General features: G+C 40.5%; 1 protein-coding gene and 1 long non-coding RNA gene across 4 annotated transcripts; one reads left to right on the plus strand and one right to left on the minus strand.

Moving 5' to 3' along the window:
* Positions 1 to 2,474: 2,474 nt before the first annotated feature.
* On the minus strand, positions 2,475 to 5,507 carry LOC117457495 (uncharacterized). The gene is made up of 5 exons (XR_004553333.1): positions 5,270 to 5,507; positions 4,271 to 5,038; positions 3,989 to 4,139; positions 3,300 to 3,489; positions 2,475 to 3,125 (listed from the first exon to the last, which is right to left on the minus strand). It is a non-coding gene; the product is annotated as an uncharacterized lncRNA (long non-coding RNA).
* A 936-nt stretch (positions 5,508 to 6,443) lies between these two features.
* On the plus strand, positions 6,444 to 52,736 carry ttc12 (tetratricopeptide repeat domain 12). Of its 3 annotated transcripts, XM_071205283.1 has the most exons (22): positions 6,444 to 6,610; positions 22,313 to 22,467; positions 23,217 to 23,238; positions 29,031 to 29,108; positions 29,207 to 29,328; positions 29,642 to 29,701; positions 30,235 to 30,306; positions 30,739 to 30,799; positions 31,411 to 31,599; positions 37,599 to 37,668; positions 38,709 to 38,797; positions 39,356 to 39,524; positions 40,071 to 40,169; positions 41,775 to 41,838; positions 42,128 to 42,262; positions 42,454 to 42,546; positions 42,818 to 42,886; positions 44,006 to 44,107; positions 44,506 to 44,605; positions 44,799 to 45,027; positions 45,973 to 46,022; positions 52,669 to 52,736. In XM_071205283.1, coding segments are annotated over exons 1-22 (2,082 nt in total). In that variant the 5' UTR covers positions 6,444 to 6,558; the 3' UTR covers positions 52,671 to 52,736. The 3 variants fall into 3 exon arrangements, with proteins under 3 accessions (XP_071061384.1, XP_033952877.1, XP_033952878.1); XM_034096986.2 differs by lacking the exon at positions 52,669 to 52,736 and having other exon boundaries at positions 45,973 to 46,331; XM_034096987.1 differs by lacking the exons at positions 29,642 to 29,701; positions 52,669 to 52,736 and having other exon boundaries at positions 45,973 to 46,331.
* Positions 52,737 to 72,089: the final 19,353 nt, after the last annotated feature.

Consider the following 72,089-nt stretch of genomic DNA (forward strand, 5'->3'; position numbering starts at 1 on the left):
TCTGATATGTTCATCATACTCCTCTTCATTCTCACGTACTTTCTGTCTTTCTAAGTGTGGCTGACTGTGGTCTCTGTTGACCTGCACCTTAATATTTCAACAAAATAAAATGAAATGGCAAGCTAGAATGCTCAGAATGTTGGGTCACAAATATTTGTATCCTCATTTGCTCTTTGTAAATGAAGATAAAGAGGTTCACTGTTTGTGGTCGTTGACTGTATCTAGCTGCCTTTGTTCGTTGGCCTTTAAAAGATGAGGTCAATGCTCCAGCCTAGGATACTTAATAGATTCCAGTTGTGCTAAATTATGTGTTCTACTATTAATTCCTCACTGTTGTTGTGAGAGCTTGCATTTTTCATACCAGTAGTCACTTTGTACATGCCTCTTCCTCATCTCACAGCTGTACTGATTTTTAGGTCAGGAGATTTTGTCTAAAAACTGCAAGAAAAATCTGACTGACACAACACCACTTGTAGTTACTGAATCATGTCAAATATGGTAAACATTCAAGACAGTTACATTGACGTCACAATTAGAAAGACATTACATTGGGGAAAATGTGATCCTTTTTAAACCACAGCCAAGCTAGCTATAGCTGCACTGTGCATTATCCCATTTATCAACAAAATGGGATTTGTTGTTTTGTTGCACTTCCTTGGTTGAAGGATGGAATTGAAAATACATGGCCCCTTACAAGAAAGACTTTATATTTCTTAACCTTATTACAGCTGTATTAGACATTAAGTAGTTCTAAAAAGTTGTTACCTCTGTCACTCACTATATTTCTTATTTTCTGTTCTTGCTGGTGTGGGTCCAAACTTGTGAGACAATATCAATTTGTCCTCATCTGATGGGCCCCTCTGGCTTTTTCCATCACATAGGCAAGGCCCATTCCCAAACCGCCCCTACACCCTACCCCTCCGTTTGCGCGTTCACGCGGAGGGTCCGCCACAGAGCCCGCCATATTGAGGGCTGTTCCAAAGCAACGAGTGTGGAGGGGGAGTGGGCTATCAAGCCCTCAAACAGCGAGTCTGCAGCGGTGCTGACTTGAGACCGGTCTCTACCTGACTGGAGTCACGCTGTGTGTGTCCGTCAGGAAACACGCTGTTTACAAGTAGTTCCAGCAAACATCCACTGATAAACTGCGATGTTAACAACCTCATGATAACCTCATATGTTTTTAACTTAGGATCATACCCGTGATTAGTCTAGAAAAAGGTAAATGTGTGCATTTTAATATAAAGTTGTGTATATTTACAGACCGTTGCAAAAACTAAGAAGCTTATAAACAGCAGGTTTAAAACTAAAAGAGCTTTGAAACACAATGAAACATGTTTGGAGTTTTATTTGAGTTATTCATTTAAACTTTTGGTCTAAGAGATGCTGATTTGAAACCGTTGTTACATAGCCTACAGTTACGGCATTTCCTGTTTCTGCCGGAGAGAGGGGAGGCCGTCCCAAAGCTTGCTGCGGTAATTTACTCCCTCCATCTGACAGGAGGGAGCCTCGTTGAGCTGCGAGTGTGGCTACAGTACAGACGGAGTTCACTCCATCACGGAGGGGTAGGGTCGAGGGAGTGGTTTGGGATTGGGCCTCAGTCTTCAAAGACTTTGCTGCACAAAGTGCAAGACGGAACAGTTCACAACCACTGAGCAGCCATTACACAGATCCTGTAGATATGGCACGAAACACAATGTAAATAATATTAATTTCATCCTTTATCAATATATGTTTACCGCTTACATTGCACAAATTATCCTGGCCAAAAACAATTTCCTTAAAATCTTTGATGTTTCTTATTGACAATGTGTGGTCGGCGTCGCGTCACAGTTGGGGGCGGGGCATTTCGAGGGGGAAAACAATCCTTTCCCCCTCGCCCGGAGCACTGTAAGCGTGCGGATTTTAAATGTTAAACAAACATGTCATACATTGATTCATTGCAGCCCATTGACAGGGATAGATACCTTAAAATATTTTATTTAATAGCATCGGATTCTTGTCCATATCTTATTAAAGAGTGGACGAATGATCCGACTGAATGGCCTGAAGTTTCATTCCCTGATATCTTCTGATACCTGGTTGAATCACCCGGTAAGAGGCAAAATCACGTTAACTGATTAATTAAACCTCACATAATTTCTATGTCTGACAAGGAAATTAGCACGTTTTAGTGCATTTGTTCATCACACAATGGTTGTTATTGCACAATAGCCACCATGAGCTGCATATACATATTGGTTATTGATGACTCGGTACGTTATATCACGCAGGGATTTACACACACAGCAGCCTAAAGAACTAGAACTGCCTGATATTCAGAGTACAAAGAGATGAGGACTTCATCAGTGGTGCCATTAATGTGATGCAAACATTTTGGTCACAACACATACTACACAAACTTCGGGAGCTGAAAGATGCACAGGTAGGTGGTTGAATTTCCTATCAGTGTAAAAATGGCAACAAATAAGTCACTGTGACAGTTACATATTTATTTATACCAATTCATTTTGAAGCATAGTTTAGCTATTTCATTCAGTATCAACATAGACTACTAGACTATATGTACAAAATAAATATCACAAAGCCTATACATTTATTTACAACATGAAAACATACATACAAATAGAATGAATAATGGGCTGTACAATATTGGAGGAAACTGATGTTGCTATGTAATTCATCTCCGTAACATCGCTGTGATTGTGATATGAAAAAAACCACAGCATTTTATACTAGTTAGGGGCAGTTTTTATTTACAACCCAGGCCTGCATGGTTTGAAATATACTGTATTGTATGGCCCTGATTTACTTTAGTAAGATAAGCAAATTCTGTTTGTCTATACTTGTGACTTTGATACTAATCAGATACTAATTGTTGATATTGTGATGTTGATCAAATTGTTATTGTGTTCTTTTCAAAGGGGGTGTACTCATTTATGATAAGCACTGTATATGTTTCTGCTAAGTAGGCAGAACACAGCCCAGTCGAAAGCAGCACAGGGAGTGACCCATCAGGCAACACAGGTGGCAGCAGAACATCAGGCAACAGAGGCAGAGCGTCAGGCATCAGAGGCAGGGTGACAGGGTGTGCAGCAGCAGAGCAGCACTGAGATAAGTTCAGGGACCTGTGGAAAGACAAACAGGTGGTTTTTATTAGAAAGATCCATTATGTCTCAACTGAAACCTGCTAAATGGCACAATTGGAACAATAATGACTTCTTTGTTGTATAAAAAAGTTGCATAAAATATTGTTCTCTGATGCTCATTATTAAATTACTGCACATTGATTTTGTTCTTACTCTCAGATTCTGTAACGGTTGTACATGACACTGCCAGACAAGTTCATTAGTGCTGCACAGACATGCACAATCCTATCCATCATGGCCTCTTCTCTCTTCTGTCTTTCATCCTGCAGTCTCTTCACCAGGCGCAGAGGAAGTGGGCCATCCAGAATGTGGTACCGGCTCTTCAGGGCACCAATGACTCTCTCTGCAGACCACATGTCACATGTTTTTAAAAATGCTGTTTATCTACATTGTTATGTTCGAGTTTCACAGGAGTAGCACAGTTGACCGTTATATCATATCGTCAGTGCATTGTGTCCTATAATTAGTGTTTCTTTTTCATGTTAAAGTGAAGAAAGATCCCTGTTAACTTCCTGTTATCCTGTTCTCTTGATATTGCACTAAATGTGAACAACAGTTCAATGTATTTAAATATAGAATAACATGTTTTTAAGATAACATTTTATCTTAAGACACCCCACAAAGTAGGGATTACACATATACTCGTTGATGTGATTAATTTAATAACGTCTCAGCACTTGTTAACCCGGATCTGTACTCTTACAGTAATTAATTTAGTTAGGGAAATGTGAACCACGTCAGCGGTAAGTAGCAACAGTGATTTGATGATGCAGCACACTCTGAATACCAAAAACATTAAAATGTACATACTGTATGAATCTGACTGCTGACTCTATACTTACCAATGTGAATTCTGATGTTCGAAGTCATACGAGAATTTGCAACATCTTCGGCTGACAGTTGTTTTCGGCCCCTCGTGAAAGACGGTGTGATGAGCTGTGCACCCAGAACAGCAAAGTCATCCTTCAAAGTGAAGCCCTTGTCGGCTAAAATCTGAAATAAACATAACAAATACTTAAAAACACTACTTTACTTCAACAGCAACTCAAAAATGGTAACTATGGGTAAATAATAAATTCACAAATAAGAGTTAAATTAGAAAAAAAAAACAGTTCAATTGTTACCTGATCTCCTGCATGGTGGAACTTCTGAGATAAGAAGTCTGAGTTCCTTACAATATGCACATCTGAAGCCCTCCCTCCCCAGCCTTTGGAGAGATATGTGATTGAGCCAGATGGGTGACATGCAATGAAATACTTCACTGTTGTACAGTTTTTGTATTTTGAGTAGGTGAAATTTTGGCGTACATCAAATCCAACCATCGGGAGAATACATCCAGGAAAGTGCTATGTGCCAGGTCAAATATTCCACACATCATATCGGTTGAGGAGTTCTGCCGCAGTTTCACCAGAGTAATAAAGAGCTGGTCTTGTGTTGACATCTTGGATGTTTTCTGTGATTTAACAAACTGTACCAGGTACTGATGAAGAGTGTCAAATACTGTCCATGACAGGCCTGTCATGACTTTACATTTAGTGTCATTTTCTCTCACAGTGTTTACCAACATTTTCAACGTCTCCAATTCTCTGATGGCTTCAGCTCGCTCCTTCATGGCCTCATCTCTTTCTCTTCTTAAATTATACAATTCTTCATAAAGTTGTTTTCTCTCTAACTCCTGAAGAGGTATGGGAGCTTCTGATGTTGAGGATTCTGGTGCCGGGGCTTCTGGTGCTGGGCCCTCTGATGTTGGGGATTCTGGTTGGGCAGACTGAACACCCTCACGCTTCCTCCTTCTCTCCAGCCTCTAAGTACTGACCTGGGAGACTTTGTCTTTTTATGTGGGAACAGCGAGGGTGTGTAGTCTGGGTGGGCTTTGTCCTCGTATTTTAAGCCTAGTTTAAGACAGTTCACAAACGAAATGAGAAGGGGGTGAAATACATTTTAACTGCAGAAAGCTCGGAAGCTACCACCAGTGTTGTTAGCATAGCTGTGTTTTTGTATACTCAAGTAAGGTAGCCTGCATAACGTAGTAGTTAGTTAACTTCTCTTAAAACTAGTAATTGAACATTCATGTTAACTACGAAACAATTAACACTGTTATTGTGTGAATAACGTTGTCATACCTGTAATGAAGTGCTGACTACAGACGTACACATGTTTGGATTTTGGATCCCACAGGTGGCCAAACTCATCCTCCCGACGGATCGCTTGAAGCCACCGGGTTCTTCTCCTGGGCTCTGTGCTCCCGTTGGGCAAAATATTAAATTTTAGATTTGGATTTTTAAGCTTGTTAGTTGTACAAAAGGGCACACAGCAGCTTCTGGGCATTGTGGAAGCCGGTTTGTTTCCCCCCTCAGCGCGAACCGGATGTGACGTTTTGTGGGCGTTCCCTCGCTTGCCGACTGTGCTGGCAGTGAAAGAAAAATAACTCAATGGAAAAATGTGATGACGCACTAATGACTGATAGAATTTGTGAGGCACTTACTGTAAGTGATGACAGGGCTTATCAAAGTCCATTTATTTCCTATTCTGTTTGGTGGCTTTGTTGCTTTTCTTTACAGTTTTATAGGGTAGTCATCTTGTAATCCCTCCTAAAATGATTGCCACATACATATTCTTCTATAATGAGAATCAGCTAATATCAGATTCGTTTTTGACTAGCTGACTCTTTAAGTGTCTTTAACCACATGGAGGCAGTGTTGATCTATTGTATAGGGTGTAGGAGCGGAGGCTCACATATCAAGATTACAAATCAGGTTAATTTATATATACAGTATATGGTTAATTGAAGTGTTGAGATATCTTTGGCCAGTCTAACTGGACTCACAGCACAGTATGGAAGCATATAATATGCAGGAATAGGGTGCCTCTGAATCACTTTACAGTCTAATTAACACAATATCAAAGAGTATAGGCCTAACGGCAGCAATACATGTATAAATATTGATTCATAAAACTGTGAAACCACATCGTCTTTTATCGGAAACATATGAACACACAGATTCTGAGTGAGAAGTGCTGTCATGAAGATCACACAAATGGTGAATGGCATAGGCTACTTCTGTGATGATGATATGCTTTTATGGCAAGCTTTAAAATGAAATACCACTTTTGTTCATAAGACTTCGTTCTGTAATATACTGGATATATAAAATCATCCACTGACCTAAGTTATTATTTATGTAGGCTACATGTATTATCTTCTGTGGCAAAACAACAATTGTGTGTGCTATCTTTTACGAGCGGCAGTGAAGGCATCACGTCACCAAGGAAACCGAACAAACGCTGACAGGCTGACGCTGTGAAAAGTAGGCTAAACCCAGCGTTTGCTAAGTGTTATACAACGTATACATAACATAAAGCTACCAATCTTGTTAAATAATATAAGTAGGCTGGAAAGAGCCATCGCATCATGGACACACTTGAAGACTTCGAGAGTTTTTTGAAGAATGTTGACCAAATAAGTGAGTAAAATATGGGTTAGCCTTATTAAGTGCAATAACGTTACTAGCGATAATCGAAACAGCTAACAGCTAACATTAGGTTATCATGTGCCAGAGTCTAAAGTAGCAAAATGAAGGTCAGTAATAAACTAAGCTAAACAGACAGATGTTGGATTGCATGTACCAAATAATTTGACGCTTAATGGCAGATTCGATGTATTGTTTCACAAAGCAGGTAATATAGAAACAGTATGCCTTCCAACCAGGGAAGTCCCTGGCCAACTTGGGGCCCCAAGCAACATTGTGAGATGAGCCCCCCCCCCAACCGACAGGAGTGAACATTTTTTTTTTGGAAACAAAGTACTTTGCAAATATAATTCCTGTTTGTTATTATTATCAACACAGTTAGTATACAGTGAGATAAATGGTAAATGTCAGTATGCGTTTACAGGTGAATACGTCTGCATTTCCTGCCAAATACTAGCCTCAAAAAGATAAAATATATATTTAATGCAAATAAACTAATTCTACTAATAATAATAATTGTGACGGAGCGGATCACAGAGTGACTGACTCCGCCACTGACAGCCGTAGCAGCGACACACACACACATACACACCAAACATTTCCTACTCTCTTCCGTTCGTCAATAAATAAGGTTAAATCATCACTAAAACGTCCACCTTTTCCCCCTTCCTTTCTGTAGCGTGACCACAAGTGCACGCTTGTGAGTCTACAATTATTTCAACATACATTTAACTATATTACACCATACTTACGTGGGGAGCGGCGGGCGGAGTTTCACCGCCGTCTCCCCAGCAAAGGGAAGGTGATTTAAATAGGATGTAATTTATTATTTATTTTGTGTTTATTAATTATGGGGAATGACTGTTAAGAGGTAGTTAACCTGTGTATGTTTGGTTCAGATAGTTTCCTCATGTTTGAGGAAATTACATTTATGTTGACAATGTGGTTTGGAGATAATTGTGTAACCGGTTGACGGTAAGCCTGTGAGGAGGGGCTATGGGTACAAAAGGGACGGTGTTCGCTCTGGAAGATTCATTCGGGAGATTGTTGCAGTGAAGGCAACAGCTAGAATGTGTTTACTCCATGAGTAATAGAAAACCAAATTTGGTAACTTTGATTTTGTTTATTTAAGTTATACTGTTTCACTTTTATCAAACAGTATATATTCTTTTGTTGCTGTTATAAATAAAGTTTTGGAGCTTAAATCATCCGACTAAGCCTATGTTTTCAACGGACAAATAGAACCCCGTCACATATGGTGTCAGAAGCAGGATGGCTAGTCGGAAAGTGCTGGGCCGCGTTGCGAAGCAGCGCACAGGACGGCGTCGGCAGCAGGAGGAGGCTTCCAAATCAGAGCGGGGGTCTCCATGGGAGACAGATGAAGAGGATGAAGACAGGTCTGGGACGCCCCCAGCAGCTCCTATGGCCTCAGGGTCAACCAGTGAACCAGGGGCAGAACTACTCTCACTGATGAAAGACTTTCTATCAGGGCAGCAAAGGCGAGAGGAGTTCCTGTTGGCAGAGCTCCGAGACCTGCGGACTTCTGTTCCAGTTGATAATCCGTTGCCTCAATCAGACGCCGATAGCCAGCCTGATCAGCCAACGCCTGAGTGGAGGCATTATGCGTGCCGAAAATCCCACCATACCAGTGCGGTGAGGACATTGAGAACTATTTATTGCGGTTTGAGCGCATTGCCAAAACGTGGAGGTGGCCAGAAAGGGAATGGGCATGCCGGCTCGTTCCACTGCTGTCAGGGAAGGCATTGGAGGCCTATACTGCAATGGACGAGGAGAGAGCCCACTGCTATAGAGACCTGAGAGAAGCGTTGCTGACAAAGTTCGACATCTCCCCAGAGACGTATCGGCAGCAGTTCCGATCCATGGTGGTACCGTCTGAAGAGAGCCCCATTGAGACCTACCATCGCCTTAAAGGTCTCTACCGGCGCTGGATTCAGCCAGAGCAGCACACCAAGGAGGAAATTGCAGAGGCCATCATCGTGGAGCAGATGCTTCGGATACTCCCACCGGAGGTGAGGACCTGGGTGAAAGAGCATGAGCCTACAGAGGGTCTTGCGGCTGCCAAGCTGGCGTGCCAGTACATCAACGCTCACAGAGGAGGACCACCTGCACGCTCAACCACTTTCACACCCCAACCAGCATTCCAGCCCAGGCCGGCAAAAAGAGAGAATCGACCAGAGTTCCTCTACGCAAAGCTAAGGTCACAGGCGCTTGCTATGCACCCCGGGCAGAGTTGGGGCCCATTGGGGATCAAGAGGAACGTGTTCAACGTTATAAAGCTGTCACTGTTAATGGCCAGCAGGTCACTGCTTTGTTGGATACTGGTAGCTTCATGTCTCTAGTGAAGCAAAGTCTTGTGCCAATTGGAACTATGGACTACAGCAGACAAACAGACATTTTGTGTGTTCACGGGGATAAGCATCCGTATCCCAAAGCGGACGTTTCCGTGATCATTTTTTTTTTTCTGGCTTAGTTTCAACCAAAAATATATATAAATATATATATGCTAATAATAGTAATAGTTAGGGATGCACGATATTGGTTTTTTGAAACCGATACCGATACCGATAACTTCCTGCTTCTCAAGACCGATACCGATACCGATAACCGATAATAAAAATTAAAATTACGCCACTAATTATTTTAACGCGATTAACGCATGTGTATTTTTTTTCCACGGCCGCCCCGTAGCTTCAGAGCGCATCGAGTTTAAAATACCATCTACAAGCTGATGCTGACAGCCCTGCTCCTGCCGCCCGCTTGTGGCAGACCACACTTCCACGCTCACCGGCAGGCACCGACTGGCCACCGGGAGGGTGTGTGTACGTGTGGTCCGAGCGAGCAAGAGAGAGACCTTAGTGCATTGTTGTTGTTAGCATCTGGTGCTAGCTAGCTGCGCTAACGGATATAAGGAGCTGTTTAAATGAAAACAGAGGAGCGCTCTATCCACACAACTGCGCCGAGCACTTGACTTTATGCAGGAAGCAGACAGCGGGACATTGTAGGAGAAGTCAGCACACTCAGCAACATGATTGCAGCGTCCAGGCTGCTCCGGTTCGAGCATATGCCTTGAGTTGCACATAGCTCCAACGCGCGCGCAGACACACACACACACACACACACACACACACACACACACACACACACACACACACACACACACACACACACACACACACACACACACACACACACACACACACACACACACACTGTATTGTATTATTGTCTTCGTACGCTTTTAACACACCATCGTAGCGATGGCGATGTTTCAGGTGACTGATCAGGTTCGAAGTATTAGGGAGCGCTGGATTTGTGAAGAACTCCCCTCTTCCTAAACCACTAACACCACAGTACTGGCAAAACGGGAGGAGCCGAGTGAAAAACAAGCGCCCCTCATCCCAATCCACCCACACCGCAGGATTCTTTTCTTTTTTTTTACCCAAAAAAAATATTGTATATTATCGGGGCTATTAATACTGTTATCGGTTTATCGGGATGACGTCATAATTCCTAATATCGGACCGATAATTATCGGGCCGATAATTATCGTGCATCCCTAGTAATAGTATTAATAATTGTAAATGGTCATTGGTCACACCACCAGTTTGTTTTACTGTAAACTTGGAGGAAGCCCCCCCCCCCCCCCCCCCTCTCCCTCACACGTGCGACTAAAGATGAACAAAGCGGCAGGTAAAAAGAGTTCCTCCTCGTGGAACTACTTCGAATTTACAAGTCCAAAGGAAGTTAAATGCAAGCTCTGCGAAAAGACGTTGGTCTATCACAGCTCAACCTCAACAATGCGTTCGCATTTGAGTGCGAAGCACGCCAAAGAGGTTACAGCAGGGTTGCCAACTTTGGGTACCTGGCTGGAGTGAGATTTTGGTATCATGGGTTTGATTACACATATGCGCACGAAATTACTGCTATCGTGTCAGTAGCGGGACCTTAGCATATATATAGGATATATATTGTTGCGAGGTGGGGGTTTTTACAACCCAACTCCTCACCGCGTGTTGTTTTGACGAGTCCTGCTTGAAATCATAACAGGGAAGGAATTAGAAGACACCAGGATACCAGTTAAACAATAATCCGTTTTAATTAAACAAAGTAGTATAATGCAATACGATATAATATAATACATTACTTATACAATTCAAAGAGTCATATAAGCAATGTGTGGAGTACTCCCGCCCTTATTCACGCACTGCGGACATCCTATTCGTCTTGACAACGCATGAAGAGAGGACTAACCACCAGAAAAACATTTCCCTAGTGTAAAGAAGGGGTGGCGTTTCATTGGGGAGACACCAAAACGCTATCTCACAGGGAAATCAGCGTCTGGCAGCTTTGAAAGCCACAGGTGTTGGGAAGGCACCCCATTAAAACTCAAGGAAAATGCCCCTCCCCATTTGTAAAGCCTATCGATGGTTTAACCCAGAAAACATTATCAGGGATAATCTTTACACTCCAAACAGAAATCACCCTTAATTCTGCATCTTCCTTCTTCACAAATAGCTTAAAACACTCTTTTGATAAACAGGTAAACAGTCAAAGAAAAAACGATTGTGCTCATCTATTTTTAAGAAAAAGGGAACATTGTTTCAGAAATCTATAAAAAACCTCTCTATATTGGAGAGGAAAAATGTACCTTTTGTTCCTTCAACTATTAACACACAGGAATGTATAAACTCACACATATACTCAATCAAGATACATAGATTTCCTTAAAACCTGGCCTGCCAGAGATCTCAAACAGAATTTCCTCTCCCCACACCACTCACCCTGTGTTGCATACCTCGACCTCCCCCACTGCAATAAAACTTATTTTTACAGCCCTTTGTCTCTCGCCATTTTAGTCCTCACATTTATGAAAGGATCAAAACAGAGAAATCAGTATAAAACACAAACACAGGTATTGCTTGAACAGTATTCACTTAACTGCTACTATTTGATAATTACCAGGGAACTCAACAGACCTCTTTTAATGTCTGGAAAGTGCAACAAGACTTTCTGCCCTTTTACATGTATCACAGTTCTTTGGTACAATATCTCACATCAATTTCCACAATTCCCTCTTTTGCACTCTTAAAAAAAGAGTGCAACTTATACAAGGCACTTGAACCATAACTATTGTCGCTCCTCTCCACTGTGTTCATCTCTCAACATTATATTTAGAGCCCTTTAAACATTTAGAAACAGCCCTTCATAGCAATTTCTTATGGCAGAATGAGAGGGAGACCAAAAAATGTCAAAAAACTGCGTCCTTGTCTGCTGAGTCTCCATACTCGTCCTCCGAGACACAGGCCAACAGTGTCAGGAGGGGGAGAAGCAGCTTTTCCCTCAATGGTGGAAGTGATTAGTCTGACACATAATGAGCGGATGCACGGCACACAACAACACCCACAGGTTAGTCTTTGTCCATGGATATAACTCGAATGGTTTCATCAGACCCCTCTGAGGGCAGGATGGGCTGGTTACACGCAGCACATTTAGGCGCCAGGACCCTGTGGTAGTCTTTCAGACAGTAGATTTTATTCTCAGTGTCCACAGTGAAGGGCACTCCGTCCAGGCTCTCGTTGCAGATGACGCAGCGGAAGCAACCGGGGCGGTACAACTTCCCCAGGGCCTGCAGGCCTGCATGTCCATGATCAGATGTCCACCTGCGTTGCACTTGTCTGCAGACTGCTGGAACCCAGAGTACAGAAAGTCCTCTTCACAGAAAACCCTTCCTGCGTCATAGTAGAACGCCTTCCCTCTCAGCCTTCGACTACAGGCACTGCAGGTGAAGCAGCTGTCATGGTAGAGGCTGCCCATAGCTTGGCAGGCCTGGCTGGCTCCATATACCGTCTTGTTGCACTTAACACACACTCCTGTTTCAGCGGAGAGTGGAGTCCCCTGTGCCGTCCTGGCTTGCCGTGTCTTTGTCCCCTCTGATCCGCTGACGGCGGCTTCTGGGCTGCCTGCTAGAGAGATGTCTTCCTTCTCCTCCGGCTTGCTGATGGCGGCTTCCGAGTCGATGCTGAATAGATGTCCTCCCGATCTTCCTTCTCCGGTCCGATGATGATGCCTCCTGGGACGACTGCTGGATGGATGTCCTCGAGGTCCTTCTCCTCCAGTCCGCTGATGACAGCATCCGAGTCGACCTCCATGACGAGAGCCAGATCCGTCCTGATGTCGTCTAGGGTCCTCGCAGGTGTTTTCCCCGCCGCACACTGGCTCCAGTGGTACCAGTTGTCCCCCTTTCCTTGTAGGCGGACGGCATGGGATGTCCTCTGGGTCACTCGGTCGGGGCCGGAGAGCCTGGGGTTGACAGTCAGCCTCCTGCGTCTCGGGTCCCCCTTTCGGCGTCAGCAACCTGTGTGGAGAAATCTGATACAAATCCCTCAAGCCTACGCTCCGGGCTCTGGGGCCCTCGGCTGTTTGACCCACCAGTGCGTGGCAACTTGGAGCCTGTTGGTGGGGTGTCTTAAAACAACAGACGTGTGTGCACAGGTTTTCTAAATTAATTGTGCAGCTTCAGAATCTTAATACTTGGACTGTGCCCACTAAATAAGAACCCCAACATCTTTAGGTAAACTAAATAACATATTTCAATAGCTCTGAATTTCTGACAAGCATCTGTGTTTATTTTTAAATGAAATCCCTGAGATCCCATTAAAAATCTAAATATGATTTGAACTGCTAATGTTTCTGGTAAAGAAACACACTAATCTTATGGATTCAAAAACAACCAAAATCACAATACTAACAAAGTGAATGGCTTCCTGGTGATACTGCTTCTACCCGTCAGTTCTTAGATATTATCCCACTAAAAAATGAATACAGAATTCCAACAAACTGTCATCAAATGTCTTTCTAAATGTAGATGAAATGTATATCCCCATAATGACCTAAACAATAAAGTCTATGGCTTTTACTTCTTTACCAGACTAGTTACATGATGTTGTCCAAATTACATTGTGTCTCATTACATTACTATGTTTTAGCTTAACTGTAAATATGTTCTTTCTACATTTCAAACCTCAGTTACTTTAATACCTGTTGAAACATTAGTTGACACATTACTCACCGGTCAGCCTCTCCAGTATTTCATTCTGGACTTACATCTCTCTGGTAGCCCCTTGGCCACTGATTCTCTACCTGTGTTACCTGCTATAACTCAATCAATACTAGAGACATGTCAAACCAAACAGCCTCTTATCCCCAAATATGGAGCAGGTCAATTCTAAAACTGTCAATCAATGGTCAGATTGAACAATGGAGTTGGGCAGCAGGTTCCTTTCAGTCCCTAAATGAAAAATGTACATTGTAAAGTTTACACTCCCCCTTTTTTACACATTCTCTCATGTGTAAACAAAAACCTGTATGGGAAGAAAACCTTCAGGTCATAATGGATTATAAGACAATACCAAACATTTTTCCCAGTAAACACTTGAGAGTGTTTCTCTCCATCATTCAGTCCTAAAAGAAACAGAATTCCAAATTTCATAGTTTGAGTTTCACATTCTTCAAACCGCCACCTCCTGTGGGAGTGAAACATCATGAAGGTTAGAAACGGTTTCCCCTTTTGTGCAATGTTAGGAAACCTCTCATTTCACACATTATTATCACACAAAAATAATGTGTTAGTCCAAAACATGCTTGATTAGTCATCGTTTTAAATCATGCAGTTGCACTGATCAGATGCAGACATACACACACACACTCACACTCACACTGTCAGGTTGTAAAGTCAGGTTTTGGTCAGGTTTGGTCAGGTACACCTCAGAGTCAGTCATTGACAGTGCCTTCCCAAGTTACCCTGTCTGTCAGGGTCAAAGGTCAGTTGGTCTCAGTCTTTTTGGCCATGTGTCGTGCTCTGCAGAGATGTTCCAGCACAGGCCAGCATCCTCCGTCTATAGAAATCTGTATATATGGAGCGCCATCATTTATTAATTCACAATTACAACTATAATGTTCAAGATATCTCTGTTTTCCCAAATTCCCTGAAAAGTGTTAGCCAAAAAATGTCACTCCCTTATTGTACTACTACTGCAGTTCATTAACACCTAATCAATATCAACACGTCTAATAGATGTAATTCAGAAACTTGTGTACATCACTATTATCTTGTGTCAAAACATTATCAGGATCTGTAAAGCTCTGCTATGTATTCCATAACTCATTCTATTAATTTATCTTCAATTCTGGTGCACTTAAAGAACAATGTTACCCTCTTTAACAGTGCGTGGAACCCTGGGTGTCCTGAACATGTAACAATCACTCCTTCCTTCATCAAGGACCTAAAAACAGAAGTAATTTCATCAATGGTTTGTAGCTTAACTTAGGAATCATCCCTCATGGTAGGTATGTTTTTACTTTTTAACATCTCTAAATGTCAGTTAATTACTAACTAAATGAATGTCCATTAGGAGGTGGTGCCGCTAGTCCTCTAAACTCATAATCTGGTGCTGTGCGCTTCCTGTGAAGCTGCAAGTAAGATTTTAAAACCACTGCAGGGTGGGTCGAGTGACCCCTCCTCCCTATTGGTCGTCAATAATATGCACCCTTCTAATGGGTGATTGAAGGCCCCACATTATTTCCCATTTCAGCATCAGCCCTCTTTACTCTAAAATTACTTTTTAAATAGGAATATGTAGAAATGGAACAAATATTCAATCTTCAGAAAAGTTCTTAACCAATGTCTATCTGGTGAACAGCCAACATATTTTAAAATGTCAGATGTATAAAAATAAGCCTAAATACTCCCTTACCATCAAAGTCCAAATCTAGACACAAGGTGAACAGTTTTGGTAACGGACAATTTAATCTAAAAACAAAGCAAAATTGGACTTGTGTCCTTGTTTTTTGTTCTTCAAAATACATTAGCAAATACCCTGCGAAGTATTCGCAACCTAACTAACCCTCCCTAGGATATGAACTCCATTCATCCCTTTACTCATAGTTAGTTTATATGTCTAAATTATTATGTGTGACCTAATAATCAGATGTCTTGTTTGTCAACCAAGAATATTAAACTTTAATCTTTTCAGTATTCCAGACCATCGTTTAAACAAGCAGCCTCCCTTCTCAAACACTAATGTTATTGTTGTACACCCCCCTCTGGAAAACTCTTGCACAGTTATGCTGTCAAATCATCGCATACTTTCCTCAGAGTCTGAACCGTCTGAGACCAGCCTGTCTCAAGATCTTGTCACAATGTGAACAGTCAGTAATGCGTTGTCCTCTGCAGCTGTAGCCAATAGGATCAATGAAACTCTTGCACTGGGATGTCCTGAGGGGGAAGGCACCTCTGGATCAATGTGCTACAATCCGCAGACACCCGTTGTCCTCTGCACAGCAGGAATCCCCCAAAACTGCTGTTCCTCTTCCCACCACTGTTGCCTTGGCAACGAGGTACACGCAAAATGTCAAACCCTCCTCAGATGCGTTCTTTGCACAGTTCTTCTGTTTCTGTAGTGAGCAACTCTTCACCAACACACTGATTCAGAGTACAACCCAAAGGTGGCGCACAACTTTCCAGTGTAATCACAATAAATCAGCAACTGGAGATAAACTCAATTTAAATCTCTCCCCCAAAGGGTTACAAAATAAAACGGCTGAGTGTCTATATGGTCAGGAATGCTGAAACATGTGAATGTTAAAACAAATCAATGGCAGTAGTCTACCCAGATTCTTTACTCCATTTACAGTAGTAAAACCACATTGTAAAATCTATTTTGTCTAGTTGAAGTCCTGCTTACTTCATTTTTAAAATCTTCTTTAATTTGAAACCAAAAAAGGTCTTTAATGGTATCAATTGTGGACTTCCTTAATATGAATTGTAAATGCAACATATGTTCTCTGTAGAACACAGATATGACAGTAGCTGCTGAAACTGGTCAATAGCAGTTTTCTGTCAACCTAGTTAAGCATGTTGTTGTTATATCTAGTAAATATATTTTTATTTCATGTTTACTCACAAAACAATATGACATTATTTAGAAACAAGTTTTACTCTCTCTGAACTCTTCAAAACATCTACTTCTCTTAACAACCTCCCGTTTACTTTCTACTCTTTCTTCATAAACTTACAAACACAATTAATGTCTACTAATGATATTATAAAAACACTAGGTGGAATAATCCACTATTATGTTCAATTTGAATCAAACTTTAACCTGCTTCATATACTCAGCAAACAGTATTATTACTTTCCCTCAACGTTACTGTATGCAATCAATGCCTTTGAAATATAAGTAAACTTCTCAGTAAATGACAAATACCACGAAATTCACAATGCAATGTTTCTTATTTATTTAAATATCTACGACACATTGATCTATTAATCTTCAATGTTATTCCCTCCTTTTTCAGAGGAAAGCTGTGAAGTGGGGGCTTTCTCAAACCCACGCCTCCAGCCAGCTTGACTTCGCAATCCTTTATCTGACTTTTCTCCCTTATCTTTGTTTAGTTTCCTCCGGCTTACTAATCCGTGCTTTTTTGGTTTAGGTCACCCAGTTTTTTTACAAGTTGTCGTTCATAAACATTTAGAGCTGAGCTTAAATTTCCTAGAGCTTCATCTCCTCCCACTCTGTCTTCTTCTATCATTTTTTTTTTTAATGGAGGAACCCAAGGTCGGCACAAGCCTTTTTCTTGTCTCCCTGTTTAAGTCCACTGAGAATCAATCTCTCAGTCTGTCCCTATTTGCTCTCGGAAACTTCCGGGAATTGGGACGTGTAAATCTTTATTTTTAAACTGTCCCTCCATGGTGATTATATCTTATTTATCTGACTAGGTTGCTATGTGTTCAGTGTTATTTATTAATATATTGGACAATACTCGTCGTTACTCCTAACGCAGTTAATGTATTTATTTAACTGTCCTGCCCTTAATTCAAATGTGTAACTATTTTGAGTGTAAAAAACTGCAGTATTACACCCCCACTTTGAATGATGTATATTTATATATATATATATTATATTATATTAATCAAGAAGTACTACCAGAAGCACTTATAATGCTATTAACGGACTGGCTTACCGAAAGGCAGTTGAGTAGTACTTGAAATGTTTTGGCTCTATTAACCCAGATATATATTTCAATTATCCTGTGGTCTTATTTTTTATTTTCCTAGTCTAACGCACTTATTGTGAGTCGCTTCGGATTAAAGGCGCCAGTCAACTGGAATGTAATAATGCAAGAAGTACTACAAAATACCTCCACCAGATGGCGGCACCTCACCAGTTCCACCTCACTTGAGGGGAAAGATGCTTCTGAGAGCAACCAGCTTAAACTATGCGTATTTATCTGGTCTTTTCTCCCTTATTTATTAGTAGTTATTCACATAAAAGTATTCCCCGTACAGTCTATCGAGCTTTTTTGGTGCGATGTTTATTTCAACAGATAATGCGACCTTAGAATGCGCTTCGACACGGCTTTTCAGCTATGTGACATCCTCATGGAGCCGAAACCCAGGTCAACAGAATCCTTTATCGTCACGTTTAGCTTCTTAGATTAATAACCCCACAGAACAAGAGAACGAGATTCCGTTCGTTTCAAAATGGCTTTTTGAAATTTGCGTATCTCCTCTTGGTATTTAATTACATATAATACACTCCAGCGTCCTATGAGGCTGAAGAAGTATTATTCAGTTTCGCCCTGGATGGATATCTTTTCAGGAAATCCACTTGACTCGCACCGACTGAAATTGCCGACTTGATTTCTTTAAAAATCAACGGGGCCCTTCACCATTTCTTACATTTCTCGTCGCTTCACGTGTAGCATCCTTAAGGTTCTCCGCCTTTGCTTTATCATCATAGAGTAGTCCAAAGTTACCTACTTTATTCTATATGTACTGCATAATTATACCACAATTATAGTCCGTCGTTACCTATCTATGTTAATGTATGCAGTACACTATCTTATGAGATTAGTAGACCGTCGTTACCTACCTATACTAATATATGCATTGCATTATTTAATCATCTAGTCTATGACACTGAGAAATATTCCTGACAACTCTAAAAAATTTGAATATATCCAAATCACAGATTTCGAGTGTAACGGGTATCCGTGCTTACCTGTGTTTTTGTATAGAGCTCTGTTTTTAGTTGTCAGAAGTATTTCGAGGTGCCCCCCTGGACTGCTTCGTCCGCTGGCTCCTGATGTGACTCCATGTGAACTCCCACTCGCTAACGTCGGGTCACCACTTGTTGCGAGGTGGGGGTTTTTACAACCCAACTCCTCACTGCATGTTGTTTTGACGAGTCCTGCTTGAAATCATAACAGGGAAGGAATTAGAAGACACCAGGATACCAGTTAAACAATAATCCGTTTTAATTAAACAAAGTAGTATAATACAATACGATATAATATAATACATTACTTATACAATTCAAAGAGTCATATAAGCAATGTGTGGAGTACTCCCGCCCTTATTCACGCACTGCGGACATCCTACTCGTCTTGACAACGCATGAAGAGAGGACTAACCACCAGAAAAACATTTCCCTAGTGTAAAGAAGGGGTGGCGTTTCATTGGGGAGATACCAAAACGCTATCTCACGGGGAAATCAGCGTCTGGCAGCTTTGAAAGCCACAGGTGTTGGGAAGGCACCCCATTAAAACTCAAGGAAAATGCCCCTCCCCATTTGTAAAGCCTATCGATGGTTTAACCCAGAAAACATTATCAGGGATAATCTTTACACTCCAAACAGAAATCACCCTTAATTCTGCATCTTCCTTCTTCACAAATAGCTTAAAACACTCTTTTGATAAACAGGTAAACAGTCAAAGAAAAAACTATTGTGCTCATCTATTTTTAAGAAAAAGGGAACATTGTTTCAGAAATCTATAAAAAACCTCTCTATATTGGAGAGGAAAAATGTACCTTTTGTTCCTTCAACTATTAACACACAGGAATGTATAAACTCACACATATACTCAATCAAGATACATAGATTTCCTTAAAACCTGGCCTGCCAGAGATCTCAAACAGAATTTCCTCTCCCCACACCACTCACCCTGTGTTGCATACCTCGACCTCCCCCACTGCAATAAAACTTATTTTTACAGCCCTTTGTCTCTCGCCATTTTAGTCCTCACATTTATGAAAGGATCAAAACAGAGAAATCAGTATAAAACACAAACACAGGTATTGCTTGAACAGTATTCACTTAACTGCTACTATTTGATAATTACCAGGGAACTCAACAGACCTCTTTTAATGTCTGGAAAGTGCAACAAGACTTTCTGCCCTTTTACATGTATCACAGTTCTTTGGTACAATATCTCACATCAATTTCCACAATATACAATATATACAAATACACAATATTGGACACAGACTATAAAGGGCACACAGTTTCATTCACTAATGAAAGTCAAACACATGTTTGTTTCCACTGTTTTATTGTGTGCATAGGCCTGTCACGATAAGCAATTAGTTGACTTATCGTACGATAAATAAAAATGAACTCGATAAATTGCCATTTACATGAGGATGTGACTAGCAGTTTGAAAGGATGTACTTGAATTATTATTATATATTTTCATTATGTCAGTGGTCTAAAATGGTCATACAACGGTGCCGACAATATTATCGTTTATTGCAATAATTTCCGGGAAAATGTATCCAACAAAATTAATTATTGTGAGAGGCCTATACATGAAACACACACATACAAACAAATGTACAGACTTACTCCAAACTGCCAAATATATTAATTAACACACTCTCACTCTCATACTCTATTTTGGCCTAGTAGAACAATAAGCAGCACACTTTTACTTTTTATCATTTCTACTGGATCTTAGATCTGCGCATGCGCAATACGGGTCGGCAGTGGCCACTGAGAAGAAAAATAAATACATCTATTACTACACGACATATTTAAAAAAAATGAATGCCATTTTAGTTTTTTGTTACTTTGTTCTGAAAGCTGAACCTGCTGCTCCTCACAGAGAGAAGAGGGAAGAGGCTGTGTGAATTACTTTACATTGTGGATAGCCCCCATTGTTCTGTGTGTCAAAATGAAAGACAGCCAACACACCTATCAATCATCAAACCGTGGGGTCTTATTTAATTATGTGTTGATTTCTATCAACGGTCGAATAATCGATTATTATTCGCCAGGGCTGCCGAATAATCGATTTTGATCATGGTCAGTTTCTGGCAACCCTATTATAGAATGATCACACCGGTGTGACAGTACTCTTCAAAGGGTCCACGAAATATGACTACTACTCTTACTGTTTAACATTTTGGGTTACTTAATGTCACTTCATGTTAAGGCTAATAAAAATGACAAGGCTAAGGCTGTAATGCTAACTAACGTGCTTGCTACTAGCTAGGTAGCTAACTTGACCCAGCCACTCCTGGTCCTTTCATCAGACGGGAAGCGAAAGAACGAGCAAGACCCATTGCTGGTATGATAACAACCTGGTACTAAGCACACAGGCATCTTGTTAAAGTTATCTTATCTTAGCTATCTCTTATTTGGTGGAGGAAAACAATTGTGACATCAGTTATGACATGACTCTGGGATTTGTAGTCTTTCTAGTTGCGTAATTTTCATAGTCTTATATTTCAACAGTTTTACGAAAAACTGTGACTTTTTGACATGGAAATTATTTTTTAAGATTGACAAACATCATATGCTATCTACCGGAAGTAGATGGGCGTGACTTCGCCACTCTATGTAGTTCCCTCTGTCAGCAATGTATCAACAACTACACACACATTTCTATCAGTATTTCTCTGTGTTGTGGGGGGGGTGCGCGGAGAACTGCGCTGAGAACTGCGCTGAGAACTGCGTTGAGAATTGCGTTGAGAACTGCGTTGAGAACTGCGTTGAGAACTGCGCACAAGCCGAGCTCATAAGCCGAGGCCCCCTGCGCGAGGCCCCCTGCGCGAGGCCCCCTGCGCAATGTGAGGCCCCATGCAGCCTGCATGATCGGCCTGTAGGGAGGGACGGCCCTGCTTCCAACTCACTCTTGTGTCTGTGGTTCATAAACTCCTTGGATTTATTGAAGCTAAACTTTCGACATTACATTGCCACTTTACTTTTTTAAACGTTATTGATTTAACTTTTTGAAGGCAGAATGCTACCTCAGCACACATTTGTTTTATATTTCTTTATTTTACCCTTATTACATGGTGTTACTTTTAACACTTTTAACACTTAAAGGTGGGGTAGGTAAGTTTGAGAAACCGGCTCGAGATACACTTTTTGTTATATTCCATGGAATGCTCTTAACATCCCGATAGCAATGAATATCTTAAGTGCTTTGACAAAAAATCCATGAAAAAATGTCATCTGTGGAAGCCGTGGTACTGTAAAAAGCACGACCAATCATCTGAGCCGGCTCGGCTAAAGTAACTGGATGGCCTACCTGCCTGTCAGCCTTCCATCTGTGCACAAACTTATCTCGTGCCCTCATTGGTCATGTGCGCGTTCGTGTGTGTTGGAGGAGGGGCTCTGTAAGGAAGTGGCAGATTTTTTCCGGTTGTGTATTTTCAAATTCTAGCGCACTCGAGCTGGTTTCTCCAAACTTACCTACCCCACCTTTAAATCAGGTCAAAATAAACATTGTTGATACAATTGATAATGTCCTATTATACATGTGATTTTTATAAATATAAAACGTTTGTGTGAAGGCTGTAGTGTTAACAGTATCATTCATTCTTTTAAGGTGAGCTAGTTAAGGATCTAAAGTCCTCTGATGTTGCAATCCAGCAAAAAGCAATAGAGACAGCTGATGGATACATTGCTGAGTTGGACGAGCCCTGCAGGACAACAGTCAACAAGACTACAATCAACACAAACACACCAGGTCAGCCTTCCTTGGTAAGACATACAAACAAAGAAACCCAAATACAGTTGCAGTTAATGTTGCTCTAACACATTGCTGTCCAAGTCCTTGTAATTCATGGACCACATACAGACCAATATGATCTCAAGTGGGCCTGACTAGTAAAACCAAAGCACAATTACCTAAATAAATAACAACACCCAGAAATGTTTCCCTTTCTTGTACTTTACATTTATCTTCTCTTATCTCAGTTTTCCTGGCAAATTCTTGTAATAAAGTTCTTCACAATAATAGGTCTGATAGTGGCTACCTATATTATAATCCTGTTCCATTTTTCTTGGACTTTTGCACTTTTCTTTTCTATTTTGACAAACATGCATGATACCCTTGACAGTGATGTGTCATGTAGCCAGTACATACTGTAAGCCCGTGGGATTTTAAAAAGCGTATCCAGCATATTGGCTGCTTTACTTATTTTATTGAAAAACTGGAATAGGAATTAGACCACCCTAACCTGGAACAGCTGTCTTCGACCGGAAAGGACAATATAATCCCTATCAATAAAACCTTGTATCCTTCAATGCAGCACATCCAGAGCTGATTCCTTGTGAAACCGTCCTGGCCCTTTCTTTTTTATGTCTTTGTATTTTTCATTTGCTATTTGTCATTGTTATTTTATTTATTTATTAGATATATCATTACGTGTTTTACTTTTTGAAAGTACTTTTAGCTTTTTAAATACTTTTTAAAACATTATTTTCATAATTCTTCTCTTGTTTTACAGGGCCTGCAGAATGGAAATCCAGGTGAGCGGGTTATATGTTTGTCCCTTGCATTGAATTTAAACAATGGTTAAGCACACGTTTATGTCCTCATTGTGCATTGAAAGAATGGTTTGGCTGAGCCAAAAAATACGACAACAAATACAGTAAACTCTCTATGTGTCTGTTTGGATTTTCAAACCTTATTCTGATTGTTGTTCGTTATACATTAAGTAGTTTGAGTTTTCATGGGGAGAAGGGTGCTGCTATGTAATAGAGGAAATTAATCATTGGACTCATTGGACATGATTGATATTTTTGTTTGAACGCTTCTTAAACCAGTTTAGCTCTAAGCCTGTTTTTCAGGTCTCAGGCTCGAAAATGACATTCCCAGAACAAATGACCATATCTTCCCTTCTAAAAGGGTTAATAATCTTTTTTCTCAAAGTAATGATACACCTGTGAGTTGGATGTAGAAGAGTCAGAATCAATATAGATGTTTTTTATTTTAAAGAAAATTCAGATTGAACATAGTAAAAAACTGTAAATTATAGTGTCCGTCCAAAAATTATTTTTTACTTATAGTGAAAACTACCCTTGGATGATGGTAAGGTAGACTAAAAGATTTAGGAATCCAAAGTACAACATATAATAAGTACCCCGTATCAAGATTGATGCAAAACAAGTGACATTTGACCTTTTTAGAGAGGTTTAGCAACAAAAAAACTCCACGGAGGCGTTCCGATAATCCAAAAATCAGCTCCTAAATTCTAACCCTATCTCCTATTCCTTGACCTCTGAGTGAAACGTCACAGGGTTAAGGGATAGTGGATAGGAGAATTCAAAAGGACTTAGGAGAAGAGACTGCGGTACTTTAGAGAATCCGAAGGCACTTTCACTATCCGACGTGTTTATGATGCGCCAGCGGACGTCATGAATGTGCATCTGCTGCTGTGGGGAAACTATGGAAACTACAGTTTTCTATAGCGGACTACAACATGGATGTATAATAAGAAGGAGGGACTACTGTAAACTCATCTAGAGACTCTGCACCGTGCTCTGATGCTGTTGTTTCATGCTTTATGAACGTGGACAACAGAGAAACATATTCTTCATGACCAAAGTTGGAATTGAAATAAAAAAGGAAAGTGAAACTTATGCTCGTCACCCTCTCCCTCCGGTCCACATTAATACAAATGATCCCAATACGTATGATTGTATGAACTATGAAAATATCTTAAAATCAATACAAATGTATTTATTATAAACGTTAGTCCTTAACATCTATCACTGTGTATATCACCATTCAAACATCTTTTAAAAGTTGAACAAACTCCACACAGCTCAGTAAAGACTGTGAAATGTTGACTTTATTTGATCATTTCAGTCAAAAATAACGTTCATATTTCTCTTTTTGATTATAATACGGATGAATGTTCAGAACAAAGCACTTTGGCGACTTACCACATACGTTTTAAAATGCTTAATAAGCACCGTAACGTTCATGATATAATTTCTCGGTCATAATCGTTTGTTTCCGTGAACGGCCGACTGTTGAGTGACGGCAAATGCTGCGGCCGCAATGCATTGTGGGGCAGCATTTTCTCCTCTCCTTTCGTCAAGGGAGGTCCAGTGGTTCCTAAGCTAAAGGAGGTTATAAAGGCCCTGTCACACTGTCCCGAAATTGACACCCGATGGACACACGATAAAGGAAATGTTCAAATTCGGCTGTGATCGTAGCAACATCGGGCCATTCGTGAGGGCATCTAAGCCATCGTATGACCGCCGGTGGAGTTTCTCAGGCTCCGGCAGCAACTTCGTGAGCGGCAACTTCGTAAGGCACTCGTGAGGGCATCTTGTCAAGTCGTGTCATCTTCGTGTTATCATCGGTGCATTCACATTCACTCTGATCGGGGCGAATGCCCGATGGCACCGAGGATAACAAGATGCCCTCACGATGGCCTTACGAAGGGCAAAATTGACACACGAATTCAACACGAAAATGAACCTTCGCAAGGTCCTTCGGCAATTTTTTGGCATGCCAAAGATTTTGCCTCCGCTCACGAAGTTGCTGCCGGAGCTTGAGAAACTCCGCCAGCGGTCATACGATGGCTTAAGATGCCCTCACGAATGGCCCGATGTTGCTACGATCACAGCCGAATTTGAACATTTCCTTTATCGTGTGTCCATCGGGTTGTTTTATTGCACAACAAAATCATGTAAATATATTATGTAAATAACCCAATTTGTGTTCTGTGAAACTAAAAAGGATATAATATATTATTTTGAAGGACAGTTGACAGGAAATTGTTGTTGTTATGGAAACAACATTACGGAGAAAACGTAATATTTTCTACATATAAAGACGGATAAAGTAAAGAACAAAGTCTGAAGATATCAGTACAGTATCATAGTACTGTAACATAATTGTTTTTGGTACTTTCATTGCAGTTGTATGTCTTAAATGTAATGTAAATGTTGCCTTCGTGTGTGGTTCGGGGCCATCTTCGTACGAAATTCACAATTCCATATTCGTGTGTCAATTTCGGGACAGTGTGACAGGGCCTTAAAGGAAGTTTGAATCCTCCTTTCCTTTCATTTGAAGAATTGGAACAGCACTTAACATGGCTGCCACTGACGTACTTCCGGGTCATTTCACTTGGTTAGGAAGGTTCCTAAGCTAAATGGACTATTGGAACGCAACCCACCTCTGAGGTGATTTGGGTGGAAATGGGGGTTTTACCGTTTCTCTGGAACCCATTGGTCGATTTTGGTGATTGACATCTCTTTCTGACCTTAGAGCCAATAGAATCGAAGGGGAATCTCCCCATTCACACACGAGGGTTGCGTTCCGATAATCCAAAAATCAGCTCCTAAATTCTAACCCTATCCTATTCCTTGACCTCTGAGTGAAACGTCACGGGGTTAAGGGATAGTGGATAGGAGAATTCAAAAGGATTTAGGAGAAGAGACTGCGGTACTTTAGAGAATCCGAATGCACTTTCACTATCCAACGTGTTTATGATGCGCCAGAGGACGTCATAAATGTGCGTCTGCTGCTGTGGGGGAACTATGGAAACTACAGTTTTCTATACAACCGACTACATGGATGTTTAATAAGAATGAGGGACTACTGTAAACTCATCTAGAGACTCTGCACCGTGCTCTGATGCTGTTGTTTTATGCTTTATGAACGTGGACAACAGAGAAACATATTCTTCATGACCAAAATTGTAATTGAAATAAAAAAGGAAAGTGACATTTATGCTCGTCACCCTCTCCCTCCGGTCCACATTAATACAAATGATCCCAATATGTATGATTGTAAGAAAATATCTTAAAATAAATACAAATGTATTTATTATAAACGTTAGTCCTTAACACCTATCACTGTGTATATCACCATTCAAACATCTTTTAAAAGTTGAACAAACTCCACACAGCTCAGTGAACGGTTGGCTTTATTTGACAATTTCAGTAAAAACTAATGTTCATATTTCTCTTTTTGATTATAATACTGATGAACGTTCAAAACAAAGCACTTTGGCAAGTTACCACTTACGTTTTAAAATGCTTAATAAGCACCGTAACTTTCATGATAGCCCTATAACTTCTCCGTCATAATAGTTTGTTTCCGTGAATGGCAGACTGTTGTGTGACGCCAAATGCTGCGGCTGCAAGGCATTGTGGGGCAGCATTTTCTCCTCTCCTTTCGGTAAGGGAGGTCCAGTGGTTCCTAAGCTAAAGGAGGTTATAAAGGAAGTTTGAAACCTCCTTTCCTTTCATTTCGAGAATTGGAAAGGCACTTAACATGGCTGCCACTGACGTACTTCCGGGTCATTTCACTTGGATAGGAAGGTTCCTAAGCTAAATGGACTATTGGAAGCAACCATGGTAAAATAAAAAAGGTGGGGGCTTCGCGGACGCAGTTTTGCATGAGAGTGAAGCTATAGAGCTATAGCTCTAGCTCTGACTTCTGGAAACCGAAAAGCAGGTTTATTGCTCATGGATTATCATAAATCATTTCAAAGGGACACAGAGACATTGTATTAACCTATGGATTAACTTTAGCAGCATTTTTATCGTTTTAATGCCACTGAAGACCACTTTTGACCAGACTACGAAACAGGTGAGCCATGTTAGCGTTTTTAGCTACCTAGCGCCATATGTTTTGATGTCTGTTCTTGTTATTATCTCCGCGAGTTCGTATAATTGAGTGATAATGAAGGGTACACTTCGATTCTGTGTCTCCTCACGATGTGAAACGATGTGTTGTTGGATGTGCAAATATAAATAATAAGGTTTTGTGAGTGAATTTCGGTGCAGTCATCTGTTAGCATTTTTCGCTCGTTGCTAATTCAGAGGCTCAGCGTTAGCATTGTGGGGTTTAATTTTTTTTTTTTTTTTAAATGATCAGTTAGATGAGTTTCTTCCAATTACATGGATATAAAACATTCATAGTTTATTAAATGAACATGCCCGCAGACACTGTTTCCTGCAAGATGTTGCGGCAGTACCTCGGTACCGGGGTCTCTCGGGCTTAACAGGTTCAAATGATTGGTGGATAGGAGATGTGTAGTATTGACTGTTTAGGACACAACGGCAAAACACTATAGAAAAGTATTGGAAAATGTGGGGGCAGCCATGTAAACAGGAGCCGGTAGTAGGTTAGTGTGTAGTGTAGAGAAGTTGCTGTGATGATCTTAATAGCAGGCATTACTTTTTTTGCAATATGTCACTCGTATACACTTCCTTTTCAAGGCCTCTTTTCTAATGTGGTATTCCATATGGCATGTACAAAAGCCCTGAGAGGCAAGGTTGAACAATACATCTAGTAATCTCTTTTCTAATGGGGGCACTCTGGTGGCCAAAATGATTTCCCAGCTGTTTTTATAGGCAGAAATAAGGAACATATTAAAGTTATACCGACAAACCACTTTATTTCACAAATAGGAAACAAATAAGGAACCTCGAAACTTTCGGTTTTCACCTTTTCTGAACTCTAAACAGACGAGAGAAAACAATTTAGATCAGAGCTGGGAAATGATGGCCAGAATTCATTTTTCTCATTTGCCTTACTAAAAACATCTAATTGACTCATCAATATCCTTAAAGATGCAAATGCAAAACAAGCACAACATTAACCTTCAACTGATATTCATTACTTTGGACTTTGGAGCAATATATGTCATTGGGAAAACATTTTAGCATGAACAATCACACACATGAGTTCCCTGAGTGATGAAGTCAACAACGTTGAGTGATGACTTTCTTTCGTCTATGATACATCTTTGATTTGACTTTCATTGATGTTCGAGTTTTGCTTATTTAAAATGTGTACCAAAACTCTGACTAGGGAAAGCTTAAAGCTGGGGTATGTAATTTTGGAGAAACCAGCTCGAGTGCGCTAGAATTTGAAAATACACAGCCGGAAAAAATCTGCCACTTCCTCACAGAGCCCCTCCTCTAACACACACAGACGCGCACATGACCAATGAGGGCACTAGATAAGTTTGTGCACAGATGGAAGGCTGACAGGCAGGTAGGCCATCCAGTTATTTTAGCCGGGCCGGCTAAAATGATTGGTCGTGCTTTTTACAGCGCCACGGCTTCCACAGATGACATTTTTTTATGGATTTTTTGTCAAAGCACTTAAGATATTGATTGCTATCGGGATGTTAAGAGCATTCCATGGAATATGACAAAAAGTGTATCTCGAGCCGGTTTCTCAAACTTACATACCCCACCTTTAAGGTTGAAATTGATGACAAATAGTGTGTATTTAATGTTTACTCTTTCTCTGTTCTGGCACTCATGTTTTACTTCTTTTTCCCCAGACAATTTCATGAGGATTATGGAGAGAGATGTTGAAGACAGGAGCTTACGGAGAATTGCAAAAGCAAATAAGGCACATGGTAAAGAGGCTGTTGGAAATGACATTTTTGTTGAATCTGCTGCTCTGTTTGATTCGAAATACATCAGTTGAAATATTTTACCGTTAATGTCACTGCAGCACTCAAAGACAAGGGGAACGAAGCTTACGCTCAAGAAGACTATGAAACTGCTGTGAAGTATTACAGTGATGGCTTGGCTGAACTACGGGACATTCAGCCATTGTACACCAACAGAGCACAAGTGAATATCAATTTCCATTTAATCTTTCGTATGTTTTGCTACAAAAACAACACAAATTGTTGTTTTTTTGTATTTCAATTAGTTAAAAGACGAAGAAATCAGAAAGAGTCTGCCTTTGTGCGCCTAGCATTATACCATATTGATAAATCCTTTTGGTTCACTAAAGGTATTTCCTTTTGGACATTATAATGGCCATGTGCAATTAAGTTAATCGTACAAACAATACGCTTAGTTCCAAAGACCCAGCATTTAAAAGTCTACTCTGATAATTACACTGCTGGACTGCCTTGTCCAATTTCAAATATCTACTTAGGCGTACATCAAGCTGGGGAAGTACAAGGAGGCCATCAGTGACTGTGAATGGGCCCTGAAGGTAAGGCCTAGCTAGGAACTGGGGTCAGTCAATCGCTGCCTCATTCGTCAAAGTGTCATCTGACGTGCATTCTTTGTCATGCTTGGAGCTCAAAGTAGATATTTGCGAGAAGAAAAAACGGAATAGTCGAGTGGCATGGAGTTTTGTTCTCTTGAGTTCACTCGAGCCAAACGCAATTTGACAATGAATAATTATTACTGTAGTTTTGGATGTATGCTCTAAAAAGCAACTTGATTTGATCATCCTTGAAAAGTTATTACACCTAATTTGGTTATTAATTATGATATTCACAATTGATCTTGAGTCTTAAATGCAACAACATCTCAAAATAATTGGTAACATCTATTTTTTTAGACAATTTACCAAATGCCTTTAACATTTCAATCACGTAGATCTAGGAGGATTAACATTAACCTCTTCTTGTGTTAGTGGTATCAGCGGAGACGCATTAGATCACCATTATGTACCTGTAGATGTGTTGCTGATGAAGTGTTTCAACTAATCTCTTCCCATCATCATTCTATCTCTGTCAGTGTAATGAGGGGTGCATTAAGGCTTACCTCCACATGGGCAAAGCATATCTGGCATTAAAGAAATATAATGAGGTGAGTATGATTATCTGTCACTGCATCTAATCACTACTGCTTCTTACACATTTATCTTGTATACAGATCAAATCTCATCTAACTATAGCAGGAACATGGGTACATAATGAAAGTGGTTTGCCTGGTATAAAGCAGGTTAATAGGATTTTTTTATTAAATATGTTGCACACACACAGCCTAGCCTCAAAGCAATCCTCTGGAAAATCTTTTTTTTTGTAGGCATTTCAATCCGTTTAGAGGCAAGCCTGGACTTTTGATATAATATAATTTAATTTAATTGATATCTGGTAAAAAAATATATAAAATTGCATCATCGTTTTCTATGTATTGCACTGAAACTGTAATCTGTTGGAGTCACCGGAATGATATTGATTTCCATAGCTTTAGAAGTGAAGCACACAGCAGTGATTAACGAAATTCTTCTCTTTTCAGTCCAGAAAATGCTTTGAAAAGATGACAGAAATTGAACCTGCGATGGAGAAAATGGTGAAAGGTAAAGGGGGGTTTCAGGGGTCAGTTAAGGACATATTTAACATATTCAAGTCCTTTGTGAAATCTTCCTTCTTTGGCTATGTAATATGACTACCCATTAAACGTTTTTTGTATCACATGATTCAGTTTTATTATTATTCCATAGTTTTATTTATACAATACTTAGTTGAGAATGGCCTTGTTGGTGAGTTGGATGTTATTGTTGTGGTCTCACTGACTGCAGATCTATTATTTGGAAGGTTTTGACACATCCTTAAGATTAATGCCCCACTACTGCCAAGCCAACAAAGACATATTGAGCTTTCCTTAGTTTTACCTTTTTAAGGTCCAGTACTCTTTTCTACAAAATGTTGCTGAGAATAAACGCTGCTACTTTATGGCTATCACACAAATTTGCACTGTATGTCAGTCTTTTTTCTATTGCCATATGTAGCGAGCATTACATTTGCAATACTACAGACCCACTTAAGTCCTCATGTATAGTTTATGGCAATAGGCAGGTGGGGTGGTTGCTTCCGAATAGCTTTTGCGATACAATGAGGCTTCCCCTTCTCTCTTTTCTGTGACAGTCAAAGTTCAGTGTCTGCTATTGAATACATTTTCTCCATGCAGAATACCTGGACCAGGTTGATTTGGAAGAGGAGAGACAGAGTCAGGAGATAAATGCAATGCAAGATTTTGTAATGGGGAAGACGAATGCCATAAGAATGCCCGTCCTCCTGGAGAAGTTGTCTCGGCCTGGCCAGCTTCCCATCTTCTACTGTGGAGGATTGGAGAATCTGTCACTAGCAGTTACTGACTGTGAGTGTCAATCTTCCTTCACTGGGTCACCTACTGTATTTCTCGATTATATGGCTCAAATTGTAAGAACAAAGATGGGCCATAAAAATAGTTTGTACTCAAGCTCTCACAGCAAACGTTCTAGGGAATGTCATCAGGTGAAACAGGGCTGCAGCAACTGATTATTATTATTATTACTACTGCAATGGAAGAGAGGGTGATACTTAACGCTGTCCATCACTGATTCTCTTCACACTCCATTTGCTTGTCACACTGAGCAAATTTCCAATAAAGACTATAAAGCCACACCGAAAGAGCAAAACCCCAGAGGTGGCTAGTGTGGTGAGCCATGACAACACTATGTAACACTATAACAAACATGACACTTACACAGCTGCATACATATTCCTGTGCAAAACAACTCTATTTGTATATGTGTATTCCATTATCAGAGCAGGAAGATCTTAACTAGCAGAATTAGACCTCCCTCTATGATAATATAGTCTAGTTGCTGAACTGCTGAGTGGGCCATTCTGAGCTAGCAAGGTAAGCAGTTCCACCAGTTAAGTGGTGTTGTAAAACATAATGAACATTAAAAAAGGAAATGCCCAGCATTAAGATATCGACATAGTGTAAGGACAGGATTGTGTAGGCGATTTTTCGTTGTATTCTGTGTTCACAGTAGGTACAGAGGGGGGTTGTTACAAGGTGACAGCAAACACTATTAAGCCTTCTGTGGCTGTCGTGGGTGCAATTTAATGGAACACATGTGATAGCAGTTGTCCATTCCTTAACCTCAGTGGCATTACCTGCACATAACCCTGTCAGAATTCGAGTAGGTAGCTAGAGAGTGATGGTTCCTGTTTCGTTGGCTTTGTGGATTTTTTACAGTCTAGACTAAGGACCTCTAGGTGGACGGGGGTCCTGTGTTACAGGATGTCAAAAGAGTTGTCAATATAAGTACCAGAATTTCTTGCACAATTCTCAGAAACAGCTTCTAAAACTTAGTTGAAAAAGATTATTTGTCCCCACTGCAACTGTTTATCAAAGTAACACTAAAAGGAGAGAAAACAAATCCCATGCTGCAACATAATGTGTGGAAATGGTTGCGGATGGCAAATCATATCAAGCATTGGCTTACAACTAGCACAGTGCTGCATCAGAAAATGCCCTCACAGCTTTTTCTCAGCATGGAAAACCAAATTGATATATTGTGCTTGTGGTAAATGTGTTGTGCACAATATATTCCAGGATATCTGTTTAAAGTACTCTACTATAAAGGGGGCCATTGGCAGCAGCTACTCTCCACCAGGTTGTTCACTCCTCTGTTTGCTGCTGACATTTCTTTAAATGTTCTTTACCTAAGATATGACTTGGCAACTAAAATTGCAGCATTTGTTAACCGGTTAACCGAAATGTACATATCCTATAAAAAAAAAATGTGGGTAACATTTTTTTTGTTAACACATTTTGGAGCAAATATTTCTCTGAATTTTTATAAAAATTGTACCCAATTTTTTTTCAAGAATTTTTGGAAATACATACATGTTCAAATAAGTGTAGAAACCAAGTTGAATTTGTCAAATGTATTGAACTGGTGATCACAGTTTGACAGCTATAGGCCTACAGCTTTCATGTGCGGAGGTGATTCACAATCAGCCCAGCTGTAGAGAAGACTCTCTCAGCTGGAACGGAGGTTGCGGGTATAGCAAAGTATAGCATGTGTATATACAAATGTAACTCTTCTTAGAGTGTAAATAATTACCGGACTATGACTGGTAAAATATGTTGAATACCGGCAAAACTAAATCTCTCCAGTCAAAATGTCTAGTACTTTGCCGCCACACACGGTTGCCAAGCAGCGCTTATTGTTGTTTAGGCTGGCCCAGAGCCCGAGAGATACTAAGAGTTACGACACTCCCATAGACCTCCGTTGTAAAAAATGGCGGCGCCTACTTCCGGGGTATGGACATCGAAATAGTTCAAAATATTGTCATTTGGGTGTTGAACCTCATTCACATTACGGCGAGTCAATTAGTTCCAGAGGTAAGTTGCTGAAATATCGAACTCTTTTGAATTGTCAACTGTCTATATTGTATCAGAGGCCCTTTATGATGCTTATACTGGTCTTCATTTGTATATGCACAGCGTAATTATCTATATTTTATCTTGGTTGTGACAACCAATTTTGCTAGCATTGCCTGCTAGTTAGCTAGCGCGACTTCGTCAGCTTTGATTTGAAGGTAAGATTTCAGTAATGAATCGCTAGCAGCTTATATATCAATGATGCTGGGTAATTAACAACAGGATTAGATTGATGTGTTTTTATTGTTGTTTTTATCTGCTGAACCTGACCCTGTCAGCCATCCTTAGTCGGCTTTTTCTGTATGATATGACTTAACTGCTAGCACTAGTAGAAATGAGGTGGCGTTTGTGATAAATATTTCATTGCATTTTGGGATATACTAACATTTCATTATGTGACATGTTGACTGTACTTAGTTTTTTTTGTACTGTTCCGTGTTAACTTATCTGTACTGTACAACTAGCCTAGCGCTACTTTTTAATGCTTGATGGCATGCTAGGATAGATTCCTTTGTATTGTAATATACACACTAATTTAATGATTGTTCTTCAAAGGTATTATTCAGTCTTAAAAATATAATAGCCTACTGAATAGGCTACTCTACAGCAGTGAATGAAGGATGAGCCTAAAACATGGTCATGCATCCAAAATGTTTATTTTTAACAAAATAAACACTTTAAAAAAAATAATTAGCACTTTTTTTTATTCAGCCTCATATGTCAGCCTCATATGGCTGTTGCTGCTGCTGCTGCTGGCGGAGGCTGCTGCTGCTGAAGGAGGGTGCTGCTGCTGAAGGAAGAGGAGGCTGCTAACGGAGGACCGGGAATGGAGATGCCAAGTACATCGATGGCAACGAGTAAGGTGTTTGGCAGTGGCCTAGATGTTATGACCTTCGGTGCAGAGGTCTGTTGGGTCTTCTTTGCCTTCTTACTCTGACTCTTGCTGCCAAGATACCCTTTATGTTTATCCTTCCTCTCAGCCCTGATGCACTTTGATGCAATCCTTAACCTCAGCCTGATGTATGTTGAGAGGATTTTTTTCTTCAGGTCATGGCATGAGGGCAGGTTGCTGTCCAGCAACATGGCTTCTTGTTCCAGCTGTGACACTGCATTTGAGGACTCCATGAGGGAATCGCTAATCCTCACACGGAACAGCTGCTCCACGTTCTGAACAAGGGTGAAAACCTCATCTGATGGACGGTAAAGTGCACCCCTTTTAAATTATTTTAATACCAGCAGACCAGCTCTCTCATTTATATCCTGTAGTGCCACAACAGAACCTTAGTTGTATTGCTTTTTTCACGGTGTCTTTCCCCCACCGTATCCCACCTTTTTTTGATTGCCCAAGTGCTCTAATTTGGTCTGTGTTGAAGATTTTTTGAAACTTTAGATTAATCAAATTGTGTTTTTTTTTTAATGCCGAATGAATCCTCTTCTGGTTAACCAGAGCCCTCTCGGCTCTCTTTCTTAGTAATCTCTCCCTTCTCAGTTGCCTCAACAGGAGCTTCTGTAAATAGTTTTGTAAATAGTTTGAATATTTATCATAGTAATCATTTTCAGTCTCCCACTCTCTCAATTTAATTTATCGTTTCTTTGCCCCACCATATATTTTGTTGTCCAAGGGCACTAATTTGGTCTGTGTTGAAGATTGTTTTACACTTTAGATTAATCAAAATTGTGTTTTTTGGCTGAATTAATCTTTTTCTGTTGAACCCTAACCCTCTTTGTTCTCCTTCTCATTCATTTGACTTTGTTTTGTTCTAACACACATCACTTTTTCCATACACTGTTCTTAATAAGTAGGCTAATAGGCTACCAAGCTTTCCGTTGTCACCCTGCCTCTCCAAATGAAAAACTCAATAAAAAGTATGCAATAATGCAATTACAGCTGAAAAAGTACTTGGGTGTGTGTGTTTTTTTAATATATATATTTACCATTCAATAACGCAATCGCTGCTGCCTGTCTGTCCCATATAAGAACATGACAGCGCAGCGCAACTAATGGCGCGTTTCCACTGCAGCGGGTAGCTCGCTTTAAGCGCGCCGAGCCGTGCGGGGCCCGTTTTTGGTTGCGTTTCCACTTGGCCTAGTTTTGGCCCGAGGCTACTTTTTCACCCTTTTTCTGGCCCGACTAAATCGTGGTTCTAGGGCCAGGAACAACCAAGCTGAGTCGGGCTGAGTATGCTAAACTAGAGAGAGAATCGCTGGCAAGGGGGCTACAACTACAACAAGATGAACATATTTGACCGTGATTTAATTATAATACACCTTTCAAAATGATGCCGAAGTAACAACATACTGATACCGGTTAGTAAAAACCATGAATTAATGCTTTGACAAGTCTGCAGACAGACGGCAGGCCAAAAACCCTTTTAAAATGCGTGTTTTCTAAATGTAGCTTGGCTAAGCTAACGTTGTATATGCTCCGACCGTCCACACTCACAACAACGGCCTATACAGACATAAATAAAGCAGCGACTGTATTCGCCATGACACAGGCAGTCTGTGGTTTGTACTTGTTTAACTTTTGTCTAGTTTCTGAACAGATATGAAGAGCTGTGAGCTGTGAGTGCTAAGAGCTAACGGCTGTGTTGTTTTTTGGGGCGCTCATTGAAGATGACGTCACGCCTCCGCCTACACTGCGTTACTATAGTAACTGCCCCAGTTCCTAAACTGTAATGGAAACGCAGCATTAAAGTGAGCCGGGCCTAATAAGGCCTAACCAAACCGAGCGAGGCCTGCAGTGGAAACGCGCCACAACTATACTACGGACGTGACTGCCCTGGCAGTGACAGCAACATAGCCTGCTTGTGCTACCACACTTTCCCCTCAAAATATCGTTAAATAACGGCGTTGGTTTAATCTATGACTATGACCATGTTTGTGCTGTTTTTTCCATTGAGAAGCATTTCCACGGAAGTGCGTTTTGAACTATCCCGGCATACATAAACCACGTGACCGGCTGGCGGCGACATCAAAGAGTGTCGTAACTCTTATCTCTCTATGGCTCTGGGCTGGCCATGTGTCGCGAGTGTTGACAGGGGGCGGGGGAGCACGCTCATGAAGCGCCGGAACCTTGCAACGGCTGCGGAGCGCATTTGCGCCACATTTGTGAGAGAGAGAGAGAGAGAGAGAGAGAGACCTCGGTAGCACTTGGTCTTGCCGGGACTTGAACTGGTGACCTTCCAAGTTGCCAAGCCAAGTCCCTATGGACTTCGCCACCACCGCCCTCTCCGGAGTTTTCATTTTGATTATATTTCAGTTACGAAATAAATTGTAAAAAAGTTACTCTGCAATGCTCCACCCCATTACTGCTCTTGAACAGGTTTTGTACAACTTCAGGTCATTTGACCACACAGCCAAGACTGATGGAATTGACCAAGTGAAGCTTGAAGCTTGACACTCATTAAACCATAAAACTGTATAAAACCCACATCATTGTGTATTGCTAACCCTCTATTTTTGCTTTAACCTTAAAATGCCTTATTCCTTTTCACTGGCTGTCCACTGCAGAATAGCAAACATTTCTTATCCGATCGTTCTTTCTTCTTGATTTAGATGAATAAAAGTGTACCGCCAAAGATATAATGCCTGTCTCACAGTACCATTCAACGGGAAAGGGCAACCTTACATAACTCAGAACTGAAAGGAACTCAGCAGGGCTGACATTACAGGCTTTCACCCCTAAACTGCTCCCTAACTGTCCTGCTGTACTTTAGTAGACTACAAATCATTGTAAGTGGAAGATAGACCATTCCTCATTATACCTTACTCTCTCAACATATTTTATTTATTCTTTTCTCTCCAACCCATGTCTCTAAATCACTGAACAGGCCAAGCTTAACAAAACGAGAGCTATGTGTTTCTCTGAAAAGTGTACCTGGTGCTGATATGTAGTTTTTCACACTCACACTATCTACTGTTCTCGTTATCAGGTACAGGCCAGACCCTTTTCAGACTGAACAATGGCTTCAGTATCATCGGCAGCAATGACACAGTGAGGAGGTAAGGAGACCAGAGGGAGAGCTGTCAGTTCGTTTTCAGTGGCACTATGACAGATGGACCCAGAGACCGGCACATACAGACACAATGATGGCCTAAACTTGAGAGATCATTTCCCATCCTCTCACGCCCTCTCTTTGGTTTTTGTGCTTTCTGCCGTTTCGAGAGATAGAGTGCATTGATATTACAATAAAATAGCCATAAAGAATACTGCTGGGAGCCAGATGCAACTAACTGAAACCTTTGTGAACCATGTCACACACAATGAAGTCAGCTGGTGTATTGTTGTCTGGATTTAGAATTTAAGAGCTAAGGGAAATTCAAGGGTTTGTGTGGTGTTAAACCCACAGAAATCCAAAAAGAAATTAAGAAAAAATTACATTACATGTAACAAATATAAGGATTATAGATCATCCTGTAAGATTGAGCCAATACATTCCATCTTCCTCAGGGCAGACACAAAAGTGACATCAAGTTCAAACCCCTTAGTGGGATAACTGATGACTTGTCAAGTACCATCTGAGCGATGGCCATGTTGCGAACACACATAAGGTTCCTACAAGAGATGTAGATAAATTGAAGGGCAAAGTGCCTTATGATGACTAAGCCATTATTAGCCCGAGTTTATACTGCATGCTCACAAAAAAGTGTTTGTCTATTCTTATTGCACTATTTCCTATATAGCTATACTGAAAAACATTTTCTTCATTGTTATTTATTATCAGTGTTTGATAGTCGCCTTACATTTTGTACCTCAAAAATAAGGGCTTTGCTTTTTACCCATGAATGAATCGTATTTATCTGAGATGAGATGGCATCTAGTGAATTGTGTAATTGCTACATGCGTCTGCTGTTTTAAACTTGCTCATGTGTTACGTTCTGTTTTTCATTTTTTTATTTCATCCTTTATTTTGCGTGGAGGCATACTTGCATATAAATTACATTGAAATTATTTCAGAGAGTAATATTTAAATTTGATTTGTATTATGTCAATTAGAAGAGAACAATGACACACTGATCACTGAGCTTCATCTTCTCTGCAGTTGCCTTTTGCAGGAAACAAAGGATCCAGGATGCCAGGAGTTGTGTGTGTCTGCTCTGAAGTTATGGAGGGTTATCTGTTGTGGAAACGGTATGTATTGCATTGAGTTACATTTCAAGTTCTGTCTTGTTCATGGAGCCAGATGCTCTCACTAAGTTAACAGGGAATAGAGGTACACAATGAATTATTATTCTGCAGTGTGTCATTACTGCACAGCTTGTCACTGTTATACTAAGCCTTTCTTTTGTCAAGCCTTTATTTTCACTTTGAATCACAAAAGCTGTGTGGGCTTCAACAAATCCACCCTCTCTGTGTGTGTGTGTGTGTGTGTGTGTGTGTGTGTGTGTGTGTGTGTGTGTGTGTGTGTGTGTGTGTGTGTGTGTGTGTGTGTGTGTGTGTGTGTGTGTGTGTGTGTGTGTGTGTGTGTGTGTGTGTGTGTGTGTGTGTGTGTGTGTGTGTGTGTGTGTGTGTGTGTGTGTGTGTGTGTGTGTGTGTGTGTGAATACCCTATTAACAACAAAGTGTTTTTTCAGCCTAATATTCATATAATTGTGTTTACAGATTAGGTGGTTGTTCCTTGGGAACAAACAGGGTACTGTGTCCACTGAGCTCATATTTTGTACATAACATGTTTTCCTTTTGTATTCAGATGAAAACCAGAAAATGTTGATTACGTGCCCAGTCATCAGACAGTCCATTGTTGACTTGGTAACAGCCGAGCATGTTGCAGTGCGGGAAGAATGCCTGGCATTACTAAGTTTGTACTCACAGACGCCACATGGCAGACGTTTGGTTATTGACAACCTGAATGGGCACAAGTAAGACATGTATTTACTTTTACTTATGCACATTTACATCACATGCAACAGACAAGAGTGACAAGATAGCTGGAGTAATGTTTCCATGTTCAGATGTAGTAGGTTTTCTGCATGTTTCCTATAAACTAAACTATTCAATGTTTTTCTAATTTAGGTAGTCCCATCTCGAAGTATTGAAATTATCTTACATTTTACATTATTTCCCTTAATGAAATTAGTGGAAAGACAATAGGTCAGCCCTGGGCCATATGTCTGGCATTGTTAGTACAATTGCCACGTCCATTTAATGAGATTTCAAGAATTGTTAGAAATCATCGCTCTGGGACATAGGCCCCTTTTTAATCTATGGAAACTAAGTGATTTCTTATCCTATGTGTGATATTATCGGAGCTGCAGCTTTTGGTTTCAGAAAATTAGGAATGAATTATATTGTTGCTCCTGATTAGCATTAATATCGCACTTATATGATTTTTACTTTCCATCACTCTCTCCTTCTTCTATTCTTATTTCATCTCTTTTTCTGTCTCTACCCCTCTGAATCTCAAGGTTTGTGAGGAACCTCATGGCGTGCATCTTAAAGCCAAAAAAGCAGCAGCAGCAGAACACAGCTGTCAAGATTCTGGAGAACTTCGCGGCAGAAAACAAGTATAACTGATACACAGCCTCACAAACTTGATGTAGTCTCCTCACAAATCCCTAGAAAACTATTCACTTTATTACTGAACAAGGAAATTCACAGTTTCGGATACTCAGGATATGACCCACCGCTCTATTATTCTCTAATATATCATATCCATATATATTTAAAGCACTCTAAAATCCATCTATTCATCATGCAGGAGGGCTCCTCTGACAAATGGTGTGGCATCTTTAATATTTCAACATGTGCTATCCAAGGGTTAAGGTCACTTCAAGGCAAAAGGCCGTTCTCAACCTGTTTTCCTCTCTGGCACCTCATGAAAAGAAGACATGACAGGGAAACCCAGGCTCCAACACAGCAGGAAATAAGTCAAGGTGTCAAGCAGTGAAGGGGGAAGATCAATTTCCCTGTCTGTAGCTCAAAGATGTTGCAAATGTATTATCTTTTCAATTTACACACGGCATCTATTGCACGTCTGTCCGTCCTGGGAGAGGGATCCCTCCTCTGTTGCTCTCCCTGAGGTTTCTCCCATTTTCCCCTTTAAACTGGGTTTTCTTCGGAAGTTTTTCCTTGTACGATGTGAGGGTCTAAGGACAGAGGGTGTCGTATTGTCATACTGATATTCTGTACACACTGTGAAGACCACTGAGACAAATGTAACATTTGTGATATTGGGCTATATAAATAAACATTGATTGATTGATTGATTGAAAGAGAGTTACCCAACACAAATGTATTATGTGCTACTGAGGTTTTTCACTTCACTTTTTGAGGATGATAATATACAACCAATCTAAATTCCACATTGGATCCAAATAAAATAAAATGTATATTGTGAAACATTTACATATTACATATACATTTGCAAACATTCAATGCATATAACACTACATAAGATAATACAATATTAGATAAGATGGACCTTTATTTATCCCTGTGGGGAAATTCAGGATTTTAAAGCAGCAACAGAGTGAGAATGAAAACAGGGCAGTACAGATTCACACGGGGATAATAACATTTAAAATTACATTATATAGGTAACTGTTAAAATTAGATATCACAACAAGGTAAAAGGGATTAGTCCGTGGTTGAATATACTCCTCATCTTCACTAGCTCTGCATGGAGGGGGGGGGGGGGTTCTCAAGGATAATGTCCAGCTTCTTCCTCGTCCTCTCCTCAGCCACCTACCCCAGATTCTCTAGTTTTAGTCCAACAACAGAGCTAGCCTTCCTCACAAATTTGTTTAGCCTGTCAGAATCATTTTTGTTGGTGTTTCCACCCCAGCACTCCTCAGCAAAGAGGAGCACACTGCAGCAGCCTCCCCCCCCCCCCCCACATGACACAGAGCACCTTTTATTTTTGTTGTAGTCATTAGTCAAAGCAACTGGATTGTGATGTGTTACAGTTAATCCATATGGTCAATTTGATGATTCATCTTTACTCTCTACTCACCTCCTCCTCTCCAAAGTATCCTTGTTCATTTGAATACAACAATGAGTTATATATTGGTTAGTTCTGTTAAATAGTGGAACCATTATGTACTCTAATACACATACTCTGTACCTATTGTATGTTAAGTATGGTAGCGATGTTTAATCTTTTCTTACAGATTTTGCCTTCAGTTAAGAGGCGTGTTGAAAGAATCTGTCATTGTGCCATTTACAACATTACTGGTAAGCTATGTACTCTATATGTAGATACAAAGTACTTTTCATATTGATATATACACTCAATATATTCGTGTGTGTGTGTGTGTGTGTGTGTGTGTGTGTGTGTGTGTGTGTGTGTGTGTGTGTGTGTGTGTGTGTGTGTGTGTGTGTGTGTGTGTGTGTGTGTGTGTGTGTGTGTGTGTGTGTGTGTGTGTGTGTGTGTGTGTGTGTGTGTGTGTGTGTGTGTGTGTGTGTGTGTGTGTGTGTGTGTGTGTGCGCGCAAATGAACAAATGTGTTTTCTTCATTTTATAGGCAAATATCAGCGAGTCCAATCGGCAGGTCCTTCCATCACTGATATCGGCTGTTGGCTGTCTTGCTCGAGATGATGTCATTCGTCACAAATTAGCCCATGATCCAGAATGTTGGAAGGCTTTTGTGGTCGCCATTGTAAGTACAATTACTTTTTTCTTTTTATAGTAAAGTTAAAATCACTTGTTCATTGAGTTGAAACACCACAGTGTGCTCTGAATTACACAGTGAGACACTTTGTAGCCTGGATATGTTAAAATATTAGCTTTAGTTTTTAAACTTTCTGTATTGATTTTATTAATTGTAGAATGTGTTGGCTGTTTTTGTAGAGGCAATGCAGTGCGAGTGATTACAAAGAAATCCTTTACCCTATGCTTGGGTTGATCATCAACCTTTCAACTATCACCTCTCCAATCATTAAGGTAAGAAAAAAGTCATGTGAGACATTTACTTGCCGTACTTTAAAAACTGATGACATCATGACACTGTATCCAATATAAAGTAAAGCTGAACTGACATTCAACATGAATGAAAGAATTACATGTTTTTAAAGAACATTCGCTGTACACCACTTTAAAAATATGTCATCAATATTAAATAAAATAATACTTATGTGAACCATGATGTGTGACATCAGGGGGTAAAACGTATCTGAAAATTGGTTTGGTCACATTTCTCTCCCGTTCTTTGTAGGAGCATGCTGTCTCACTCTGCGACTGCACCCTGGGCCTGCTGAGGGATAGTGACGGAGGAGTAATAACTGTGAGTTATTGTTACTTTGGCACTACACAACAGTACTCAAGAGGTTTACTTTAACCCTTACATGTCATGAATTTAGTTGCTTTACTGTACCATAACTCCCATTACATTTATATGTTTGGCTTTGTCGGACCAAGAAAAGTTTTAAAGTATTAATACTCGTTTTTAACTGTTACTAATGATGCATGTTGAAAACATTCAGTTTGTTTCCTAACGTCCATACATCCTTAAAAAGATAAAACACATCCTTTCAGGGAAACTTGGCGGAATAGAAGACATCGGTGTTGAGTAATGGGGCTTTTGCTGCTTGTGAAGTCATTGGCAATGTGCCAGAAAGGTGGTAACAGCCATCCACAATGTTCAGAGGGTCCTATGTGTCATTACAGTTGATTAAAGCTCAAGCTCCAGGTGCTGGGCCTGTGCTAATGGCTGTTAGAGCAGTTTCACACTGCCTACACAATGCCCTCAGAGTCCCAAACTTTCACCCATCTGCCTCTTTACTCTATTTTAGTGCTCACACACTGTGTTCCTGTAACTTTTTCTGTCATTGTCACCTGGTCCCAACACCCTCTATTTAAAATGTCCCTGATGTTTTTCACAGTTTGTGTCTTTTCTTGACTTGACTTTCCTCTTTATTGTATATTCAAGGCTACACCAAAGCCCTAAAGCCCAAAGTAATGCTTTTGGGCTGTTTTGTTATCACTTTGAGTATATACATTTAAGTTAAGCTTTCTGAAAGGGAGGTGTGAGGAGCATGTGAGCAGGAGGCAATAATTGTTAGAAGTTACTCTAGAGAATCTAATTAAACACATTTTATAATCAGTCCAACATGTTTTCATCATTTTAACATAGGACTTTCTGTACTTAACTGCTGCAAGCACACTCCAGAAGACCTTCTGATTTCACAATTGTCTTTTCCTATTCTCCACTTCTATTAGATTCTAATATTCTTTAAGTCTTTTTTTTGTCTGCTAGCTATCTTTTGCTGAAAACACTTTTCTGTTGATGCTCTGCTACCCTGTGCATTTCTCTGCTGTGTTTTGTATCCGTCTTTCTTCCTATATTTTTCTTCCCCTTATATAATCTCTGTTTCTAATGCCAACAATGTTCTTTGTCCTCCAGAGAGCCACGGGTGTGCTGAGCACTGTCCTCCCTCAGTCCCCTGAGGCCGTTCAGCATGTTGTTCAGTGGGGTGTGGTCCGGCTCATGCTCCCCCTGCTGAAGGTGCATATCTGTACATACAACCAAGTATCTATTAATACAGCAACACGTGTTTAACTTGTGGAATGACGATATTTACATGAAGACACGAGGAAAAAAAACAGATTTGACATGTATAGTGTACTTGATCATTTATTTTTAACTGGGTATTTTCTACTAATAACAAGTGTCAAACCCCACTGCAGTCAGCATGTCGTTGTGTCCCTGGGCAAGACACTTCACCCCAAATTGCTCCTGTGGGGATTGTCCACAGTATTGAGTATGTAAGTCGCTTTGGATAAAAGCGTCTAACAAGTAACATGTAATGTAATATAATATAATATAATGTCAACATAACGTTGTTTTCAGCCTTACGTTCAACATGTTTAATGTGATTGTTATTTATTTGTCTTCCTACCAAGGGAACAGGGCAGACTGCCACTAAGTATGCCATTAAGACTCTGACTCTCTGCACTGCTGCCAGTCAGTCGGCCCGGGATGAGCTGGTGCAGTCCGATAAAAGTGAGGAATGATTGACATTCATTCGTTCATGAATAACATTTTAGGGTTGGCCTAATATGTAAATGGAGTGTGTCTGCTTGCCTGCAGTGTGCAGTATATTTGTTCATTTTCATGTCAATACATGTGTGTTTGTTATTACATTTGAAAAACACTATTCTCTTCTTATTTACTTTTTATTTATTGTTTTACACAGAACTGTCTGTTTTACGTCGTTTGCTGGCTTCCAGCTGTGATGAGATGGTGTCAGGAAATGCAGCCTTGTGCTTGGCCCACCTCCTTGAGTTGGAGGGAATTGCCAGCCGCCTGCTGGGCACTGATACTGTGCGGCTGCTGCTGCGCCACGCAGCGGGGGACGCTAAGAGGACAGCTGTGCGGCAAAATGCTGCCATTGCTCTGGGGAAGTTGTGTCGATTTGAGCCCAGGTGCCCTCTCACCTCATTCTATAAACCACATGCTGCTGATTACATTCTAGAAACTAGCCTGAAGGAGCATTGATGGACAAGATAAAAAGTCCCACTGATATGACACTATGTGATGTTATGGTAGTCGGTTATGGTAGTCGGTCACACACTCGCAAATGTTTGCATATCAAAGTCTGTATTTAAATATTGTTTATTATACAGTGTTTATATTCTGTATTTTCATTTTATATTTCAAGTTACTGTCACCACTTCGACTCTGCAGTCATTCTGTGCATGCGATGACCAACTATTGTGTGAATAACTACTCTAATGCACAGTATATCCACAACATGACCACTTTTTTTATTAATATCTGCACTTATTTTGAATGCTAAATCATGATGGATAGGCTGATTGCTGCATTTGTTTGATAGCTTACATTTGTGTTCATTTAGTCGATCAACGCTCCTGTCTGTTGGATACATTTTGTGGTTAAAACTAATGTGTTTTTTTGTGACAAATGGCAAGAGGAATTTGTCCAGAGCCCAAACTGTCATGAAATGCTTCTCCAAATATATGAAATGATGAGACAAACAGCTGATTCTCAAATAGGAAGAAGATGGGATGTTTCAAATAAGTTATCGTTGTAAAAGTAGTTGTTAATTAATGTTCTGTCCATCAACTAATCATAAACATGACCCATTGTTTCAACTCAGTATAATGAGACAAATATTTGAATGTTCAAATGGAAAAAAAGGGATTGTAGAAAAGCTCTGGAGGCAGTTCCTTCCACCCCAATGATTGACTCCAAATGATGTGCAGTTAATTGTATTCAGTGGGTCTTCAATCAAGGTTTAAAAACATATAAGCTAAATTGGAGCAAGGAAATGCTGTCAGTTGAATTTTACCCCACTGAACATACTTTCAATGTGCTTTCAATTGACATCCTCCTTTCTTCAATTCCAGACATATCCACAAACTTCGGGAACTTCACGGCCTTGAGATCCTGCACTCCTGTATGAAGGTCATCCCATGAACCCCATAACACCCATATTTTTATAATATCCTTGCTTTCATCAGTCTTGTCCTTTTATCTTAGTGTTAGGCTTAGATGACTAATCTCTAAAAACACCAGGCCTGGTAGTCATAAGATTTGTTTTCTCTTCTTTATAATTCCTTATCCAAACACTGATCCTTAACTGCTATTCCAAACAATACCTATCATTTTTCAAATATGTTGTATATTTTCTCTCTCTTTTTAAAATTCTAATTTTAAAAGTCTGATTCTGATTGCCTTGTTAAAAAAAAAAAAAAAAAAATCAAATATACTTTGCCTTTTTATTTTTCATGCCCATTAAAATGTATACTTTTTGACAGAGAACTAGTGTGTGCAAATGATGGAGTACACTACTTGCTTGTGGGAGAATAAACACCATTTATAATAGAGTGTTTGTCCCTCTGCAATGTCGGTGCCTGCCTTTGGTATATTTCCTTTTGGATTTCATTCCGAAAAGGAGCAGTTTAGTCCTGAATATATTATTAATCTGAAGAAACCCTCCGTCATCTATGTGGATTCTCTGGATGGCAGTACTGGAAGGATAATTCATCGTGTACAAACACATTTGCGTTTTAAAGACTGTTTACAGTTTGACTTAGCTTTGGGGTCTTCCAAATTTGCAGTTCTTTGAAATAAGAGGATTACTTGTAAATTCACAGAAAGCTGTGCCCAGGAATTGAATTTGGGACTTTTTCTTGCTGTGTGACAACAGCTTTAACCTGTTGATTAGCCGACGTGAGGTTACTCAGTGCTGCGTCCGCTTCTTGGATGTTCAGCCAATATGAGAAGATCAGAGTTATAGCTCTGACTGCTCGCATCATTTTTGCACAGCAACTGTGATGAGGAGTTGTAATGGGGTAGAAAAGTGAACCTGGAATTATGTCTGCTTTTATCTAAGCTGCACTATATAATGAAAAAGTCTGAAAGTGTGAGGTTGTGGTTTCAGGGGACTTACGGTGTGTTTGTGGATATGTTCAAATATACACACACCTTATAGCCATGGCAATATAACACCTAGCGAGGGAAGATAAAAGGCTGTGGAGTTCTTAGCGATCAGCTTCGTTTTAGGGTTGGCAATATCATTACGTTGAAAACTGGACTTTGGTTCGGACTAAAATAGCTCATAACTATTGAATGACTTGCAATCAAAATGTATGGTTCCCTGAGAAAAAAATCTATATTGATTCTGACTTTTCTATATCCAACTCACAGGTTTATCATTGCTTTGAGAAACAAATATTATTAATTTACCCCTTTTAGCAGTTAAGTTATAGTCATTTGTTCTGGGAATGTCATTTTCGAGCCTGAGACCTGGAAAGCAGGCTCGGGGCTTAACAGGTTAACATGATTGTTAAATACCTATTTTTTATTAGTTTCATGCATAAAGGTGCACATATTTCTGTATTTCATCGTAAATCCCTTTGAGAAGAAAACTTGTCTCAGATTCATCTTACTAAGTTGCAGTTCCCTAAGTGACCCTTAGAAACACTTTAGAGTTAAAGAGCATATGAGAATGTGAACACCTATTTTTAAGGAGTGTGTGTCAGTCAGTAAGAGTATGAACGTGTTCCAATATTGATAGGTTATTAACGCCATAAACTGTATTGCAAATGAACAAATCTAGTCTACTTTTCTGACATTTTTTAACCTTTTGACTAGTATCCGCAGTGACTGTAAAAGGAGCAGTTAACAGAAATCTAATCTCTCTGCAGAGGACAGGCGCTCCCTGTAAGGGATGACACCATCTGTGTATGTGTGCAAACAACTGATACCTTCTGCTCAGTTGGTATTAAACAGCAATAAGAGCGATTATTCACTGAGGCGTGAGACATTGTAAACAGGACTGAACAGAAATGAGGAGGCTTTCCTTTTTCACCCTAGGATTTTTCCTACTTACAGGTATGTATCTATTTATACGGTACAGAACAGTAGTACCTTTTATTTTGTTGCACCTTTTTGTGCACTTGCTGATAAACATTAAGATAATATATATTTTTCATATTTTGGAGTACTTTTATTCTCAGCTATGAAAGATTGTTTTATTTTATTTCTACATACCCCCCCCCCCAAAAAAACTACAAAACGTAAAGTAGCAAATAGCTAAATAGTTGTACTCTCACTTTAGGAATGCAAAAACATTTTTTGAACTAATTAAATCGAAAGCTGAAAGAACCAAAAATAAATTAACAAATACACCAAGTTAAATATTTTAAGTAAATCTGCCTATGGAAGACTTCTACTTTCTAAAAAGCCTCTTCATGAATATGTATCACTTATGATGAAGCATGAATTATATTCATTCCATACAAATGCATTTCACCTTACTCGCCACCAACAAGGACATGTTATAATGAACATTTGTACCTCACTTTGCATTCACAAATGTCCTTGTTATACTTCATGGAACATTATAGTATGCTAAGAGTCGTACAAATGATTGTCGATGTGTGTATAGGAACGTAAAGGTAGTCATAATGTTTTGTAAGTTTCTAGTTTTTAACTAGTCGAGTACATCCATTAGACGCTCATAATTTATTATGTTTTATTATAATTTAACACTACTCAGCTGAAATGATAAAAAATTACCTGGTGCAGACAAAAAACCAACATAACGTAATCATAGAAGAATATTTCCCAGATTTGTCCGTTTTTTGTGCCTCAGCAAGACTCCACATACGCCGGAAAGAGCAGTCTGTCCTGGATGAGCTGGAAATATACAGACTAAAAAGAATTGTTACTAAAGTAAGGAAGCAAATGGGCAGCGTTGATTTTAAAAACCTCAATGTCTGTGTTTAATTTATTTGTTTTTATTTTTGCTTTTAACATCTCACTCGCAATGGATACTTTTAGAGTGGGAAGTTTAAATGTAAATGGAGCCAGAGAGGAAAGAAAGAGGGCTTTAATATTTCAGACTGCAAAAATAAAACATATCGATGTCCTCTTTTTACAAGAGACGCACAGCGACGTTTTTAATGAGACGGACTGGAAAAAGCCATTTTAAGCCACAACACCTCTCTCGGTGGGGGGGGGGGGTGGGCTTCCTCCTCTCCAAGTCTTTTAATCCTGTCTCACTGGAGTTCGAGCACTTTATCAATGGGAGGTTGCTTTTAATAAAAGCACGGTTTGACCTTTTTACAGTTGTTTTATAAATGTGTATGCTCCAACAAACGGTACAGAGAGGAAGCTGTTTTTACTCAAAGTTAATGATGTTTTAAACGGTTGTGCCACGGAGGATTTTTTATTCTTGGGTGGGGATTTTAATTGTACAGAAAATGCATCCTTAGATCGCAACCATGCAGAGCCGCATCCAGCATCCCAGCATGCTTTGAGGCAGCTGGTCCACTCCCACGGCCTGGTGGATGTATGGAGAAGGATGCACGCAGACAACAGGCAGTACACCTGGTCCCACATCAGAGAGAATAGAATCTCATCAGCTAGACTAGATAGTTTTTATTGTTTTAAGCATCATTTTAATACTTTTAAAATGTGCAGCATATCACCTGCTGGTTTTACGGATCACTCTTTGCTTTTATGTAATGTTTTTATTAGAAATGTTTTACCCAGAAGTGCATATTGGCATTTTAACGAGGCCCTTATATATTTATGGAGTGTTTTTTGGCAAGGCAAGGCAAGGCAAGGCAAAAAAAGAAGCTAATAAAATAAACATTAAAAGGAAAAATACATGGATAAAAGTCACAGTGCAGTCTAAAATATGAATAGTTCAATTAAACATTAAAAGAAAAAGTACATGGATAAAAGTTACAGTGCAGTTTAAGATATGAATAGTTCAATTAAAAGCAGCGACAAAAAGAAAAGTCTTCAGCCTGGATTTAAAAGTAGTAAGAGTTGCAGCGGACCTGCAGGTTTCTGGGAGTTTGTTCCAGATATTTGGAGCATAATAACTGAACGCTGCTTTACCATGTTTAGTTCTGACTCTGGGGACAGAAAGCTGACCAGTCCCTGAAGACTTGAGAGATCTGGATGGTTCATAATTTAGCAGGAGGTCAGTGATGTATTTTGGGCCTAAACCATTCAGTGCTTTATAAGCCAGCAGCAATATTTTGAAATCTATTCTTTGACACACAGGAAGCCAGTGTAAAGACTTCAGAACTGGAGTAATGTGATCCACTTTCTTAGTGTTAGTGAGGACTCGAGCAGCGGCGTTCTGAATCAGCTGCAGCTTTCTAATAGATTTTTTAGTGAGACCTGTGAAGACACCATTGCAGTAGTCGAGTCTACTGAAGATAAAGGCATGGACAAGTTTTTACAAATCCTGCTGTGACATTAGTCTTTAATCCTAGATATATTCTTTAGGTGATAGTAGGCTGATTTAGTAACTGTTTTAATGTGACTGTTGAAACTCAGGTCAGAGTCCATGACTACACCTAGATTTCTGGCTTTATCTGTTGGTTTGAACATTGCAGACTGAAGCTCAGTGCTAACTTTTAAACGTTCTGCCTTGGCTCCAAAAACCATTACCTCAGTTTTATCTTTGTTTAATTGGAGAAAGTTCTGACACATCCAGTCATTGATTTGTTCAATGCACTTACTGTTTGAATTGGAGCATAGTCTCCTGGTGAAATTGTTACCTACATTTGTGTGTCATCTGCATAGCTATGGTAACTTCTTTTGTTGTTCTTCATTATCTGAGCCAGTGGTAGCATGTAGATGTTAAAGAGAAGATGCCCCAAGATGGAGCCTTGAGGAACCCCACATGTCATATTTGTCAACTCAGATGTGTATTTACCTATAGAAACAAAGTTGTTTCTATCCTTTAAGTAGGATTCAAACCAATTTAGAACTATTTCCGAAAGTCCCACCCAGTTTTCCAGTCGGTCTAGTAATATGCTGTGGTCAACAGTGTCAAATGCAACACTGAGATCTAATAATACTAACACTGAAGTTCTGCCACTGTCTGTGTTTAAGTGGATGTCATTAAAGACCTTTACAAGAGCAGTCTCAGTGCTGTGGTTTGGACAAAAGCCTGACTGGAACACATTGAAACAGTTATTTAAACTGTTGAAAAACAACTTTTTCAATGATTTTACCTAGAAATGGGAGGTTTGATATGGGCCTGTAATTGTTCATTACTGAAGCATCTAGATTATTCTTTTTTAAGAGCGGTTTAATGACTGCAGTTTTCAGGGCCTGTGGAAAAATACCTGAGTGAAGAGATTTGTTTACTATATGAAGTAGTTCTGGGCCATGCAAGGCAAAACATCTTTGAAAAATCCTGTTGGAATAATATCAAGGCAGCAGGAGGAGGATTTCAGAAGTTGTATAATGTCCTCTAGGTTTTTATCATTAATCTGATGGAATTGTGTCATGATGTCTGAATTGATGTTAAGTGGACACAGAGACAACACATTTGCTGTTCCTGATGCAGAGGCACTGACTGCTTGTCTGATTTTCTGAATTTTGTCAGTGAAAAAGGAGGCAAAATCATTGCACGCCCTGGTGGATAGAAATTCAGAGGCTACTGACACTGGGGGGTTAGATTTTAGCAGTCTTAGGCAGTGGTGGGACCATGGTAAGACTGAGATAAGATTGCTCTGCCAACAGCACACCCTCAATGTCACACAAGACATCATTAGATCTATGAAAGACCTGGAGAGTGATATAGTGGAACTAGAAACAATAAGTGAGACCACAGGAGATTGAGGATATATTCAAATCCTCAAAGAGAAAAAAATGGCTTTAGCCAACCTGCTGGATGTTAAAGTTCAGCGTGCACTAGTCAGGTCCCGGTTCCTCAACACCAATGAGATGGATGCTCCCACTAGCTTCTTCTTCGGCCTGGAGAAAAAGAATGGGCAGAGGCGAGTGATCCACTCACTGCTGTCAGACACAGGGCAGGAAATAACAGAGCCAAGCCAGATCAGGAGGCGAGCTGTGAGTTTTTATTCCACCCTCTACACAAGCGAATATGAGGAGGGGGAAACTCTGTCCGAGGGGTTCTGCAACGAACTACCTCAGGTCTCCGAGGAGACCAACTCACAGCTTGAAGGGCCGTTAAAGATCCAGGAGCTGCATACCGCCCTGCAAGGCATGCAGGGTCGGCGGGCTCCTGGTATCGATGGCCTCTCCGTAGAGTTTTATAAAGCCTACTGGGACGTCTTGTCACATGACCTTTTAGACGTTTTTAATGAAAGTCTGGCCTCTGGCTCTATGCCGATGTCCTGCAGGAGAGCGGTGATCACACTGCTACCAAAAAAAGGAAACCTGCAGGACATAAAAAACTGGCGCCCTGTGTCTCTGCTGTGTGTGGATTACAAACTTCTGTCCAAGGCTTTGGCCACCAGGCTGGGGAGGGCTGTGGAGCAGATCATCCACCGGGACCAGACCTACTGTGTGCCCGGCAGGTCCATGGTGGACAATGTCCACCTAATTCGAGATGTTTTGGAGGTCTCCAGCTCATTGGGCAGTAATACTGGTCTGATTTCTCTAGATCAGGAAAAGGCTTTCGACCGCGTTGAGCACAGCTTCCTCTGGAAAGTAATGGAGAAGTTTGGGTTCAGCGCTGGTTTCATAGCCAAGATCAAGGTGTTGTACAATAAGATTGAGAGTGTGCTGAAGTTCAATGGTGGGCTGTGTGCTCCTTTTAGAGTGTGTATGGGGTCCAGGCTTTCGTCACCTCACGCCTAGACTACTGCAACTCCCTCCTGGCTGGTCTACCTGCATGTGCCATCCGACCTCTGCAGCTCATCCAGAATGCAGCGGCTCGTCTGGTCTTCAACCTTCCTAAATTTTCCCACACCACGCCGCTCCTCTGCTCCCTTCATTGGCTTCCGGTAACTGCTAGAATTCACTTCAAGACACTGGTACTTGCGTAACATGCTGCAAATGGATCTGGCCCTTCCTACATCCAGGACATGGTTAAACTGTACACCCCAGCGCGTGCTCTACGCTCTGCATCAACCAAACGACTCGCTGCACCCTCGCTGCGAGGGGGACCCAAGTTCCCATCAGCAAAAACACGTGGGTTTGCTATCCTGGCTCCAAAATGGTTGAATGAGCTCCCCATTGACATCAGGACAGCAGAAAGCTTACACACCTTCCGGGGCAGACTGAAAACTCATCTCTTTCGACTCCACCTCGAACGATAAAATTACTAACAAAGAACTGCTAACAGAGCACTTATATACTAATAAAGGACTGGCTTATCTAAAGCCAGTTGAGTAGCACTTGAAATGTTTGGCTCTATGAAACCTGATGTACTTATATGATTCTGTTTTCTTCAAGGTTGTGTCTTCCTGGTCGAATGTACTTATTGTAAGTCGCTTTGGATAAAAGTGTCAGCTAAATGTAATGTAATGTAATGTCCGGCAGCGCTGTGCTCTGTCTGGCATGCTCTATGCACTCTCCCTAGAACCCCTCCTCAACAAAATACGCTCCAAACTGCAAGGGCTGTTTTTACCTGGTTTTAGTGGAGGCATGGTTTTATCAGCATACTGTATGCAGATGATATCATTGTTTTTATTAGAGACCAAACTTTTTAGTTAACATCGTGAGGTATTTTAGTTCAGCATCGGCAGCGAGGGTGAATTGGAAGAAAAGTGAGGCCCTCGCTGTCGGTGAGTGGAGTGGCGGTCTCCCAGTTCTCCCCCAGAACATGATATGGAAGAAAGATGGGCTAAAGTACCTGGGTGTGTTCCTGGGTAATAAAAGCATAGTCCTGAGGAACTGGGAGGACGTCATAGGAAAGATAGAGGGAAAGCTGTCCAAGTGGAGGTGGCTGCTCCCTCAGATGTCTTTTAAAGGTAGAGTGTTGGTTTTAAACAACCTTGTGGCATCCCAACTGTGGCACCGTCTTACCTGTGTGGACCCTCCCTCAGGCTTACTAGCCCAAATACAAAAGAAGTTGGTAGATTTCTTTTGGGAGGGTCTACACTGGGTGCCACAGGGGGTGCTGTTTTTATCTAGAGAGGAGGGGGGACAGGGCCTTATCCACCATGGCCAGCCGAACAGCCACTTTTAGGATACAGTTTTTACAGAGGTATCTGACCGGCCCAGCTGATTTGGTGTGGAGAGATGTGAGCAGCTGCATTCAGTTGGTGGATGCAGTGGGGCCGGAGCTGAGCGATGCCCAGGCCTTGGGCTCTCTGCTGGGTCTGCACTCTGTCCGGGTGGCCGAGAGGATCCTACAACTCTGGAGCCAGATCCTCTCCCCTGATGAAAAAAGACTGTTAAGGAGCTACGGACAGGGAAGAGCCAAGCCGGACCCAGCAGACCCTTTCCCGGAGATACCTGAGCCCAGGGCTCGAAGAACTGACCGGCCCCCTGCTCAAGGTCGCAAACCAAGGACAAATGACCATCCACAAAGTTGACAAGAAAACAATATACATGAACATTGTAAAGACGACCAACAAAAATGCACTGAAGGACAGGGCCTCCACTGTGTGGAGCACCAAACTGGGTGCAGGAAGCAGACCAGGCCCACAGTGGAGGATTTTATACAAACCTCCCATTAAAAAACGTACTGCCGACCTCCAGTGGAGAATTTTACACGGTGCCATCGCCTGTAATTCTTTTATCTCCATTATTAATCCTGCTGTTTTTAACAAGTGTCCATTTTGTGGTTTTAGAGAGACTATTTTCCATGTTTTTACAGAGTGCAAGAAACTCACAGGTTTCTTCTCTCTTTTAACATTGGTTTTTAGTCTTTTTAGTATAGCTTTTACAGAGAGTGTTTTTATCATGGGGGCTCCATATAAAAAGACAAGCAAGGAAAAGTGGCAGCTCCTGAATTACCTCTCTGGCGAAGCAAAAATGGCCATTTATTTAAGCAGGAAAAACAGGGTTGAAAATAAGAAAGGGGAAGAGGCAAAAGCGATCTGGCTCTGTAACATCAGAGCCATCTGGTTGGAGCATCGTTTTTATGAACACATTGGGGACTTGGACGCTTTTAAACAGCGTTGGTGTTATGATGATATTGTGTGTTCTGTTGTGGATGAGGATTTGCACTTTGCACAAGTTTTTAAGACAGGTTTTAATGTATTATTTTAATTGATTCGTTTTTTTTTATTGCACAATGAAGCACTTTATTTGAAGAATGTATAATTGATCGTATGTAAATAAAGTGTTTTTGCAAAAGTCTTCTTCTTCTTCTTCTTCTTCTTCTTCTTCTTCTTCTTCTTCTTCTTCTTCTTCTTCTTCTTCTTCTTCTTCTTCTTCTTCTTCTTCTCCTCCTCCTCCTCCTCCTCCTCCTCCTCCTCCTCCTCCTCCTCCTCCTCTCGGTTTTTTGGCGGATTGCAAACAACTTTAAGGTGCATATACCGCCACCTCCTGAGTCGGATTGACTCGGTTTGCATTTATAAAGAATGCACAATTGTGTTTAATCGTTAATGTCAGATATGTACTAAGTAAATACATGTGTTCCTGCTCAAGATTAGATTCAACTTTATTGTTATTGCATATATTACAGATATTGAGACAACGAAATGCAGTTTAGCTTCTAACCAGGAGTGCAAAAAGCAGTAAAGTGAAAAGTAATGTACACAATCTACAGAATAAAATATAAAATGAATTGAATGATGAATAAACAGTGAGGGTTATGAATACACTAGATATACCAACACATCCTCACTCCCAGGTCGGCCTATGTTGACGTTATGTCAAGTCCCCTGCCGGCTTTTTCCAACGCAAGGGGGCCTTAGCGTCCATTTTCAACGCAAGGGGGGGGCCCTGAGCGTCCATGTTCAGCTTTCCGGGATGTCCATATGCTTCTATGGACGCTCATGGAAGCACGGCATTCGTTTGTGTCGACTGCCCTTAAAGGCAATAAGAGCGTCCATTCTCATTGGATAACGGAGAATTATACACCCGGAAGTAAATATTCCCCTTACTGACGATTGATTTTACAGTGATATCTGCACTATTCATCGACTAAAAAACACCAGATCATCCTTGTTAATTACACAACATTGATTGGTTTAAATTGTGTGCAATGCTTTTGTATTTTTCCCCTTCGATTCGGAGAAACAAATCTTTTTCGGAGTAAAGGATGGCAGAAGACACTACACTACCCAGAATCCCCAGCTATCGTTTGGACTACACCATAAACTCTGTTTGACGTCACGTGATCTTCACATTTCTCCCTGCAGAAAAAGAAAACATGGCCGAACTTCGTTTTATTCTGGGTGTAAAATGCCTATTTTAAAGTTAGTTTGGCCATTAAAATGCGTTTTGATGTCATTTGATGCGAGAAATATGAGTTGTTATTTCAGATGATGTGTGCAGTGGATGTACATGATCTTTAGTTTGCTAGTTATTACGAAGATTACTTCAGGAAATTGCGTCCAACGTTTTCATTGTTACCAAGGTGGTTGCTAGGGACGCTGCTATCGATATTATTTCTGTTATGTTGTGTAACTGTTTAATGGTGTTATCTTTATTGCTACCCCCTTCCCCGTCAATGTATAGTGTTGGTCCACAGCGCAAACATATTAGTTTAACACAATCCGCATCTAAAGATACGTTATTTTCCCCTGTGCAATTCCAGTCTCACATCTCACAGCACATCGTCATTAACAAATACCGGAAACAGACCGAAAACATTTTTTAAAAATAAAATAATACCTTATTCTGAGTGTGCTTGCTTTTCTCTTTGAAAGTCATCACATAACGGCATTGTAATACACGGTTCGGCTGCATTAAATATTACATATCTGCCGTAGTTCTGTATGTATAGCCCTGATGAGACCTCAGACAAACATGAGGAACTGAAAACGTGACGTGGATCATAAATATATCAGCCATTAAACAACATCTTACATTTCTTTTCACACAATACGTCTCCTTGCAGTATCAACACTAATTCGGCTCACTTTTATATTTGATCCAATTGGTAGATAGGCTGTATTTACACCATAAAGGTGCACAGATGATATAAAGAGACACCTGGTGGTTAAAGCATGTTATTGAATTTCATTATTTTTATTATTAGATATTAATAGGATCCCTATAAAGTATATTCATTACTCGTTATTCTCTACTAATAGTTAATTAAAGACTGCATATAATGACTATTTTTCACATCCCGTTCAAGATATTCTAAGGTTTATTGACATATCATATAGGCCTACACAACTATGGTGTAGTTCTGCACTGAATGAAAAACTTGGGTCGCAGGTTCCTCAACAGTGCATTACAAGACATCTATCAATATGTGAATCAATACTATGTTGAAGCACTTATTTTAACTGATATTATACATAATGTATTATACTCTTATAAGATGTATGTAGATATTTCATCTCCGGCCTTGTCAGGTATTGAACAATCAATAAATAAAGAACACAGAATTGTTAAATATAAAACACAGAATTTGTGTGATTATACTAAATGATTTACAAATAACGCACTAATCCTGCTAGGCCCGATTCCAAGATGGCGGCGCGCTAGACAGACGTGTTTCTTTCTCCTCCGCACAATCTCACTAATCCTGATATAAAACCAACAAACTGAACAATATAGTAGCTAAAGAAGACCCTGATGCCCCCAAAAAAATCCGTTAGAGGTCGCGGAAAAGGAAAAGCCCAATCTAAAATAGATTTTGGCCCGCCCATACAGGGTGAAGAACCTACAGTTAATGCTATCACAATGGCAGATGGGAATGCTGGGAACGCCGAAGATGAAATAACTAGAAACTTGCCAATTCTCGAGGCTATCAAAGACCTAAAAACAGACTTCTCCATCAGACAGGATGGAGTATTGGCTGCAATTGCTGGAATGAGGAAGGAGGTTGGAGAATGTATGGAACGTGTTGACAATGCGGAGCTGCGCATTTCTGGCACAGAGGACACCATCATCCACCTACAGGCTAAGGTACAGAGTCTCGAGAGTAAAAACAAAGTCATGGAGGACAAAGTTATCGACTTGGAAGCAAGGTCCAGAAGTTCTAACCTAAGGCTGGTAAATATGCCGGAAAAAGCGGAAGGCGACGACGCCTGCTTATTCCTGGAAAAGTGGATCCCGGAGGCCCTTGATATCCCCTCGCTAAACTCGAAGCTAACCCTGGTACGCGAACACAGAATTGGTCAGAGAAGCGATCCAAATGCCCCTCCGAGGACATTGATCGTGAAATTCCTGAATGACAGAGACAAGATGACGGTGATGAAAGCGGTTAGAGCTAAAAAACAACTATTCTACAAAGACAGGCCGGTCCGGTTCTACCCAGACCTGGCGGCTGGGATACATAAGAAACAGAAGGAATTCGACGCCGTGAGGCAGAAACTTCGCACCATGGGGATTCGATATGGCATGCTTCTTCCTGCCAAATTGCTGGTGACATATAAAGACAAAACTCAAACTTTCGAGACTCCAGCGGACGTAGAGGCCTTTATCAGGCGAACCGAGGAGGAGATACCGGGTCGAACAGGGCTATGAGGCCAAAGAAATGGCTAGCTTGCCAGCATAGCTCCTGTTAGCACGAGCTACAAGGAACGGGGCATTTAAAAATGGCCACCCTCTCTTAGCTGCTACGTTCTGATTTGAGTTGAGCAAGGTAATCGCTAAAATACTGAATATTTCTATATTATTTTTTTACAAACTTGTGCCTTGATATACATGTAATACGGATTTATTGATATGCTATAGTTCATGTGGGAAAGGACACCAGCGGAGCTCCCAGACTGGGGGCTAACGCTACAGATAGCTAAAGGCTAAGCTACTCTGTGATATCTCTTTGTTTTTGCCTCACCTCAATGCAGGTAGCCGTTAGCATATACTTGTGACAACTTGGTGTCCTGTGATTCAGAGTGGCGTTTACATCCCTCGTTACTCTCTGTTCTAAGGCATAAACATGAACACTTATAATTTAGTTTTTTGGACAATCTTAGATGTGCCTTGACATCTCTGCTCAATTGTGCAATGTTTTGAATAAAGAAAAAAAAGAAAAGGAAAAGAGTTTGGTTATACCTGAAATACAGGAGGGAAAGATTACACGTTAGGGTGGATGGCGTTGTTAGACTACTCCTCACCAAGTGTGGAGTGGTATCAAGCTATACTGGAGTGTACAGTAAGGAGGGGGGAAGAAGCCTGGGTTATGGGCTTTGGGGCTGATGCACTTAGAAGCATCCATGTTGTATATGTTGTTATTATTTGTGTTACTGTTGTTTAGGGGTACTCTAATATGTTGCTACATGAAAAGTCCATTTGGAGTGGATAGTTATGACCAGCGGACTAGAAATTACATTTACATCCTGGAATTGTAGAGGGATGCAAAAGATTAAAAAGGTGAAGCAGGTCATGGGAAGGTTAACGGATTTACAATCCAAAATAATTTTTCTCCAAGAAACGCACCTGGTCTTGAATGAAGACATCAGAATAAGGAGGAGATGGCGGGGCGAGGTATTTTCAGCTCCTTTTACTACCCAGGCGAGAGGGGTCATGACTCTTATACATAGGTCCATTCCATTAAATGTCACAAAGGTAATCGCAGATAAAATGGGAAGGTATTTGATAATTCAGGGTACTCTGTACACAGAACGTCTTAATCTGGTTAATATTTATGCACCAAATAAGGACGACACAAATTTTTTCAATGACTTGTTCTTTATCTTGGCATCTCTCGAAGGTCAATACATTATAGCTGGAGTCATTAAAGAGCTACATTTGAGGGACATATGGAGGGACAGATACCCTGGATTGTCAATGTATTCCTGTTTTTCTAAAACGCATAAAACATATTCCCGAATTGATTACTTTTTAGTTTCTGCAAGTTTGGTATGCAAAGTTAAAGATTGTATGTATGACAGCATTCTGATTTCGGATCATGCCCCGAATAGTATTGTGTATGTAGACCCAGGGCTGTTGAGGGATCCCCCCAAATGGAAATTCCAGCACAAATGGTTACAGGACTCAGACCTAATAGCATTTCTGGGAAAACAAATTGATCTATACTTTATGCTTAACACCTCTGAAACTTCTGCAAGTACTAGGTGGGAAGCGTTTAAGGCTTATATTAGGGGTCAGATTATTAACTTTACGAGCTCCAAATCTAAAAAAGCCAAACAAAAAATACTATTATTAGAGTCCAAAATTAAAGCCATGGAAAACACCTATTTTAGAAATCCCTGTCCTAAATTACACCAATAAGTGTTACTATTAAGAGCACAATATAATGAAATGTCAGCCTCTAAAGCAGCAGCTAACTTACTGAAGCTTAAACAATCCATCTTCGATCAAGGGGAAAAGTCAGGTAAAATCCTGGCATGGCGTATAAAACAACTTCAAATTGAAAGGACTATCACTGTGCTGAATAATGACAAGGGGGAGACCGTTGCAGACCCTGTGGCAATAAATGGGGCTTTCAGGGATTATTATGAAAGATTATACAGCTCTGAAATAGACGAGGGGACAATGCTCCAGAGTCCATTCTTAGATAGCCTCACGATTCCCAAATTATCGGATGAGGAAAGTTTGAAATTAGAGAATGTAGTGTCTTTGGAGGAGATCTCCGAGGCAGTGAAGAGCATGAAATCGGGGAAAGCAGCAGGACCGGATGGCCTGCCCATCGATATCTATAAAAAATTTGAAGCAAAATTAAAGGCACCCCTTTTGGAAATGTTTATTGAATCTATTCAAAATGGAATACTTCCTCCCACCTTGAGAGGGGCGCTGATCACACTTCTGCCAAAACCTGGGAAATCAAATGACAAGTGCGAAAATATGCGCCCTATAAGCCTCCTAAACTCAGACTTGAAGATACTTTGTAAGATCTTGGCAAGGAGACTGGAAGGCCTGCTGCCTGAAATTATAAAAGAGGATCAAAATGGGTTCATGGTTGGCCGTCAGGGATTTCACAATGTGAGACGGGTTTTGAACATTCTACATGACCAAAGGGGGGCGCCGGATACAGCTCTCTTGGCATTAGACGCTGAGAAAGCTTTTGACAGGGTGGAATGGTCCTATTTGTTTGAACTTCTTGTCCGCTTTGGCTTTGGGGAGAAGTTTTGTAATTGGGTAAAACTTTTATACAACGACCCGTATGCAGAAATAATTACAAATAATATCATATCAAAGCCGATAAGGATCGGTAGGGGCTGTAGACAAGGTTGTCCTCTATCCCCCCTTCTTTTCTTAATCGCAATTGAACCATTTGCTATTGCTGTGAGAGAGCACACAATGATTTCAGGCATACATGTGAGAGGGTTTGACCATCGAATAGCTCTTTACGCTGATGACGTGATTCTCTTCCTTAGAAATCTGGAGAACTCTATACCGGCTCTTATGGATCTGATTAAAGGGTTCAGCCAAATATCGGGTTACAAAGTAAATAATTCAAAATCCTCCATCATGCTCCTTAACTCGGAGGAAAGGTCTAACCCACCCAAACATGCTGGTCATTTTAGAACAGTAAATACTTTCACTTACTTGGGTATTCAGATTGTCCCCAAATTGGAAGATATTGTGAACTCTAACTATAATCCGTCTATTTCAAAATCAGTTGATAGATGGTCAAACCTTCCGATCTCTCTAATGGGTAGAATTAATATACTCAAGATGAATGTTCTCCCCAAGCTTTTATATTTATTTCAAAACATCCCCCTGCCACCCCCACCAGATTTTTTTCCGAGAATGAAGAAAATGTTTAGTAATTTTATATGGAATAACAGACGCCCCAGGCTCCGTTTATCTCTTTTGTACTTGCCTCATGATAGAGGAGGATTACAGTTCCCTAACATGTTGTGGTACTACTGGGCAGCTCAGCTGAGGACATTGATGTTTTACTACACAGAGGAGAGGCCTCCGGCATGGAGGGATGTTGAGTCTTGCTCCTTAAAGCTCCCACTTCCTACTTTTGTATACTCTGACAACCCTAAAAACCTTAAAAAAACTACAACTAACCCTATAGTTAAAAATATGATTGATGTTTGGCAGGAGGTTAAAAAATATATGAACGAACCCTCTTCTCTCTCCGGGTTCAGCCCAATATGGGGAAATACTCTTTTTGTGCCAGGGAATGCCGATGGAGGTTTTAGACTATGGGCGGAAAAGGGGGTGGGACAGTTAAAAGACATGTTTGGAAGTGATAATGAGAAGTTTTTTATCATTTGAGGAACTTGTCAGTAAACACGAAATTCCTCGTAAACATTTTTTTAAATACTTGCAACTCAGGAGCTTTGTAGGAGCGAACCAGGACCGACTCATGCTGGCCCCTCCTCTGTCCATATTGGAGAAAGTTTTAATTAAAAACCCATTTGGGAAGGGCATCATATCTGAATTCTATGATCTCCTGCTGGCGTTCTCCTCAGAATCCTCGAACTCTAGACTCAATGCTTGGAATAATGACTTACAGGAAAATCTAACATTGGAACAGTGGAGCACAGCTTGTAAGGTGGCCCAAACACAGACGGGTAATACGCGTCTAAAGCTTCTGCAATACAAGTGGCTAATGAGAGTGTACATTACACCAGAAAAATTGAATAAATGTAACGCTAATATCCCAGACACTTGCACCAGATGTGGGGAAGGAAAAGGCACACTGTTTCATTGTATATGGTTGTGTCCAAGAATAAAGGAATTCTGGGAAGAGGTTAGGGTAACAGTACAGAATATTTTGGCGATCAGCTTAAAGCTGGAACCAAAAATGTTCCTACTTGGCCTATATCCGGATGGACATAACATACAACGTTATAAACAAGTTTTTTTAGATATATGTTTACTCCAAGCAAAAAGAGTGATTGCCTTAACATGGAAAAAGCTGGGCAAACCTAGTATTGCACAGTGGTTTAGGGAACTTTCTTTATGTCTGCCTTTAGAAAAAATCACTTACATTCTTAAAGACAAACAAGAACTGTTCCAGAAGGTCTGGGGATGTTTTATAGAGTACACCAAGAACAACGACCTATCTCAATTTATGAACGAAACTGGGGCAGGATAATGCGATAATTCTATAATGTGCTACAATATGGTAAAATGTAAATGACTGTGATATCCTCTGTAGAAATACGGTCCTATTGCTGGAAAACTCGATGATTGCAGATGTATTAGAGTGCCCTTGTGGTATGTACCAATTTAATTTAGTGTTGCTACTTTTCTTTAATGTAAAGTAGTTGTCCTGTGTATATATGTATTGCTTTTGGCTCTATGTCTTCGTCCTATGTGATTTTTTGTAAACTGAAAATCAATAAACATATTTATAAAAAAAAAATGATTTACAAATAAACACCACTGCATATTTAACTGTTACACATGCTGATGTAACGCAAATGTTCCAACTTGGGATCAATAAAGTATCTTATCTTAAGCTGATCGATGGCTACTGCCATATTTTCAAAATGTGCCTCTGAACCTTGACAAGTGCATGTTTCAGGCTTATCAATTAATGTAATGTAATGTTATCAATTAACAACAGGAGGGGTCACAAACATAAGTCCAGCTGTTAAATAAAGCTCTTCTGACCTTAGCTGGCGTGTGGGTATATATATTAATACTGCCCATTACGGGCACAAGCAATTTTCACCCATTTATTAATTATATGTTTTAAATGTGAGTGTTTCCTGTCCCCTAAACCTCCAGGGATGTACACAGTTTAATACTGGCAACTTCTTATTATGGGAAATACGAAAAAGTCTTTTAAAACTACAACTCCCAGTAGAGACGTGCCATAGAGAACATGTTGCGAAACAGAATAGCCAGCATGTGTAGTTCTGGGGACAGGGTGGGGGACGCGGTGGACCCGTTCAAATCCAGTTTTGAACAGTCTGCCGTGGTTCCATCCCATTTCAAGTGCTGTTCGAGGCTCGGTAACCCTCGGAGCACACTCTCCAATCACAGAGCTTGAGGACTATCACGGGGTTTGTCAAACAGAGCACATGGTGTAGTCCAAACGATAGCTGGGGATTCTGGGTAGTGTAGTGTCTTCTGCCATCCTTTACTCCGAAAAAAGATTTGTTTCTCCGAATCGAAGGGGAAAAATACAAAAGCATTGCACACAATTTAAACCAATCAATGTTGTGTAATTAACAAGGATGATCTGGTGTTTTTTAGTCGATGAATAGTGCAGATATCACTGTAAAATCAATCGTCAGTAAGGGGAATATTTACTTCCGGGTGTACAATTCTCCGTTATCCAATGAGAATGGACGCTCTCATTGCCTTTAAGGGCAGTCGACACAAACGAATGCCGTACTTCCATGAGCGTCCATAGAAGCATATGGACATCCCGGAAAGCTGAAAATGGACGCAAAGGGCCCCTCCCTTGCGTTGAAAATGGACGCTAAGGCCCCCCCCCTTGCGTTGGAAAAAGCCGGCAGGGGACTTGACATAACGTCAACATAGGCCGACCTGGGAGTGAGGATGTGTTGGATATACACAGCAGCCTGTGAGCAGTATGAACAGTGTGTATGAATATGCTAAGATATATAAAGTATGAAAACGGTAAGCAGTGCAAGTATAGTATAAAATATATAGATTATAGTGGCGAGAGATAGGGAGTCAGAGGCGGTGCAATGAAGGTGCAAAGGGTACTTTATTTAAGAGCTGTTGTCCGGTTGCAGTCCGGGAAGAAGAAAGAGAAGTCAGGAGGGCACACAACATATATAGAAAACACATAACATGTCCGTGTGGGAAGAATACCCCCAACTGTAGTTCCATGTATGAATTATGTCCCAGTGTAGTAAATAGGTGGTAAATAGGTGCTTTCCGGGATATCCCCGGAAGGCAGGAGAGGCCAGACAAGGTCCCGGAGCGCGCCACCCACGGGCCGATGGCAGCATGGGCGACGTCCAGAACTGTCTAGGCGTGACGGCCCGTCAACACAGCGGCGTGCGTTGACGCTTGCCGGCGGGCGTGTCTGAAACTCGACCAACAACCAATCACATGAATCTCCCGCCCCTGACACACAAGCAGCGGTTTGAATTGGCTAGAGCTTGTACTGGCATATGATTCGATTGGCTGACGCTTCTGCCGAGGCATCAAAAGTTGAACATTGCTCAACTTTTGCAGCGAGCCACGCCAGCTACGCTCCGCGTCGCTTCCCACGATGTATTTCGGCTAAAAGTGACGTCACCTCATTCAAAGTGAATGGTGAAGCGTCAACGCACGCCGCTGTGTGGACGGGCCTTAACGGGGTCCAGGAGTGCGCCACCCAGGCGCCGATGAAAATGTGAGTGGCGTCTGGAACCGCCTTCGAGGTGGTGAAAAAGGTGAGTGTCCACACGAGGTCAACCGGCTGGTCGAACCTCCTAGCCGTTAGCCGCTAGCTGGCAGCCATGGGTAGCTGCTAGCCGTCGTTAGCACCTTGTGGTTAGCCGCAAGTCGTCGTCAGCTAGCGCAGCCGGGACATGCAGCCGCACGCCCCGAAGAAACCAGCCCACAAGGAAGCAATCGGTTTGCTGGTTGACCCAGCAGGTTGTGCATCGTCCCCCTGTTGGATGGAAGGCTGATGCGGGAATGGCGAGCAACGTCCCCAGCTCTTCTGCGGGGCGCGCACCAAGCCTCAGTCCGCGTGCCGGTGGCAGCCACGGACGATTCCAAAAAATAACCGGCATTTCGAGAAAGAAACTTGAGTTCCTTTTGCCGTGTTCGGGTCCGTCCCGGAAACTTCTCGAGACTTTTCAGGGTCACCAGTGTAGTGCCGAGAGATAGGGAGTCAGAGGCGGTGCAAAAGGGTACTTTATTTAAGAGCTTGTCCGGGAAGAAGAGAGAGAAGTCAGGAGGGCACACACAACATATATAGAAAACACATAACATGTCCGTGTGGGAACAATACCTCCAACTGTAGTTCCATGTATGAATTATGTCCCAGTGTAGTAAATAGGTGGTTACCACAAGATATTAATTTCATGATGATAAACATTGTGGAACAATAATGAAAAATGGGAATGGAAGTGGCGACGTAAAACTGACACAAATCAACAACAAACTTTTGCCGAGCCAATTGGAGAGTTTCATCAGCAGCACGGGGTAAAAACCACCAATGAGCGCTCAGCTCAAGATACCAGCGAGACGTTTCCCATCAAGCATTTCGCTTCTGCAGCCCGTGGAGAGAAACTGCGCCGCCTCGCCGCGCCTCGCTCTCAAGTCTGCGGGCGTCTTTGTCCCGCGAGATTTCAACGTCTCATGTAGGCGAGCCTCCAGAGCAAGTCGGACAAAATGACTAACCATCATGCAACGCACTAGCAAGACGTTGATCGCAATTGCGCAGGTCTCGCTTGTCTCAAACAAGCCTATTATCAAAGATGTTCTATAGAGAACCGCAGTGACCCGTCCTAAAACCCAGAAGTAAACTCCTTCCGGTTCCTTCATCAAAAACGCAATGCAATTTCTCCATAGGATTTTGAAAATAGCTTGAAATAAGGTCTGTGGTTGACACACATTTAAGAGACGGATCACGTTTTGTTCAGCCGGATAATATCCACATGTCTACCCTACTTTTATAATTTCATATCATAAATCTAGACGCCAGAAGCAAAATGCTAATGTTATGCTATAAACGAACTACAGCAGGGTCGCTGCTTCAACGTCACGCCAACTTAAGACCCATATTCAAACATACAGATTCTAAATGGTACAAGTTGAAGCGTTTGTTTGAACAGTTTGCAGGAGGCAGGTACTTGCATTCAAGCAGAACAGGGCAAACAAATTTAGCGGGTGTGTTTACGTGTTCGGTGTAATGACGTAAAACGGCCTGGACAACTTCTTATTCAGCCACATGTTAACAACCATCGTTTTTCAGACACAAAAACTCTTCAAAAATCACCAGCGGGGTCACTGCTGATGTATTTAATGTCGTAGAACAAAACGTGATCTGTCTCTTCAATTTGTGTCAACCACAGACCTTATTTGGAGCTATTTTCCAAAATCCTATGGAGAAATTGCATTGCTTTTGTCGAAGGAACTGGACGTGGTAAAAATGCTACACTTACTTCCGGGTTTTAGGACGCGTCACTGCGGTTCTCTATTGAGAAGACGATCACTACGTGACAAAAGTTTTCAAAACTGTTTCTAGTCTTCGGTATTTCCAGACAAGTGGCTGCTGAAATCAATCTTACTAACTGCTGTCTGTGCAATTTACTCTGTGAGTTGGCGGACTTTATTTTGCTTACTTTAACATAATTTTTCAAGGTGGGGCTAAGCCATTTCTATTATATGGCTCTGGCCTACCCCAGCCAAACCCTGGCGCCGCCACTGGCGGTAAAATATGCTGAAGACCGGCTAATCTAAATATCTCCGGTCAAAGTGTCCGGTGAAAATAATTTCCCCTTAGCGCAATACCGCATCAGTTGCGCAACTTGCGCCACTTATGTGGCAGACAAGAATTGTCAATTCTAATGTCTAACACTTAATATGGAGAAAGAGATGTCCTGTATGGGTTCCCTTAGCAAACAAATCTATAGAATACTATAGAAAAATCTATGGACGAATTCTATCGAACATTTCTGTAGAATACTACAGGATTTTTGCGGACATACTATAGAAATTGCCTACGTGTTTTACTATAGATTCTGGGAAATAATCTATAGAATACTATAGTATAGAAAATATATACTGTGTAGATGGTTTTTTTGTAGAAAATAATCTATAGACCCCATGGATGCTTTCTATAGAACTGTTCTGTAGAATACCATTCTGTAGAATACTATAGAATTTGTGACCTATATTCTATAGAATCTGTGGACATTTCTATAGAACTTCTTTGAAGAATACTATAGAATGTTTGCAGATATTCTATAGAATTTATCTATGGATTGTACTATAGATTCTGCAAAATAATCTATAGAAAAATCTATTGATGTTTCTGTAGAATATACTGCAGGATATTGGCAAATATTCTATATAATTCACCTATGAATTTTACTATAGATTCCATCAAATAATTTATAGAATCCTATAGAAAATTGCTATTTTTTTCTATAAAATTGTTCTGCAGAACTTATAACATTAATTTACGGGAATTGTCCTTAAAGGTTTTACATAATTGTACAGATGTATCTGCTCTTTTTACAGTCAATAACCTTTAATAAAAGTACAGCACTAAAACTTCTACGGGCAAAAAACCCGTAAAAAAACGGTCAAATGACTGGCAGCAGGCTGCCAAACAAAAACCATAAAATTAAAGTAAAAATACTTTAACTGAAATAAAGTGCAAAAGCAATTAGTATACAGAAATTGTCCTTAAAGATTTTAGAGGAAACTTTCCTCTCTTTTCAAAATCCATTGTCTTAAAATGTTACATTAAAATACCTTAAATAAAGTTCTGATGAGAAAAACAGTTTTTTAAATTTTCTTTTATTAGATTTGTATGATCAAACACTAAAATAAATACAGAAACTAAAGTTCTACAGGGAGAATACTGTTATTTTACAGCTTTCTAACATTTTCCAATCAAACAGGTTCAACAAAATGACATCACAAAATGTTCTGTAGGAAACAATTACTCTGAAAACTTAAAATATAAAAATATTTGTAGAATTATAGTACAACTAATGAATACAGCATTTCATATTTAAACATCATACTTATAAACAGTAGAAACAAAAAGTAAGTTGAATTTTTTAAGATTACTTTGAAACATTCTCAACTGAAAATAACAGAAATTGCAAAATGGCGACATATGTTCACATTGTCAATTTGAAGGAGCATTGTGCAGGATTTAGTACGTCTAACAATGGGGATGTAGGTTCCAACCAATGGATAACTTATTCACTCACCCTCCTATCCCAAGTTTGTAGGATAATGTATATTGGCTGCAAAAAACTTGAGGCCCAATCATGTTTCCTCTCTCCCTTCTGCGCTACTGTAGACGTGGCAGTGCAACCTAGAGGACAAACAGATCAGAATTAGAAACGGGGTTTATTGCCAGGTATGTTCACACGTATGAGGAGGTGTCGTACATACAAATAAAAAAAATGTAAAAACTACACAGATAGCGAACTATATTAAGAAATAGAATGCAATAAATTATAGAATATAAAATATGGGCAGTAAGCAATATTTAAACATTGCATTATTTACCATCCTGTGATCTCCATGCAGAGTCTGCGTTGTGGCTGAGGTAAAGTGTCAGTGGGGGGGGGCGGCCTTGTTGAGGTGCCGAGAGGTTCTGGTCCTGATGGAGAGAGGTTCTGGTCATGATGGAGAGAGGTTCTGGTCCTGATGGAGAGAGGTTCTGGTCCTGATGGAGAGAGGTTCTGGTCCTGATGGAGAGAGGTTTTGGTCCTGATGGAGAGAGGTTCTGGTCATGATGGAGAGAGGTTCTGGTCCTGATGGAGAGAGGTTTTGGTCCTGATGGAGAGAGGTTCTGGTACTGATGGAGAGAGGTTCTGGTCCTGATGGAGAGAGGTTCTGGTCCTGATGGAGAGGTTCTGGTCCTGATGGAGAGAGGTTCTGGTCCTGATGGTGCGCAGCCTCCAGCCAGAGGGTTGTGTTGAAGGCAGAGCTGAAGTCCACAAACAGGATCCTGGCATAGGTTCCTGCTGTGTCCAGGTGCTGGAGGAGGAAGTGAAGTGATAACTATTAGTAAACCATAATGATGGATGTTATTATCAGGGCATTCATTATTTTATAAGTTTAGAAGGGGGGAACATAGTCTAACAACAGTTAGCTTTTGTTAATTTTACCTCGAGCCAAACTTGTGAGACTTGTTTCTGAAATCCCTTTCTCTTAAAGTGAATAAATAAAAAATAAAACAATGGAGGTGACCCTAAAACTAACCACTGGATTGCTTGTCTAACATGACCTAGTCCATAAGTGAGGTAAGGGTGGGAACAATCAAACACACCCTCCCAGGCACTACGTGTTAGCGAAGTACAACTGGGATTTCGAAGAGGAAGATATGCTTGCTCAATTCTTGATAAAGAAAAACCAACAAATTGAGCACTTGAGTTTTCATTAGCAGCGCCTAGCTACAGCTGCGGAGCTTTGGTCAATACCACCAACTGTCTATTTCCTTAAAATGGTACATATCGATGAATCTATATTTTCATCTTCAGGTGATTACATCTGCATAATGTCCCAGTACAATAAGATTCGAGCATTTTGTAATCCAGTGAGGAAATTCAAGACCAGTAAATATTGATTGATTAAACAACACTAAATACAATGTTAGTGCTTTCTTCAAACTCAGACTCTCTGCTGCGGCTGTACCTCAAAGACAACATAATTGTCTTATGATCTTTGTTGAACAAGGTCTGATTTTCCTGTACATGTACAATGTGGGGTATTTTTAAATACTTTACTAAACCACATGCAATACTATGTTAGACACAAGTTAGTTATTACTCACATATCAAAGTCTTTTCATCTGCAAGATGGAAGAATAGCTGGGTGCTGCCTGGAGAGACTGATGAGGGACACAGGCTGGCTTCAGCAGCTTTCCACACAAAGCCATCACATCTTCTCTTCCATAGTCCTCGCTGTCCACTGGTGCTCTGTCAAAAGAGTGAACATCACAGCCGTCATGTTAACCCTTTGTTACACAACATACAACCAACATGTGTCAAAAGTGACCCGAATTAGTTTTAATTGTAAATATCTTTGCAATAAATTACTTTAACCATTCAGGATTCCAGGTATTCCTCAATTAACCTGTTTTGGATCAACACCAATTTGTATTTTTCCCTTTCTTACTTTTTGAATAAAAATCATGTTTGTATCACTACACTTCTAAGGCACAACATGGGTCAAACATTACCCGTATTATTTTTGCTATGTTATTTCATGCATGGCTGAGTGTTTCTTTATTATACATTTTCAAAAATAATAAATGTTAGCAGTGATTTGGATCTAGCGTGTATGATGTAGTAATACAAAAAGTATTTTAGTTCACACAGTGTGACATTAGCTAGTCATGTTAGCTTGTAATATATAGAGCAGAGCTAACTAGCAAGTTAGCCAAACGTTAGCGGTTAGCTGTGTATGCTATGCTAGCTGTTACTGAACATTAACAAACTAGATTCCGCTATAAGAAAGCTGTGAAACTTTACATTAAACTTGGCGACAACATTGTGACACCCCGCTGCATGTTTATGTGTAATTCTCCCGTGTTGGAGACGAGAGGGTGGCGTGGCAGCACTGCAATAAGCTGTAAACTAACGTTAGCAGCCACCTGTTAAGTCCGGTTTCCCGGGCGCAACATCTTGCAAGAAACAGCATCTCAGGGCTTCTTAACATTTAACAACCTATTAATGATGAATACCAACTTAACGGGAAGAAACTCAGCTAACTAGAAGAAGAAACGTAACCTTAAATAAAAAATAAAACATTCACAAACTAAGGATTATCTAAATACATATTTAACTCCATTACAGTTGCAGGACTCACCAGATCTCAAGTCTTCTGTTCTTTGTTGACGTCCCGATGCACATATTTAACGTGTAAAACGATCCCGATATTAATCCATAAACTCCTGCAGCAGACATACAGACAGCTGTAGCTCGCAGGAGGAGACCCGCTCAAACTGACGTGGAGGTTTCAAATGTGAACGACAGGCACGGACAGTTCTCATTGGCAGGTTTCTTCGATTACGTTTACATTAACCAATCAGGAGTGTTGTGGACTCATTCCAAACATGCCTGACTTGTCTGCCGTGTTTTGGCTGAATTCTATTTCAAGTGCCGTAGCTCTGGCTGTCGGCCAGAATCCGAAAACCATACATTATACTGTAAAACTAATGTATATTGACCAATGGGGGGGAAAAAACAGCAACATAAATAAAACAAGGTTAACTGTGACTTGTTGAGTAAATAACAGTGTGTGTTTTAAACCTTGGTCCTCCCTGCAGAAATGTCTCCACTTTCTATAATTTAAATTTTTTTTAATGATATTGTCAACTGTAGATGTTAATGAGAACATATTTTACTTTTGTTTCAACATTGGATATTTTGTGTTTGTGGTGGATTCAATCGAATATTGAGAAAATGATTTATGTATGTTTTTTTATTTGACGCTTTTTTTTACAGTTTTATGATTACCTTAAAATTACAAAGAAATTCTTAAAGTCTTATAATAGTAATACACTTTTATATTACGAGTTACATATTTAATTACAGATAAAACTTTTTATTTTACGTACATCTGC

Source organism: Pseudochaenichthys georgianus, chromosome 13, assembly GCF_902827115.2.
Source record: "Pseudochaenichthys georgianus chromosome 13, fPseGeo1.2, whole genome shotgun sequence".
Lineage (NCBI taxonomy): Eukaryota > Metazoa > Chordata > Actinopteri > Perciformes > Channichthyidae > Pseudochaenichthys > Pseudochaenichthys georgianus.

Bases quoted from the DNA above. Each gene is read 5' to 3' on its own strand.
- ttc12 (XM_034096986.2), top strand. From the start codon at position 6,559: ATGGACACACTTGAAGACTTCGAGAGTTTTTTGAAGAATGTTGACCAA. The intron at 29,329-29,641 runs GTGAATATCAAT...ATATCTACTTAG, and splicing joins TGTACACCAACAGAGCACAA to GCGTACATCAAGCTGGGGAA. The intron at 30,307-30,738 runs GTGAGTATGATT...TTCTCTTTTCAG, and splicing joins CATTAAAGAAATATAATGAG to TCCAGAAAATGCTTTGAAAA.